Source organism: Aythya marila (assembly GCF_965140915.1).
Source record: "Aythya marila genome assembly, chromosome: 5".
NCBI lineage: Eukaryota > Metazoa > Chordata > Aves > Anseriformes > Anatidae > Aythya > Aythya marila.
This window is the reverse complement of record NC_139046.1, coordinates 64,610,604-64,682,692: the sequence shown is the minus strand read 5'-3', so window position 1 is coordinate 64,682,692 and position 72,089 is coordinate 64,610,604. Positions and strand designations below refer to the sequence as shown.

The following is a 72,089-nucleotide window of genomic DNA, read 5'->3' as shown; positions in this document are numbered from 1 at the left end:
GGCTGTGTTGTGCTTCCAGGATATGTCAGGGAAGTTGAAGTCCCCCACGAGTACAAGAGCTGACGATTTCGCAACTTCTGTCAGCTGCCTGTAGAATTCCTCATCCGTCTCCTCATCCTGGTTCGGCGGTCTATAGCAGACCCCAACCAGGACACTAGCCTTTTACCTCCCCTTTTCGTTGTGAACACTCACGAGCATGGTGGCCAGATTGCCCACACACCCAACCGGCTGTTTTCGATCACAGGTTCCCTTTTCTTGGAACAATCACGAGCTACGTGACCACGCTGTCCGCAACGAAAAAAACCTCCAGGATGAATCTGGAGAGCAAACGCCTGAAGGGCAGATGTGACCCCAACCATCTGCTCACTGAGAGCAGCAGCAAGAGGTTGCATCTCCTGAGCCTTGCCAAACGCATATCCGCGAGCAATCAGCTCGCCCGCGCTTGCAGAAGCTGGAAGCGCTGCAAGAGCGGCCTTGAACTCAGGCAGAGCTCCCGTTCTTAAACATTCCCTCAAAACAACATCTTGCGCTTCCAGTGGTAAATTACTTCTTGCCACAGCTGTCTGCACTCTATCTGCAAAGCGCCCAAAGTGTTCCACAGGTTTTTGCTGAATATGGAGATAACTGGGAGTCGGGCTGACTACAGCATTAATCCGCTCTAATGCTCTACGGCCCAAATCAGCAGTGGCAATCAGCACGGGCTGTGGCAGCAACAGCTGTTCCTGCGGAGTATTCCACCTCCCCTGTCCCAACAACGCTTCCCCAGGCATACCATGTAAAGGATCCTGGGGATTCGCCCATGCACGCGCCATTAACACTTCACCTTCCTCTTCTAGCAAAGACTCAAACATGGGTACCTGTGCTGCCGTCAGGCAGGCTCGGGCAACCTGCCGCCAATCAAACATCAGTGGCCCTTGCAAGGCCACCGCATCCAACAAAACCTGTGTTTGTGGGCTAGAGAATCCCCCCTCCTGTACAGCCTTTTTTAGCAGCATCTTATAATCTACCGGCTGCCACTGATGTCCATGAGACCCCGCGAAAACAGGATAGCACCCTATCCGCACAGGACTTGGCGTTATTTCACAACCTGAGAGGACATTCTCTCGCACTAATAGTCCATTTTTCTCTTGCCTTTTGCACCTCTTCGCGGATGTGCATCGGCTGTAGCGGGGTAGCCTGTCTAGGATCCCGAGACTCCTCATCTGTTGAACTCTCACTATCCACTCGTTCTCTCTCTCGGGACGCAGCACCCGACGGAACAGGAACGCAACGCACGGACGATGGTAGGGGCTTCTCCAAAAAAAGCTCCACCCGCGCTTCCCCCTACTCCCGCTCTCCAGGGTCAAACACCGGAGGGCCATACAGCGGCGGCTGGAGGGAGCCCGAAAACGCCGGCGCCTGCCCGGATGCCACCCCTGCCCCTTCAGGACCCCCGGCAGGGAACAGAATAAGGGAGCCCTTCTTATTTACCCCCCAAAAGGACCCGTCCGATGAAGTATGTACTGTGCTCCCTTCCACCGGAGCTGCACTAGATGTTGCTATTCTTTCACGATCCAACCGAAATCGCAGGGGGGCCACAAAAGGTTTCCCACCCTCTTCTTTCTCCTGCTCCACATTATTTTCATCCCCCGATCGAGCCTCCTCCTTCACCTGCCCTGACCCCTCCTTTAGATTGTTTTTTATCGGCAGCTCCATAGGAGTCTGCTTATTCTCACTGTCCCCATCGGACAAAACCATGCGGTGCACAGTAGCCCAAAGGCATGCCTCATTGGCTACCTTTTCCAAAACCGCTCGCACCGACCGCAGGACAGAACCCGATGTCCTTGGTACGGCCAGCCCACGAGCCGTTGGACGACAGCCTCCAGCGTCACAACACGGCTGCTCGTGCCTGGACAACCATGTCGTGGGATTGCCTTCCCCGAGCCGCCCGGGACCGGACCCCGAACACGGTGCGGCAAGCACACACGTCACCCTGGACCGGAGCCAAGGGGCTCGGAACAGCCTGAACCACGCTGCCCTTGGAGGCACACACGGGTCCTGCGGTTACCGTACAAGAGCCGCTCGAGGTCCGACCCTGACCGCAGCGCGGCTGGCAGACAAGTCGCCCAAGACCGGAGCCTAGGTGTTCGGGACGGATGGCCGCCACTCCGGACAGGACAGAACTCTCGGTCTCTGGGACGGCCAGCCCCCGAGCTGGCGGACGATATCCTCCAGCTTAACGACACGGCTGGCACCCATACCACTTGTGGCTGGACAACCGTGTTGTGTAATCGCTGTCCCCAATCCGCCAGAGACGGGACAATGAAAACGGTGCTGCTAGCACACACATCGCCCACTACCGTAGCCTAGGTTTTCTTGACGGATGGCCACCACTCCGGACAGGACAGAATCCCCGGTCCCCGGAACGGCCAGCCTCTGAGCTGGTGGACGACAGCCTCCAGCTTCACGACACTACTGGCACCCATGCCGCTCGTGGCTGGACAACCGTGTCGTGGGATTGCCTTCCCTGATCCTTCCGAGACGGGACTCGGACGCCGGTGCGGCTAGCACACACGTCACCCAGGACCAGAGCCAAGGGGCTCGGGACAGCCGAACCCACGCTGCCCGTGGACGGACACATGGGTCCTGTGATCGTCATACCAGAGCCACCCGAGGTCCGACCCTGATCCCAGTGTGGCTAGCAAACACTTTGGCTGGGACCATAGCCCACGGGCTTTGTATGGCCGGCCTCCGCCCTGCACGGGAACGAACCTCCGTTCTCTGTGACGGCCAGTTGTCGAGCAGGCGGACGATAGTGTCCCACTTCACGGCAAGGCCGGCAGCTACGCCGCTGGTGGCCGGACTCCCAGGATACGGGGTAGCATGTCTCCGTGACGCCCAAGGCAAGCCCTCATATTGGTGGACCGCTGTTTCCTGAGCCGCCCGACAGAAGCATCCCGGTTCAAGGCATGGGCAGCCCACGCACATCCCAAGGCTGGACACCCGGTCCCCGGAACCGCCGTTCACGAGCCGCCCGAGGTCGGCCCCGAACGCAGGTGCGGATAACACCTGTGGCGCCCAAACCGGAGGCCAGGGGCTCGGGACGGTCGGCTTCCGCGCCGATCGAGACAGCATGCCCCCGTGCCGCCCGAGACCAGACCACAGATTGCGGGACCGCCGGTCCCCAAACCGCCTGACAGCAGCACCGTGGTTCAAGGCACAGATTTCCGCACATTATGTGGCTCAATCCCGTGCTGTTCCATCACCGTACACGAGCCGACCGAGGTCGACAACGGACCCGAGGGCGGATAGCATTTGCTTTGCCCAAAACTGGAGCCCAGGGGCTGGGGACTGTCGGCTCCCGTGACTCCGGATGGAGGTACACGGTGTTCGGGACAGCCGGCTGCCACTCCTCACAGGAACAAACCCTGGTCTCCGGGACGGACAGTCCCCGAGCCGGCGGACGCCAGCCTCCCTCTTCACGGCACGGCCGGCCCCCATGCCGATCGAGGCTGGACCCCCAGGATACGGGGTAGCGTGTCCCCGTGACGCCCGAGGCAAGCCCGCATATTGCTGGACCGCCGGTTCCCGAACCATCCCGACAGCACCATCCCACTTCAGGGCACGGCAAGCCCCGCGCCTTATGTGGCAGAATCCAACTGCTTCTATCACATCAGGGACACAGACATTGGACCTGACAGCACTTACAGTCCAGATTCTTTGCGCCAGTGCAACAGTGTAAAAGAGTGGCAAGTGAACTAGCAAACTGTTGTTTTTTTCCTCACCCATTTTTTTAAAGCATTGACTAACAAAACCTTTCAAACAAACCTCCTCGGGTGTGTCTCCACATACTTTTTATTATAGTCTCCTTTATCTTTTAAAGAACACAGCTCAAACTGGAAGAAAATATTAATTCAGACTCTTAATGCTCTGAGTGAAGTTAACGCCTAGACATAATGTTATTTTTTATCTCCATCTGCATGACTTTGGAAGTGATTGATAATTTTCATGCTGCTCCATTGTACAGAGGACATGTAGCCCTTTGGGCAGAGGAAGCAGAAACACTTCAGAGACCATGACTTTTCCCTATGCAGTCAAATGCCCAATAAACACATTTTAGCTGAGAAAAATGATAAGCAACTTCAAAGAGGTGCATATGGAATTTCAGACGCTTTCAACTAGTTAAATTTCCACTTAAAAACAAAAATACCAGGCTAACTGGCTAGCTGGATAAAAGGACCATCCTTAAAGGTAATATACAAATAAGTAATACTAAATAAGTAAATAAATACATACATCATCCAGGTAGAAGACAAAGTGGAAGAGAAACAATTGTTTACAATAATCTCAATGTGGTTTTGGCAATTACCAATCGGTACCATCTACTTAAAGGCACTGTGAAAAGCTATAATACTTTGACAGGAATAATGGGATAATACTAGTACTGTATCTTGAAAAAGATAAATGAAATGTTGTTATGAGACAGAAGAATTGTCACAAGTGAGAGAGAAATTACTGTGGAGACTTAATACCAGCACTCATATTTTCTTGAATCCAGGAAAGCACCACACTAAGGTCTGTGAATATTCCTGGTGATCCTCTTTCATAATATTTCTTCTTCTCATTACCTATCCAGCCACGAGCACACCCCATCCTTCAGAAGATCATACCAGCGAGAATCCAGGCACCATGCTTACATTAGCACAAAAGAGGGCCCCCTGAGTCTCCCCCTGTAAGAACCCCCAAAACCCACAGCTTACAGAAGTGCACGCATACCAACCACTGAGCAAGCCTTTAAGAGTTTTTTGAGTTGCCTTTTTTTTTTTAATCATACTAATAAACCTGCCACAAAACAAAATAGTCATTTAAAAAAAAAAAAAAGGCAAAAAAAGAAAAAAAGACATAAAAGTAGTCAGGATTAAGAAGAGAGGGAGAGATTAATTCACTGTGAAGCACATAACTGCTGTGTTTCAGCATGAAAAAGGGAGTGAAGAGCTTTTTTTTTTTTTTTTTTTTTTTTTAAATTTACACAACAAGCAACAATCAATTTTATCTCACTTCCTTCCAAGGCAAAATTTTCTAACTTCCTCCATACTATGTTAGCAGCATTCACTAATCAATGCTTATCCAGTTTACTAAAGTTAGAAAGCTCTATGCATTACTGCACTGGGGTACACTGTGAAATTGCTGTCAGACACTTATCATGCAATTCACACAATAATTAAAATAGAACAATGTAATTAATTGCATTCCTCCATACAGAACTTTTCCAAGAATTCACACATCAAAAGAAATACACTCCAAATATCACATTGAGCAGTGTATTTATTCACTTAGGTGCACAGAGCCTTGAGCTTCAGAGAAGTACTTGTAAGTAGACAAGGCCCTCTGTTCAGCTGACCTGACAGGCATCTTTTCCTCCATCTGGTGTGCCTCAATCAGCACACGTTACAGTGTCACCTTGGATGGGCTTCTTTACAGATGACAAAGCTCTTGAACATTCCTTTGTATTCAGAATTGACAGATCGACTTTATGTAAAACTTGAGGGAGTACTCCATCTGAAACAAAAAAAAATGTTCATAAGAAATGCTGAGAGATGAACTTAATGTCACTGCTAATACACTAACAAAAACACATTGGCAGCTTGCTCTGGGCCATTTTATGTTTACAAGCATGTTTTGATAAACATCCAGTTTTGAATACATAAGCAATTTTATTTGAATAAACTTCGAAGTGTCTCCAACATGAAATACGGGTCCATGTACTCTAGTGATCCATTGAGGTAATTCACAGGTAGACATAAAAGCTAGCAAAGATCCCATTTTGAGATTACAGTCCTTATGACCAGTTTATCATTTCTTCTGGGCTGTCTATAGCCTATGCAAAGAAGCTCTTAGCTTCATAAATAAGCTAATGCTGCATGTTGGGACAGACATAATTTTCAAGTAAATATCTAAAAACAAACAGTATGGTAAGAGAATGTTTGCTCATCTGAAAATAACTACCTGCTACACAGATACAAACTTGCTATACAAGTCCTTGCCCATTGGCAAGAGAAGGATGAACAAAGGATGCAAAGACTGGCACAGCCAGAGTCAATTAAACTAGAATGTCTAAGAACAATTCCAGTGACTTTCATTTAAACGTCCCCAGCCACAAGTAGTACAGATATATCCTGCTTCAAACTTCTCACCTGGATGAGGAAGACATGCTAGCAAAACTGATGAACCTGCCACACATGGACATGAAGTTTATTGATAAATATTTGAAAAAGCATTAACAAAAATGTACTTTATCTTTTTTTGTCTATTTCTTTCATTATTTTTGTGGCGTCTAAAATATTTATCAGGCATTTGACAATTTAACCGTGCTTTTTCTTCTTCACATTTCCCATATTTAACTGTGGTCTTAATGAAGTTGAAGGCTCCATCTAGCCTCAGAAGGGCAACGTCATAGTTCATCAGCCTTCTGGGGTCAAAGTTTGGATGCTTAATGACATACTTAACAAGGAGTGTCTGCTCTCCAGTCTCCCTGATCCTCAAATCATGCTCTCCTGCAGTGACATTCAAATACTCGAGTATGTTCCTGCAGAAGAGCGAAATAAAAATTCAACTATAGAATCTTCAAAACAAAAGTAAAAATGTAGTTGTTTTAAAACAGAGAAGTTATTACTACTGATACTTAATATCTTTCATCTTCAGATTTTAAAGCATTTAAGATCTACAGTCAATACGCATGCCCTACAGTAGAAATTGAGAGATAAAAGGACCAAGAGAAATACATTTTGCTACACTCCTGACTGTGTTCACTAAAGAACCAGCTCCTATTCTTGTGTTTAAAAACATTTGATCACACTGAATTTTCAGAGGATGGAAAATTTGAGAATAGGGAAGTACAAAAAAAAAATACCACTTCTTTAGCATTCCCTGTTTATGTCTTAAAACGTAGTGAATCCTGCTTTGGGGTTCCTAGTACCAAATCAAAATATACAGCAAGGAAACAAAAACAAAAAGAACAGTCATGATGAGCTTGCTGTTCTGCTTCAGATTTATTCACCAACTTGATGTATTACTTTTTGTCAGGAGGCTTAATGCTTATTCAGGTGCTGCCAGTCCTTCTGTAGTTAATAAAAACTCTCTAGTTTTTATTGGCTAATTTAACCATGATGTCACAGAATCACAGAATCACAGAATTTCTAGGTTGGAAGAGACCTCAAGATCATCGAGTCCAACCTCTGACCTAACGCTAGCAGTCCCCACTAAACCATATCGCTAAGCTAAACCATATCCCTAAGCTACGTCATCACATACTATTTCTGATACAGATCAAATGTAAAATTTTAAATGATCCATTAGTACAAAGATTCAGTATTAACTGCCAGGGAATCAGAATGTAGAATCTCAGAATCTCTGTGAAGCCACAACAGAATCAGGACTGAAACCTTGTGTTTTGCTTTTGTTTTTTCAGCTAAGGCTGAATGTCATTAATGTCATCAGCATGCAAGAAATCAATACTGTGTCCATTCACCATTTAATTGCACCTATGGTGCTAGACGCTACCTCTGAAAAAAAAAATAATATTGCAATCACCTGATAATTATAATTAGGTTATATCTATATTAGATTTTCACCTACTCTTCCAAAATCAGTCTTCATCTCACTTTGTATGGCTATTTTATTCTTAGTTTTGAAACTTTCAAAGGTTTTGTGTGTGTGTTTTTTTTTTTTTTCTCCCTTCTTGTTAAAACATGGAAAATATTGGTTACACATGAAAGAGCAGTACCTGGAAGTAATCTTCCAGAATCTTTCCAAATGCTACAGCACACACATCAATGTTTTTCTGCACCTGCAACCTGCTCCTGAAATATCACATCCATACCTTTCTCAGATAAAGTGAGCTGCTGTGACCACCCACTGAGCAGAAACAATGGTGCTTCCACAGAAATGCTTCTGCCTTCATTTCAAGGAAACCTGTGTCACATAAAGCAGACTTTGCAGATTCATATAGCTAAGGTACATGCTGCACTTCAAGCAAAGATGCTTTCACAGTATTCCTACTTTCCTTGAGACTGAGATGCTAAACCTTGCTGTTTTCGTTGTCCATGACTTGGTACCTAGATAAAAGGATCATACATATACAAAATGCCAATTCACTGACTTATTCAGCATGCTGTAAAGGCTACTGGCTAGTCACTGGGAGCACCGCAGAGCCCTTGACATCTATTCCATAACCTTTATTCAATTTGTAAGCTTAAATCACCAAGCACCATGAGGTACCCTATCTTCCAAAGTGCAAATCCATGATGCCTGACAATGTTTATGGGTGTAGGGGTATACTATTTCTAAGCAGTTTCGCCCATGCATCTTTACATAGACTAATCTAAAGATGCTGTTTCAGAATTAATGATAAACAATATGCAAAGGTTTCTTAGAGAGCAGACAAATTCATGTCCTCTCAGCCTGCTTCACTGCTTTTCATAAATGCAAGGTGGAGCTCAGCAATATGTCATATGTCAGTAAGCACAAAGTATGCCAGTTTTCTTTTGTCATTTCTATGTATATGAGGAAAGAAAGGACTTTGTTCTGAAGATAAATCCACATATGCTCATGCAAACCTGCCATGGATGTGAGCCTTGTTTCACCTGTCACCCAACAATCTGAGTGAAAAGGTTAAGATAACTCCATGGATTTGTCTCATGAACTTTCTGCCCACACTTAGGATCTGAGGGATAGAATGGGAAAAAGAAGGAATGATTTATTTTGGGTTAATGCTTTTCTACTTTTTAGCAGCATAAAATTGGAAGGCATGGCCTGGCACAGAGGCATTAGTGTACAATGTGTACATTTTGTACACAAATGTACAATTGTGCACTAAATGGACATTTGTGTACAATTACACGAATTAGTAAATCTTAATGAAGGAAATGGAACAATTGCAATCATTAATTGTGCCAAAAAGAAGCATGCTCTGGATTGTAAGATATAAGACAATGTAAGAGAAGACTCACTGTATTTTGTCTGCAGCCCATGGGTAACATGCTAAACCAGGACTTTTGTTAACTTGCTGCTAATTTGAGCGTATTTAGTTTTACTTACTTGGTTATAAATCACATTTATTTAATTTCATTCATTCTGAATCTTCAAGGAATCTGACAAAAGCTGCATAAGAATTACTTTTTAAAAGTCAGCTTTCAGTTACAGACTTGGATCTGGACAAAAACTAACAATAAAAACTAGACAAGTTATTCTAATGCTACCTTGTGCCTAAAACCCCACTGGGTGAAACTAACACAGCTTCTTTATTTCAGCATTAACTTCTTTGCTTTTCACTGGGTATGAACAAAAGCTCTAGTGCTTAGAAAACTCTTTAAGTTAGATGTGAAGTTTTGATCCTACCTTTCTGAAGAACAAATGGTACAGCATGAAACTCTGTAATATGAACTATCCCCATCAGGAGTAATGGCAGCTTACCAGGGGCAATGTTTGTCTTGGGGTGCTAAACGAAGGAGTGAAAACAAGGAGAGTTTTTATAGAGAAAAAGAAGCCCCACTATTACACCGCTGGATAACAACAACTAATTGAAGTAGAAGTTACTCATTAATCCAGACATAGAGCACTTAACTGGACAAATAAGTTTTCCAAATTTACCAGAGCATGATTCTTTTATAATTCAATACTTTACTTCAATACTTCAATGTTTGCTGTAAAATAGTAGCTGAAATCCCCCCAGAACTTGTTTTTTTTTCAAGCAAAATGACAGAACCAGAAGCTACTGTTGCACACTCTTCTATCAACACTTACCCAGGCTAATTTGTTACACAGAGAACACACCTGAATAAAATATCATTTGCTATTTGTGCTGATAATTTCTACAGCTCTTGAACAGGCAATACTTCATATTTCCTGTATATTTTATATTTAGCCAGTTTTAAAGACCTCAGAAACATACCAAGAGATTATCACTTTGTTGACAGTATGTTGTGTTGTATGAGACAAAGATAGCTCCCTGTGTCAAAGCATCATTTTTCCAATGGACTGGTGTTTACATCCCATTTTTAAAAGCAATTAAGGAGGACAGGGCTCAGCTTTTTAAAAATATTTCAGCTTTACTGCAGTCAGCAGCACCAGTCACTTTGATGGCTAAGCTCCATTTTTAAAAGCAAATTAAGCATGAGTCTCTTAGAAGGATATTTGAATCCTAAGTAAAGAACACTTTAGCTGCTAAATTAAGAGATTTCACAAAACAGAAACCATAAGTTAAATTACCCTGTGAATACACCACTTAAAACTTTTGTTTCATCAGTTTTAGCAGGTACTGCCTTAGAAATGACTGAATGAAGTGGTAATTACAATCAAAATATTATCCAAACAATCTTAAATCCATATGAAATAAATAAGCATCAAGAAAGACATTAAAGACATCGAGAGAATCAGCAGAACTAACTCTAGATGACAGAAGCAATAAGTTTCATTTGTACAGGAAAGGGAAAATGATATTTATACCTGGGAACAAATAAATATTTATACAAGACAGGGAAAATGATAGTTTTTTTTTTGTTTGTTTTGTTTTGTTTTGTTTTTTCTTCCCCCCTTGGTTTAACTGGTTGAGATCCTCAGCTTTCCTTAGCTTTGTAAAAAAAAATAATTCAATATTTCCACCTAAACTATCCCACAAGATACATAACTTTTACATGGGAGATGCATTAAACTTCGAAGAGAGAGATATGAGGTGAACAATACATGCATGGTAATATGAGTTTCAATTTTGAACAGTTTCATAGACATAACTTATTAAAATAACTATTTTTTCAAGATGCCAACAGGAAAAAGCAAAACATATCTGCTTTTAAAATAATTCACAACAATAATGAAACAGCTTTTCTTTTTGTGGTTATCATCTGAATGGAGAAGACTTATATTTTTTGACTCTGCTCTGTTTTCTTTGGGAGACTATCTTATACCCAACCCTTCAGCCCCAGTTTACTGAATGTGTTCTATTACTTGATGTGGTGTAATTGCCTGAAGTAACTAGGAAAATAAAACTAACATTCACATTTTTAAGGAAAAGGTACAGCATTGAAGAGGCTTTCAGGATAGGGCATAACTGCATTACCTGAGCGTTTCCTAGGCTCCCAACCTTAGATGCTATCGTGCTGGGGAAACTTGGTGTGCTAGCTCTAAGGAACAGCACAGAGCGTAGAGTGGAGTGGAGACACCACGGCTAGGCTCTGTAATCAGGTGGGACCTCGATTGTTCTTGTGCACAAAGCTGCACTTTTTGTCACCCTAAGCCAAAGAGCTGTCATGATTTGACAAATGCTGTACCCTAGTGTACTTTTTGCTCATTATAATATCATTATAATACCAAAACACACCTCCATCCCAAAAGCTACCCGCCTCCAAGGTGCGACCACCCCTCACTGAGCATGAGCCCTGAATTTCTCGCAGCCTATTACTTTAAACGGAGATGGGAAAACTTTACACTAATCATAACTAAGATATGCTTGACTAGAGCCACTCAAGCTCCACCTAAAAGATAGAAAATAATATAAATTGGCCCGAGAGAGGGGATGTTAGGGAAGATACCACCGTCAGGGGAGATACCATCCTGAGGAAATACAACATCCTTAGGACCTCCTGACTCCTGGGATCAGTCGACGGGCTGAGCCTCTCTTCCCCCCTCCCATTGGGACGCCTTTGGGTGAGATCTGAATACTTGCTTATAAATCTCTATAGAGTCCTTGATCCTTTTAACACGTTTATTTCTAGGCTGCACACCTGTGACACCTGTAACACCTGTAACACCTGTGTATTTTATGCATACTAGCTTGCTTTTGCAGACAGTCCCTATCACCGGCAATCCAAAAGAACCTGATTATCTGTTGCTGTAATAAACCATACATTATTGCATTGTGATAGCTCTCATTAAGTGCAACTAGGGTGAGGGTGGTTATCCGTGATAGTTCAGCGTTCTGAATCCAACCAGACCCCCAGACGGTTAATGCGTTTTTGGTGAATATCTGAACGGACTGCCAGACGGTTAATGTGTTTTTGGTGAATGTCTGAATGGACCCTCAGACCGTTAATGTGTTTTTGGTGAATGTCTGACTGGTTCAGTACCCTGAATCCGACCGGGCCCATAATGGTTAATCAGCTACACCCCTTAACGCGACACTTGACCAAGGATTTCACAATGCCTCCTACCCCCAAACCCTGCACCAATAAACATCCCAACAATCATTTATTTTTTTATTCAGTTCTAGGGTTGCGTTGTTCTTCTCCTCTGCCAGTCAGAGGAAATAGAAACTATCATGGAAGCTGTTGTTTCTTCTGTTATCAATATACAGAACTCCTTAAGATTGCATTTTTTCTACTGGTTACACAGCGATCTCTGATTCTGCAACTTCTGAAACCTGCATCACCGACATCATTCCAAACAGATAGGATGAGCTGTAATCAAAAACTTTGGAGGCTGCTTTCTATCATTAATTCCTTTGTGACAAAACAGAAGTCCCAATCCCCAAAATCAGTTCTGTGTACTGTTGAGCTCTCTGGTTATCCACCACAATGACATCTCTTGGAATGATGCCATCCAACAGATTGATATAAAAAAAAAGAAACAATCTCAGCATTTTTAAGTGACACTGTGCAAACGTTACTTATCACATTACCGATGAGAAATAGAAACATCCAGCCCACTGGCAAACAGAGAAACAATCAGCTCATTTCAAATTTATGACAGCAAGGCAACACTTACTGAGCAGCAGTCAAAAAGGTCAGAAAGAGAAAGCACAGAATGGCATGTTCTGTACAACCTGCCCTTCATCTGGGATGACAAAACAGGAGTGCAGCCTTTCTCATCTATTTTTTGTTTTCCTCTTTCACTACTGATTTATCTTTCTCCTTCTGAAGCCATTATCTTTATACTGTGTGCACAGACAGAGGCACCAAGGACTTTATCTACTTTTCTCACTGGCTAGCTGCTGATGCTCCTAAAACTTGAGGCTTTGGCATGCAGCACTGCCAGCATCATTCTTGAAAGAAAGGCAAAAGGTCCGATCTCAGACTTCATCTCCTTCCATGCATGTGCTCCGAATCCCAGTGCAGAGCTAGCTACATATCGCATTAACATCCTGTATCTTCATAGTAAGACCAGTCAAAGCCACTAAATCACCTGTTTTCCAAAATTACTGTGTGCTTAAAATCTATATTTGATCCCCATTTTAGCAGGTAGATCCAGTCCCTAGCCACAGAATAACAGCATGAATCAATAACATTCTGCCAGTCCTGTCTCTTCTTTTGCTGTGCATTTGATTTACAAACATTTAATTCTCCATAGGATGCTTAATGCTGTAGAAATGTATATAGCTACTTCTTCCTATCAGGTTATTAAACAACAACAACAAAAAAGTACAAATAAGTTTAAGACTGGAAGAAGGCAAAGAATATAGATAATGTTCATCATCGGAACCTTCCGGAATGGTTGCTCAGTTCTTCTGGTCTAGGGGGTGGTTGGGGCTGGTAGGAGGGAATGCAGTCTGCTGTTCAGTTAAGGTCAGTGGACCACTGACACAACCAGACTGAAAAATGTAAATGCATAAATAAATTTCAGACATTATTCTATTCTGGCTAGAAAAGTTGTTTCATGTTGTGCCATCCATCCAAGAAGAAAGGTGGAAAATAACAGTAACGTGAAGTTTAAGAGAAGAAGAGATAAGGAGTGAAGGATGTAGGATGAAGATCGTAACATAAGCAGCAAATGCTGGTTAGTAATTAACATCTTAGAAGGTCACTAGAAAAGAGATATTTAAATAGGAAATTTGTTTTGTTTTGTTTTGAAAACACTGGCTTGTGCTTTTAAGGGTCACCAATTATCTGAACTCTTTGCAAGGTCACTGCTTGAAAACTGGAAAACTTGTTCGATAAAATTAACAATTCTGTATTTTGAAAATATGGTTTAAATATAAAACTTCATAAATGTTATCATTCATGTATTACATTTATGAATCCAGTAGTTCTTAACTGAAAAGAGAACCAGTTGTTTTAATGAAGATTTAATAGGAAATAAATGTATTTCAACTTTCCAAACTCATTTTTTCAGCAATTTTAGCCTACTGTAATTCCAATTGATTCAAATCATGCTTCAGTCTGATGTAACAAAAAAATCAAGTTTAACTTTCATTATTCCATTATTGCCTAACATTTTCCCAAAGTAATTCAGATACATATAAAAGACACCACATATAACCAGCACAAAAACAGTCACTTCATTTTTAATGAGCATAAAAACAAACCACGCACAAACCTGCACACGTGAATGATTAACTTTTTGTTCACTATTTTTTCAGACAAAACCTTCATCTTACTTCAGAGAGCAATGTATTGAAAAGCTGAAGGAGTTCCCTCCTTGAAATCATCCATTCCTAGATTCAAAATGTTTAATAATTCATCTACTCACAAACATTTTCTCCTCTGCCTCCACAAATTATGTCTCATGTCAGAGCAGAACTATATGTATGCTACTCTGCCTTACTATTATACCTTCAGCTGGGATTTACATAGCTGGGATTCGTGTACTTTTAGACCAGCAGAGATAATTCAATAAATTTGTTTGACCTCCTGCATACTACAAACCACATAGTTTCACCTCAATATTCCCACATCAATCCTGCAGCTCCTAGTTCAGCTATTTTATGGTTTATGATTATAGTTATGCTTGGCAAACATTGCTGAAAAGAACTACATACTAAAATTTTGCTAAATAATGCTCTTAATGCTATCAACTCATTTTCCAGAAAGATTCATATCCATGTTTTTTCAGTTAGAACATTTTTAGGAAGCTAGATTTTTACTGAAAATTAAGCAAATAAATATTTATAAAAAATGGCCAGAGATAAGTGTTCAGCAAGGACCATCCTGACCATTCTGAATCTATTAACAAAAACAGTGCTGATGATGGATTGCTACTCTACAAAGGACAAACTGTTAAAAACACACAATGCAAATTCTTCACAAGTGATAAGTATGTTCCCATTGTGCTTGTAGGTTCACAGTTGCTTTAAACCAATCCAAGTTCAGGCTGCTACCAAAAAGACAGCTGTGCCAATCTCCAAAAAAAAAAAAAGCCCCTGTTGCTACTATTCCCCTTGCGCTAGCCCCAGTTCAGGTCAGGCTGTGAGGAGAGCTGAATATTCTTCTTTTTTTTCTTTTTTTTTTTCTTTTTTTTTTTAAATGTAGCTGGATTTGATTTCATAGCTGAATTAGCTTCTTGATTAAAGCTGTTACTCAAAAATTGAATGCTTGTGCCAACACAAAGGAGGAGGAATGAATGCATACATTAAACAGATCAGTTCATTCTTTTTGATTGCAACCTCCATAATTAAGAATACCTAAACCAACCATGAAACTGAAGCCAGACTGGACTTTAGACATGATATTGTCCTAAAACCAGACTTAGTGTTTTCAGTTCTATTCTAAGCTTTGCCACAACCTCCTATCTGGTTCTGGTTAGCAAATACATCTGAGTTGAACATTTTGCGATATTTAACTCTCAACTCCCACACTCTGGGAACTAGAAAGTTCTTTTTCTTAGAGCATGAAGATCCCTGAAAGGACAAAGCATCCTAATACATTTTTAGCAGCATAACAAAAGTTAAAGGGCACGGTCACCCTATATCTCCATAGCTTCAACAGGATAGTTGCTACCACCCCTGCACAGCTTACACCCACTCCTCATCCTCCCAAATATTAGTCAGCCCAATATAACAAATTCCCTTAGATACAGATTACTTTCTAAGACTTTGTGTTCATCATTTCCTCCTCCGTTACCACTGTGCTCCCAATACAGCTTTAAGCACAACTGAAAGGGCCAGTGTTCTTCCCTCACAGAGAGACATTTAGTTATTGTTTCTAATTAACTAAGGCAAGGACTCAGAGGGAGCAGTAAAACAAGAAAGGTTGGCTTTTGACAGTGTTTTTACTTTATCTTGCTGTACATTTCTAAATTCTTAAGTTGACCCGTCAAGGCACAAATCAAAGCTCACAATAGCAAGAATGTTCAGAAGAGTACTTGGTAGAATAAAAACCCACAGAAGAGACCCACAACTTTATTTCCCCAGAACATTTAGTCTGTATTTCAAACTTCTGGATATGCATCAAAATCTATTTGAGTTTCCTGGGCAAAGAAAAAGTGCAACTTCAAAAGAAAATGCATTAAGGTCTTTTTCATTATGCAAAGCAAAGTGGAATAATTGCTATACTAGCCGAAAGTGACTGAAAGCCAAAAGAAACAACACCTGCTAGCATTTTCCCACTTTTCGCAGTAGCTCTGTTATTCCTGCTCTCAGAACTCAGCAGTATATGAGTATCATAGATGTACATGTATGCTCAGTTACTTGTATCTGTAATGGATAATGCCGTGAAATACTTTTTCCCTCTGTAACTAAGCCTTCTAACTGATGATGATTTTATCCTTCAGAGTAAACAAGATCAAAACCAATCAAGATGAATGATGTCAACAGATGCAAAAACACTGCAGACTACAAAAAGCATGACATGTTAAGAAAGAGGCCAAATCTTTCCTTGGATAAAGTCCAGCCTTCGACCTAGAGCATAACTGATTAATTGGTAAAGGACAAATGAAGAAAGAGAAAGGGAGCAAAATTTGGCTTAGCTTAAGTATTTGGTCAGAGTATCTCAAAATGCTTCGTAAGAAAAGATCAATACTACCCTTTTTTAGCTAAGGACAGACTGCCGTATGTGCTAAGGAAATCAGTGCTGGTCAAACGTACCCTAGTTGCTTAGCTCACAGACGTATAGCATCCCCTCAGGAACGTATTTCATTAGTGACAATACATAGTCCAAGAACAGTGGGCCTCAGTAAACATAAAACAAATGTAGGAACGCTAAAGCATTAGTTTCACACAACTGTACTACCATATGCTGAGCTAACATGCTAGCTTTTACTGTTTTTTGTTTTCCTCCTCTGCAGGCATCTAGAACTTATACTTGGCACCCTCTCACATCCAGAAGAGCAAAGCCTGAAATGCAATGAACCCGAGCTCACAAGGCCTTGTACCACAGTTATTACGAGCACAAAGGGTACAGGGCATCTCCCCCCTCAGCAGGTATCTCAACTACAAGAGATAAATGATTGACACTGAAGAAACAGGCCTTCCACTCCCACCAGCTGTCTCAGTCTGCAGTTTTGCACACATAAAACAGAGGGAGTCCTAGAAGGAGAACATCTCTCATTAAATTGCACATCTCTTATTAAATGACATGACACATCATCCAAAATAAAGCCAACAAATAACTTGATTTTCAGAGAACATAGTGAACACACATTCTAATGTCTGATTTTAACAATTGGGAAAAAGAGTTACAGCATTACAGTGCTAAGAAATATGCTCAAAATACATGACTGTCCCATCTCAGTCAAACAGCAATTAGATAAATTCATATAATAATAAATATAAAATGCATATTTTATGCATATAATATAAAATGCATATTTTTTTCAGAAACATACTAAAGATAAATGTGTAGCACATTGGAGTGGATATCCTGCCAGTGTGATGTCTGTACTTCACATCACATCAACATGAGGACATGAAAGGACCACACTCCGTGATCCCATTAAGTCTAACGTACTAAGTCTAAAACTCAGTATCATTGTGCAGCTGATTTCAGTGAGGGTATCACTGCTTTACCAGTGCAGAGGTGAAACCAAGTCCAAATGATAGGGTATTAGAGATGAAAGATTTGTCAAAGTAGCTTAAAATTCCAAGAGCAAGACATCCTAAAGTAATCCATGTTGTTGCTCCTGAGCAGCTGATGAGACAGCTTCCACTATTGCATAAAAGTAGCACATAACCACAGTTTACGTGCTCTTGACCATGCTTGCTCTCTATGGCTTAATAGCTTATTTTTAGGACCCAGTATGCAACGCAGTCAGCATAGGAAGAAGCAGAAAGCAGGGTAACAGCCTGCAGGTACTGGTTTAGACCAAGAGGTCCATCAAGAAAAGAACGGCAAAAGAAGAATGCCTAGAAAATTTTGTGCCAGAACTGCAGAAAGGCAGATTTTAAAATTTTAGGGGTAGTTTTCAGACTGAAATCAGAGCAGGATGGTGGTTTTGTTTGCGGGAGATTGTTTGGGGGAGAGCACAGTAGTTTTTGTTTTGTTTTGTTTTGTTTTTTTTTTTTTTGTTTTTTTTTTTTTTTTTGTTTGTTTGTTTGTTTTTGTTGTTTTTTTTTTGGTTTGGTTTGGTGAAAGATGGCAGACATTATGGTCCCTACATTTAAATAGGGAAATAGAGACAGAAAAGCCAGAGAAGAAATCTTTAACAGAGTCAGTAGACAGTTCTGTTTTTATCTCACACTATCATAGTAACACAGGAATACAGGAAGTACAAGGAAGGTCAGCCCAAGCCCACAGAGCAGGCAATTTAGTACAGAAGTGAAAAGTTAATAAGAACAGTGAGAAGACAATATAAAATTGTTTATTGATAATTAAAACACAGCCCCTTTCAGAAGCGTCTGCACTCACGTTTATTGCTCTAGCTTCCACACATTAATACAAACACAGTAATCTCCATTGAAACTAAAAGTAGGAAGTGGTGTGTCTGGCTTCAGCTCTGCCATAAGGTGGCAGAGCAACACCATTTGTCACAGGTGTCGTTGAGCTACATCTGACAGTGTGATAGTTGCTACAAACACACAGCTATGAAAGTATCTGTAGAAAAATTTTCCCTCCTGTACTGTTATGGGTTGTGCAAGACAAACCTCATTTAAATCCAGTGAAATATCTAAAATCACATCAGACTGATCAAAAGTCTTGTTCATAATCCTCTTAACAGACTTTCAAAGAGTCAGTTCTAAACTGTTTCCATGACAGCAGAGAGAACTTGAAGAAAACCAAGAAACCTGAAATGCTATCTAATCAAAAGAAAAATTACTACAAACAACAGTGACACAATCAACGCAGCTCTTCCTACATGATTTTTGTATGGCTTTGCCAGTTTTGTATCTTACCCATACTGACTGCAAGTGACAGTCATTTCTGAATTTTCTCCCTTTGACAAATCTAAGCAGGATTCATCCTAGCATGTGGATATGCAGTGATACAGCATTGTCCAAGTTTTCTGGAATTGTTTAAATTTCAGCTAGCTTAAGATTTCCTAACTGGATTAACATGCTTACTTTCCCACTTCCACAACTAGCCCTCTGCCAAGAAGCAAAGAAGGGGCAAGCTGCTTCTACCACTACAACCACCTGCAGTATTTTCTACCACAGGACACTCACTGCTTAGGTATTATCAACCAGCAATGGAACTACTTGTTCTCCCTTTTAGTGAAACATGCTCTGTGTACAGAGCTGTGGTATATACCACACAGAAGGATTAAAGAGGGGAAGTACAAAACCCTTCTAATGAAGCCAAGGAGACAGATTCCCCATCTCTGCAGTAGCAGAGTTAGCTATGAGTACAAAAAAAAAAAAATTAGAAGTCCGTCTTACAAGATATTAAGCATTTTCAGAGTTTTGAATATGTCAACACAACTGAGGTCTTTGCAAAAAGAATTGTGGAGAGATGAGGCAAGAAGAACCAGCAGCAAGAACTGGTATCTGGGATGAAGTTCAGGTCCCTGCTTTTAAAACAGGCAGGGCTGAGACTTCAGGTCTGTAACACACTGGGCAAATGTTTTAATGAATGTCTTAATGAATTCAAGACAAATGGTCTTTCTTTGGAAAGAGGAGCTTAGGGAACACTAGAAAAGAACTTGAGTACGCCAAGGCCACTGAACAGCCAGTAAATACAGAGAGCTTCCATCAAATACTCTGGGTACAATATGAAAGAGCTAAATAATGCAGCTACTAAAATGTTTTGTACACCAGGAATGTGATCATGCATGCTATGAAGAGATGACATGGATGTACAGCCATTCCATCTCAACCCCACTTTGGAGGGGGTGAATTTCAGCTGTCTCAGCAAGATTGGGTAGATGCCAGAGTTTGAGGGTTTAAGTTACTGCCATCATATCTGCAATGACAGGCCAGAACAAGCTCCAAGCAAAATATGGCAAAAAATGATTATAGGAGATTCTTCATAGCTTAAGAAAATTAACTTTAAAGGAGTTCCAGTGCTGATATGAGACCTTAGCATGATAAAAATTAAACCACATCAGTTTTTGACTGTAGTGCTTTAACAGAATTGACCAGTGAAGGCCTTTAATGAACATCATAACACCACAAAAAACATATGTTCAAAGTAGCATTTATGTTATAAACGGCTCAGGATTCAAATTAGGATTAAATAAAAAAATAGGATTTATTAAAAGAATATAAAAGAATAGAGGTAAGCAAACAGCGCTGGGTGCACCAGGAGTCTCCGCTCCACCAGGACGCACACCAGTTACATCAAGTAGCTGATTTTTATGCTCCTAGACTAATACATATTCATTACTACTTCTAAAAAAATAGATTATAATAATTAGCTTCCGGGGTCCAGTCCCTCCTACTGGAGAATGCGCATCAGTCTCCTCTGGGGGTCTCTAGGGGTCTTTCATGCTGAGGGCTCATAGTCTTCCTCTCCAAGTCCTTCCCCTTTGTACTCCTTTGGCACCGTACCAAGTTTATAGAACATTTTCTGCAGGTCTTGTCTCCCAGCCGTCCTTCAGCTTCTTTTTTCTTCTTCTTAATCTCTTGGCCACCTGGCCAGATACCAGAGGTTTGGATAGTATCCCATAACAGTCACTAGTTGTTATCAGTTGTTCTGAAACCCCAAGACTTCAACAAAGACTTCATACAAACACAAATAGCTTTCTTATTGACACTTCACGAGTAATTAAAACATTCTTCACCAGCCATTCACAGGGACAGTCACACCTATAGCAGTGTTAAGTTAATCTCAAAGAAGACTGAAAAAAGGCTGTAACTGTTAGAAATAGAAGTCCAGAATAACAAAAGCAAACAGGTTCATAAATTTGAGGAGTATTTTCTGAAGACTTCATAAATTGACTAGAATGAAGGGAAGACTGGGACACACTGCATCTGTGGTTCAAGAATTAAATTGCCAGTGCAGGGCCCAGAGGCAGACAGGATTGTTCTTTATGGACACGAATTGTTAAAACATTCCTAACAATGAACATCGTAACACCACAAAAAACACATTATGTTCAAAGTGGCATTTGCCTTTAATCAGCACGTGTGATATTCCACACAATTAGCAATAGTTCAAGCAGCAAAATTCTTTCTACACAGAACAACTGAAATATAGGCCACCTAAGGTTTAATGTCAACTCTGTCTTCAACTTACAATGTTTCTGGAATAATGCTATGTATGCTATGTGGCAGTAGAAGACCGGTTCATACATTTATTACAAGCTCAAAACAATGTGAATTCAACCAATACAGAAGCAGTTTTCAATTAGAATAAGCAACTTAAGAATAAAAGTTGATCTTAAGGAAGGAGAGGAGATAGAACAAAAACATCCACAAATTCTGTACATGCTCGACTTACACTTCATTGCCATAGGGGTCTGCCACACATTTGTGAGCAGCACCATGCTGATCATGAAAGAGCTCTGGACAATTCTACAAAAAAAAAAAAAAAAAATTGACAGCAAATACTACCTCCCTACAGATAAACAGCTGAAAAACACTGAGTGGCAGTGTTTCTTTTACAACTTTGTACACAATGCAACCCTTTTCATGTAGGAAAGTGCCATGTCAAGTCCCTAGAACACTGCAGCTCACAAATACTGCAGAATACTGTAGTTTTGTGCCACTATGTGCTAGGTTACATTGAATTACTATGTGCTAGGTTACATTGAATTAGAGTACATCACTTGCTGCACTATTCCTTGCCCTAATGCAATATGCATAGGATTAGATCACTAATTCATGATTCATGAACTTTCTGCCTTCTTCAGAACAGAGGTCAGAGTTAAGCTGTAGCTTTTGTTATTTTCTCATTCAACAAAGAATGTATATATATATCACTCCAACTGTGTGTACATGTGGGAATGGATGGATGAATGGAAATGGGATAGGCTAGGTAAACCTGCAATCTAAGTATAGCAAATTTCAGTGACGCACATCTTAAGCTCCAGAGTAAGCAAAAACAAAAAAGTTTGACACTGATGTCATATGGAGTTGAAAACAGGAGAAGTACCAGGGCTGTGGGCTAAACATCAGAAGACAGCCAATGGAGGCACTGCCATTGGCATTCAAGTAGTTATTCCAAATAAGCTACCCCATCAGGTTAGCAGATTTTGCATGCTTTTCTCCACCAAAACAGAGAGCCGTTTTCTTCCCACGCTGTTTCAACTATTTTAGAGTTCTTCCATGCACCTAATGTGTTCTTTGGAGTCCCAAACTGTTGCCATGTGCAAGAAAGCAAACCAAAAATGTTTCTGTAGTTTCAGCCCCTCATCTCACGTTGCCAGGATTCCAGATTTAAGACCATGAAGAGTTAATAATTCAACTAGTGTCCAGCATTTTCATTATTACAGACAGTAAAGAATCATGCAAGAAACTACTGGTTGCTTAACAGGTGTGTTCACTGTGAGTCATTTCTAAACCCAAGATAAATCAGTGTGTTTGACACTGCTGTGCCACAAAGCCCATCCTTTGGACTGGATTTAACACTGAGAACAAGGAACTTCCAGTTACATTCCAGTTTTCTATCCTTTCACAGACCTTCACTTGTGAGCTGTGTTTAGCCTAGATTCTTCTGCTTCCTAGAAAAAAAAAAAATAAGCTTGAAATATACAAAGCAACTGTTTAAACTCCACAACTGTGGAAAAACATTGAGAACAGACCTAGAAACACTTCAGCTTAAAGACTTCTTAAAAATTTAGATTTTTTTTTTAGTTACCCTCATTCATTTCTCATATATTCATGTTGAAATATCCAGTTTCCCATATAAAACCCTATTATTAAAGGATACATTTAAATACAGCCAGAATTTCATCTCTCAAAATTAACTTTGTATGAGTGGCCACTGCAAAGGTTAGAATAGCACAATGGCTAAATTAACTTAGAATCAGAGAGAAGAAAAAAACACCAATTCAGAAACACTGTAACATCACTCTTATGTTGCATGTCATTTTACACACATTGACCATTTGATCACCCAGAAGTGTCAATATCCTGAACTCTCCAAGCTCAGAGGCTAACCATCTTGACTTCTTATCAGAACAATCAAGCCCACGGAAAGCTCTGTTTTGTCACAGCTGGAATACTTTGTGTACACAAACTCCCAGCAAGCACTGCAGTCTTCACTAACATGAAGTTCTCTCTAGTAGCTTATGATTCCTTGAGTCACAGAAGATACTTGTAGACTCACTGTTTGCTAGGCAAAGTCATCTGCTGTGTTGTGGCTTTAATCAGCCATCAGCCTCAAACAGCACTTGAGCTGCATTGTTTGCCTGCTTGGTCATTTTTCCTCCCCTCTCTATTGGGAAAATTACCTTTAATCAGAACAATCCTCTTCCCCAAAAAGATGTTTAGTGCGCACATGTGCACAAAACCTTGGAAAGAGTTGGCTTTGCCATGTAAGGTATCCGTGATCCAGAATCTGTTTTAAACTTCTCAGAAGACCCTACTCTCTCTTTTTATTCATGATCCTGCAGTTGAGATCAGCGGCAGCAAAATCAAGCCTGGCCAAGTTCCACCCTGAAGGCAGGCAGCAGACCTGGAGTTTACTACAGAAACAGTTTTGTAACAACAGGGGCTTGGAGTGACCTCACAAAAACATAAATAACTTGGAGCCAGACATCTGAATTTCTCATCTCTGCAGAGCAGGACATTCACAGTGATGCCACCTGTTAAGAGTGTAATCATTACCATGTAACAAGAGATGAACAGGTATACGAAACAAAAAATTAAATGCCTGTCTCAAGGTATCCAACACCAAGGAATTCTGTTACACTAAGGAAGTCAGACAATAGTCTTAATACAGCATTACTACTGCTGTGGCTTGTCAGAAAACACATTTTCAAAACACAGCACACAGTAATTGCCATTGACATGCATTCAGTCTGTTTATCACTGCTTACCTGACAGTTTGCAGTGCAACAGTCCATTGTATGATCCCTGTTTTAAAACTTCCTCCTTTGGCATGCTGTCTCAATTCAAATGAATTGCCAGTCCATAAACTCACTGAAGCAACAGCATCTGCAATATCATTACTGGTGTATCAGCACTTTCACTCAGCTTCTGCTTGGATGCATATTTAAATTGCTCTAGAAATTAATCCTAGAATACAGCTTCTACAGAGCTGCAGGAAAAAATAAAACTAAAACGACAGACACACACAAAGCATGCATGTGCAGTTACAAGCTCCCAGGTTATTTTCATTAACTAGCAGCAGAAAAGTGCCTTTCATGGACTGCAGCTGAACTTGCTACTCTTCTCTCACCTTTCCATTTATTGCTACCTGCTTAAGCATGTAGTAGGTGTGTTTAAAATTCTGATAGCCTCCATGCAGGTTTACTTACTAGTGATCAAACATTCAAACCCAACGGTAAATAAATTAGAACCTACATATCTTGATGCAGTGAAAAAAAGTTATTACTTGCAGCCTTTAGTATTTCCAGACTCTTAATACTTTTATTCAAAATTAAATTGTTTTGGAGCAGAACTTAACATTACATGCATCACTGTCTCTATATGCAGTAGCTAATAATATATCAAAAATACAATGATATGGGTCTAAACTGCATACTACATTTAATATACATATAATGATAAACCTTTTAGTTCTGTAAAGCAGTGAAAATCCTCTCATACACTTTGAACTGCAAATGTTTGCTATGTTTGTAGAGAATGTTGCTAGAGATAAACACTGAAAAGCCATTCATACATGTATATGCATACACATGCTTAGAGTTTAGACAAAAATAAGGAATTCATGTATTCTAGAGGATTATTTTTATTTGGAAAGACTTAAGTTTGGGCTAGTATTTTAGTAACTAATGACATGGAAGTCATTTAATTTAATTAAAGTTAGAGCTTTCTGGCAAAATCACATTACGGCAGGTATTATCCACAGTGCTAAACTTCAATTTATTTGAAAAAAATACTGACTGTATTAATGACTCATTGCAGTACTTTTAAAAACCCTATAAGGGCAGACATGCATCACTTAGTCTTCTGAAGTAAGACTCTTTCCTAAAGAAATTAACTGCCAGGTAAGAGAGATCTGGGATCTGTTTCTTAAAGTTTCCAACAATTAATCTTCATAGTCATTCTTTTATTCTAAAGGAAAAAAAGGTGACAGAATAGGGATGTCAGAAAATCTACTGTGATAATATTACAGTCTGAGTTTATAAAGACAATTATTATGTTGCTGAACACTGAATATTCAGAACACTGAATATTGCTCTTCTGGTATGCTTATTAATGCATGCAGTCCAAACTGATTCAGCAGTTAAATTTAAGCAGAGTATACCAATTAACACCACATGTATTCAAGTTACTTTAGCTCCAAGCAATCCCAGACAGTGCCCAGAAGTCTGTTGATCAAAACCTACCGTACAAACTAAATTTCAATTACAGTCTTTTAAAGTTTTATCTTCCAACAAATATTTTATTTTGGCAGAACAGAATTTAAAAGCCCAAGAAAAATCATCCAACAGCAATTTTATTAATGAACTATGATCAGTTCCTGCATGAGTAAAATCAGTCTTCGAAATAACTTAGTAAGAATATTTACTTTCAAAACAAATCTCATATTTTCCACCCTAAAAGAACAACAGTTGAAATATTTTAAGAGCTGATTCATCACCCAGCTTCCATTTTAACTTGCATTTTCCACTTCTCCTTTGGAGAAGTGAAGATATTACCACATGCTATACAAGTTGTATTAAACCAGTTGTATAAAATAATACTTTCTAACCACTTCCCATTTTTTTCTTTTAAGCTCCCGTGCTTCTTACTTTCAAGAAGTGGCAAGGCAGAAGGCTTTATAGGAGTCTTGGGAAGTAATTCCTGCAATAAGAGTAAAAGGCTTCTTTCCCCTCCCTCGCTTTACATCAACACACTAGAGATACCAGGTAACAATCTGTGCTTCCATCACTTCAGTTCTGATGCCTGCAGTAAAAGTTAAGTTAAATCTATTAACATTTTAACATCTATTAATTGTGTATGCTTCAGAGGCCTTCTTTAGAAGATTACTGGCAGACACATGCTTAAGAATATTTAATTCTACATCACAGCATCAAGTCAGTAGCCCAGAAATTTCAAGTAATACTATGCCAAGGTCAACTTCATGTTTTCTTCTCAGACCAGAGATTGCTCCTTCATACAACACAGAGAAAGGACACCAGACTAGTGCAGCTTTGATACAAGCCAGGTATCCAATAGTTCACACAAGTTACCATAGGCATTGTATAATTAGCCTTCTAATAAAGCAGCTAGACTTTGAAAACAATGTTTCCACCCTTATTTCCAAAAATAGTCCCTGATAGAACAGCAAAACAGAAACCCTGAATAAAAACAGAGCAGAGAAAGACTGGCCATATACATGTTGTTCTTTATATGCATGTGCATGAATATTGAGATGAGACATGCATGCATTTCAGAAGTTTCTTAAGTTACTATACTACACGTGCAAATTAGTATTAATTTTTGCATTGTAATTAACACAACTGAGTAATACTTCAAAGAAACAAGACAACTCAACTTCTAAATCAAATTCTGCCAAAGACTATTTCCAAGGAGTGTAAATAGAAGAGCAATAATCCAGAAGGCTGGACAACAGAAACTATATGTACTGCATGTAAAGTTAGTCACATAAAACCTAACAATTAAAAAAATAGGACATTACACATCTGGAAAAGTCAAAAAGTAATTTTTCAGTATACAATATTTCACATTAAAAAAAATCTGTTTTACCTTACAGAAGGCTGACTGTGCACAAGAAATCACAACAGTATTTTTCTGGTGAACTGCATCTCCACAGCCAAACTAAAGGACACTGAAGCACTGTGTAGGGTAGTGAAGCACTACCCTACATAAGGGAAGTCATTTGCAGTCTATTTATTAGGACAGTTGAGAAGCTCTACAAAACCCAAAATACATTAAACAAATTTGAATGCCAGCTAAAACAATATAAACTCCAACAGAAAAAAAAATTGCTGTCATATCAAAAGAGCTACGCTTGCCAAAAGGCCTGCATTTGAGGACAAATGCTTTAATTAAACGCAGTGAAGTAAAGGAAGCAAACGGTCATTTTGGAAGCAACTGTTTACAAGCCAGCATGGAGGGGCATGTCCATTACATGGAATAGATGAAGAGGCAGATCAGCAAGGAGTTCACCATGGGTCAGTTCAACCAAGCTGCTATTCAGAAAAACATCTCAGCCTTTTTCTGTTCTCTCCTTGTAGAGAAACAACACTCATTTGTGCTTTTGCCTTACCTGAAAGCCTATGTCCATCTCCAGACCTACTTCCTATGGAACCTTATGAAATAGCTGATGAAAACAGTAAGCAAAAGCATCTAAAAGTGATTGAGAAGATGCAGCAGCAAACAACCTTGGAGATCAAGGAATGAAAGGAATGGGAAGCAAACCGTGTAGAAAGACCAGCAACAGATACTTTCAGTTGAAAGCAGTGGCAGCCCATTCTTTTCACCAGGACTGGGGGCCCAGGTGGGCTTCTCATTCCATATCAGAGCCCCAGGCAGTTAATTATGTGCAATGCCTGTGTCTTCTTACAAAAAGAAATGTTAAGTACCTGTTCTAAACTCTCCCACCTGGGTTTCTAACACAATCTGTCATAACATAGGAGCCATCCAATACTTTCATTGGTGGGAAGCAGAAATAGGAGATAGATGTCCTGAAAGAGATGTCATGCTTTAAATATCAAGATACAAGTCGTCATCCTCACTTAGGTTTTAACAGGTCTTGGAGCAAAACATTCAAATGCAAAAACATTCATGAGTGGTAACACCACCTCAGGAGTTAGAAAGGGTATTACTTTAAATATACAGTGACACTGCATTGACACTGACTTCCCACTTTGCATGGCTATTCTGGGTAATTTTTTTTTCTCTGCTCTCCCCATCACAAGTGACTGAAAGAGATGGCCTTTTCAGGCAAGCTATCTTACCATTACATTGCATATCCAGCTTCATATCCATTTTAATCTAAGAGATGTAAGACAAAAAGGTTAATTACTAAATCTGGATGCCAAGTACCTGTGAAGCTACCATGAGTGAAGGGAGCATCTGTTTCAGATTCCCCATTCAGCTTAATATGCCAGCTAAAGCGACCACTGCTGGCACACAGGGTAATAACTCCTGACATTTCCACAAAAGACAAACAAGAAGCACAAAATCTGAGTCTACAACAGAATGATTAAAATGACGAGATTACACTTAATTCTAGAAGAACAGAAAGTGTCAAGGACTGATTTCCACACCACCACCCCCAATACTTCCTTTCTGGTGTTGGGTTTGTACAGAAAAGAACTAACAAAGTAGCAGTCAAGTTCTGGTTGAAGTTATTTGATAGGTATTGGCACCACGTTTAAAGAGAAAAGCACCAACTGCTTCTATGTTTCACAGCTCTGAATTCTTCCAGTATCTCTCTTCTATGAAGTTGGGTTAATGAGCTAAAAATAGTTTAATTTAGACATAGCTAGTTAGTATTTCCTACTAGTGGTTTAACTCTCTCTCCATTCTAATAGTGGAGACAGATCTAAAAGCGGTATCACTTAGCATTTGTAAAAGTCGAGTGTTCTTCACCTCTCTCTTAACTAAAGGTTTTTATGAAGAAAGCCTTCACAGAATACTGTTGGAAAGACTATAAAATATTTTCAGCAGCTTACTATTCTAATTTTAAGTAATTTCATACTTTTTGAATACGTATATATAGATGCTAAGCACCTATTGGTTCTGAAACATAGAAACTAGATGGCACACAAAACAGCACTGAAGTAACTAATTCATCCAGAAACTGGCTTACTAGCCTAAGAGCAGCACATTCCTATTAAAAATGAATAGGCTTGGTTTTAAATTGAAGTCAAAGAGTGGAAGTTACATTGCATGTTTTTCTTCCAAAATCAAATATTTAACAGGAAAAACACAGGTATGACTGATAAGGAAAGATTAGTTGCAGCTTAAAACCACACACAGATTGAAAAGTAGAGGCATCTGTTCTGCTAAGTGACCATACAAGTGTATAATTTAGACTGATATTTGTTATCACAGAGGAACTAGAAGTCTTTCATTTGTTTCCAAGAGTCAGATTTTAATATTCTTTCTTAAAAAACCTAACTGGCCAATTTCCTGATGTGTTCAGTGCCTGCAGTTAATGCAGCATTTACCATCAAAAGCATACAATTTTTTAATCTCAATAGGCCTAGCACCATGGCTAGGGTCAGTCAACTGAGTGGGTGGCAAGACCATAGGAAACAATGGTAGAAGTTGAGTGGGGGAAGAAACCCAAGAAGCCAAAAAAGCACCCCCTCAGAAATGGGAGAGTAAAAATCCAAACACAGAAGCAACCTACGGGATTATCATTCATAAAATATGATATAGAAACAAGTGATGATTGTGAATCCTAAGCTACCTAACTATTGTTAAATAGTTGATTACAGACAAGTGCGCTGACAACAAACAATGTAGTGGAAAATGATTTTATGAGTCCTCCAACACAGCATTATAAAAGAGGTCTTTCACTTGCAGTTTTGGAAAACATCACATGAACAGTCAGAATAGCATATGTTGTTGATTCACAGTTTACTCTGTGAAGGCTCATCAGATTGAGGAGGATTGCACTGTTCTGGCTTGAATCCTTTTCCTAGTTCCTATGCACAAAACTCTGAAAGTATTCGCTGTGTGCTTTATGCAACAAAAAGCATCTCTGATGAAAATTGGGAGGGCCTGTGTGAAATTGAAAAGGTAGATGGATTTGAAAGATACAGGCAAAGAAAAAGCTAGACTAACAACTAAATAATTATACTTACTAATTTACAATTTAAAAATTAAGTGTGTTGAACAAGACGTCCTTGAAAGAACATGAAGCAAGGAAGTCTACAATACAGCAAACTGATCTGGAAGTATCCATTCTTCCTGCTAAGGACTTGCAGGAGATACCAAGATGTCTTGTTCTAGCCTCCACAATTTGTTCAAGATTAGTTAGCTCCTTGAAGTACATGACATTTTTTAAAGCCCATTTGAAATGATATTGCATAGGAGTTGTTAATGTGTGTTTGAGGAACATACTGCTGCCTTTTATGTCATGTAAACAAACTTGCAAAAAAGTTTCTATGCCATAAATTGCAAAGATCTCAGCTTCCACAGACTCTGCAGACTTCTATGCCCTGTAAGCAATATTGTAAACAGGCATCTCCTTAGCTGCTGTCCCTTATCCTGGAATGACTACTGTCCAAGGAGAGTATACATTTATTAAGTGAGAACACACCTGATGACAGACTTACTCAGAGTTAGCTTCTGCTCTCTGATTGATTTTCTTGGACAAAAAGCTTTATATACAATGCAAATTACGATCCATGTAACAGCAGTGTCAGTAACAGCTACAACACCACATACCTATTAAAATGAGAACAAATACTGACAGTTGAATGATGGGAACAGTCTTAATACTATTTCCTTCCACTTCCAAAGGAAGTGATTCTCTCCACCTTGCAGTATGACTGCTTTTGAGAAGACCCTGTTTAAGCATTTGCCTTATGATTCTGAACCTTAGTAAGAAAATACCTATAATAGAGGAAATCATGCCTCCTAACTTCCGATTCTTGAATTCTGCCTTAGTTACGTTTCTAAAACCATAAGTATTTGTGTCTCTAGACATCCAGTTGTGATATAATTTCATCAGAAATGAAGGAACAGATAACATATGGAACTTCCTAAGGATAAAAATTTTCAGGTACATGACATTGTCTTGAATCTGGATTAAGGCTAACATGCTACTTAAAGTTAATAGTGGCTAAGCATTAAATAATTTGCACTGAAGTGCAACTAGTAAATCAGACTTCTGTCAACAAAAAACAAGAGTACAACTACTTTCTGACCCTTCTTGTAGGAGGCTGAACTGCTGTTTTTACAGATAGAACTGTCCCATATGTCCTTTGTATGCCATACCTTACGAGCCAAGAGCAATTGAAGATTTAATCCTTTTCCTATATCCAGAAAAGGTTAATCAGTGTTTTTTTTAAAAAAAAACTTTTCACTTCCTCAAAGAACCTTATGGAAATTCGATAACGATTCAGGATAAAAGTTCATGCTTTAATCTTCCTTGTGTCCATAAAAAAAAGCAATCAATAGGTCCTGCTTCTACACCAGGATATTATTTTTTTTGGAAGTGATTGTAACAACAGAATTACCATCCTGAAAAAAATAAAAATCAATTATAATGAAATTAAAGGCTACTGGTAATGAATCGCTACAGTTGCAGTTAGTGAATATAGCTGAATTAAGATCATACACATACAGAATAAAAGCCATTCAAAGCTGTCATTGTTCAATATTCTAGAAAAGCCAGTTGTATAATTACTATCACCAATTGTATAATTACTACTAGTGAGTCATAGTGGTTGCAAAGCAAAGAAAGCCAAAATATGCATTAACTATGCACTGAAGCTCCAGGATAGCATAAGGGAACACAACAAATATCTAAAAAGCAGCACAGGGTTAAGTTTAGTTCAAGATCACAGAAGTAGCTCAGTTTAAGTCAGTTTGGTTAAGCAGCCTTTAACTTGCAGTCATCTCCAGACAGAAAGGAAGACAAAGGTGTCTGAGGAAGCTCTGAAGAATGCTCTAGAAAAAGAAAGCAAGAAAACCTAGAGTTTAAAGTAAAGAGTGACACCTGCCAACTTTAGTGTTTAAGTTTAGTTACAGTATATATTAAAAATTGGGGTAGACAATAGTAGCTCCTGCGGAGCTGTTTTAAAATTTCTATGGATTTATTCATAAATACACAATGAAAGACTCCAAACAAGTCTCACATATGAGTCTCACGCACAGAGATGGACAAACAGCAAAACACATTTTAATGCAACCCACATTTTTCCTGAGTAGCCCTTCTCCAGTCACTGTTTCACTTCTCTTTTAGTCTGCTCAGCAGATTGTTGAAATATGAAAAAATGGTAATATGAAGAGTTATGCTTCCCAACACTGTACAGAATACTTCTCAGATTCAAGTTACCACTGTCAGCCTGTACATAATTTTTGAAAATACACTATGTAATACTATACTACACAGAAAGGGCAAAATGTTTAAGAGCACAAAACATGAGGGATATCACTATAAGGTTGTTATCCCGTAAGTTTGAGGATTCTGAGAAATTAACATTTTAAACAGAAGCCAAATAGTGTATTACCTAAATGCTGTGGCTTAGTCTAACAATGGTACTTTCCTCTGCCTCACCACAAAATGTAGATGCTACAACAGCTGTGGTTGCTTGCAGTTGTTGAAATGGTAATCCACAAGCTACTGAGTAAAAAAAAAAAGTGCTCTTTTAACTTATGTGAAAAAGCACCTACCTATTTAAACAAAACTGAAATTGATATTACAAGTGAGATGACAGTAACAGTAAGAAGAAAACTACCTGAAGTTCAAGAAGTTTCCATGACCACGCACCACATGTTTCATTATCACCTCATGAAGATTTAATTTTTTTACCTTTTGATTATTTTTGGGTTGATCTGGGAGGATGCTGGGGGAGAAAGGAGGTGTTGCTTTTTTTTTTTTTTTCCCTCGATTTTTAAATGCAATTTTAGCCATTAACTTGATTTTCCAAGTCTCTCATAAGGGAAAGAACATGTTCATATATATGTATATTAAGACAGAATTTATACATTAGTTTTCCACTAAAACCAGCAAAAATACAATAAACACTAACAACACTTTTAAGGGATTTGTTTATTTTTGGTTTACAAACAAAAGGCACCCAATATTTCTGTTTGTCTTATAAAAGCTCACAGATTTAGCATTTGTTTCCAAACATGTGTTCCTATAGCAGAAAAACATTACAGGAAAAAGCAGTTTTTCCCTGGTCCCAAATTTAAATACCAGTAACTGTTAAGTGACCATGTTGTTTCTTGTTTCAACTGCTTCTCCTATTTAACCAATTAAAATACTTTCTGTAACTTGCTAGTCAGTACAGAGAATCAAACTTTCTCTATCAAAAATAAAGTTCAAGTCTGTTTCTGACCAACATCCATTACATGCAAACACTTATGAAGAAATGCAATAAAACAGTTCTGATATGGAAATAAAATATTATCTTCAGATAGAAATTTCACAGACTGACCACAAAAAACAGATGTAATAAGTGTGACACTGAATCTGCTGTCAATTAAATAGAATGACTGACGGGTTTAAGATACCAACAGTCAACAGATAACCACAGCCCCCAAAGATAAAGGTGGTTTTCTAAACTGCCAAGTGTTTAAAGAGGAGAGGTTAAGTGTCCTTACATTTGAAGCAATCCTTTTCTTCAGTTATGTATTCAACAGAATAGATTCCTAAGTAGCTTGGATCAGAAGTAATCAATTAATTGGCTTCATAGTTCCCAGTATAAACAAATCAACAATAAAAGTATTATGTGTAATGGTGATAAAGAACAAAAAGTCTAAAGTCAACTGCTTCACAGAAATAATTTTCAGAATATGATGTATGTGTCTTTTTGCAAGCTTCAGTCACATGCCAACACGGGAAGAGGGACATCACTGGATTGTAGGCACCTCTGAAAAAAAAGTCTGCAGTGCAGGAATGCTTAAGCATACTTTCAGATCTAGTAAGATGCTTCTGGAGGTAACTAAAAATGTAACATACCTAATGTATCTGTTAAAGTATAACATCTTCAGTCACAGAAGCCATAATTTATTTTCAGCCACAGTAAGGTCTCTCACACAAGGTGTGGTCCTAGACCTTTTAGGCTTTCCATCGCTAGCTTTATATATATATATATATATATATATATACACACACACACAGGTCATTTTAAAAAGGAATTACAGCTTAACTACTACTTACTACAGAATACTTAGCTTCAACAAGGAAGCCATTATCTTTTCAAAATGGCATACACCTGCATGAAAGGTGTTCTCTTTAAAGTAAGTTTCCACAAGAATAGCAAAATAAGTTCTTTACATACTTAATTCAAATAGGACAAAAAACTACCAAGGGCAAGTATAATGTAGCTCTTGTGTAATTAAGTCATTATTTGCCTTTCCAAGCAGATTCAAGAACATTCACATACAGTATAAATTGATTTTAATGAACAAACACTGGGCAAGGGTGCTGGTCAGTGCATCAGTAAGAGGAACAGTGTTCTCAAATAGAATTCTGTGCAACCAGAGTTTCAAGGAATCTTTTTGTATTGCCTTAAAAAGGGACTCAGGCTTTTCTTACAACTTGTTATTTGTCTGAGTTTTACCTACCAAAACAAATTACACAGAAAAAGTTTAAATTGTTAGGTTTAAATCTGAAGAAATCCAAGAAATAGATTAAAATCTGTTAATATATTTCAAATTTTGAAGCAAGATGCCCCTTGCTCTGCTTGCCCAGTGAAACAAAAGGGTTTTATTGGGACAGAGGTGAGTGTGCTTATGCATTGGTCTATCCATGCATCAAATTTCATAGCTCAGAGTTTTTGAAAAGCGTTAAGTTCATGAAGTATTTGCTAACATTACTTAGAATTTAAGAACAGGTATCTCTCAATGAAAGCCTACAGTTTGTCCAACTACAGTTACCAATAATGTAAGTATCAACTAGGCATAATAAATTCTTCTTAAATACATTTACTTTTTGAAGTCAGAAATGTAACAATCAAGTGCTGGCTCTGTATTCCCAACAAAAACCATAAAAAAAAAAAAGAGGATGGTCAACAAATATTTCCCCCCCCCATGGTAATGTTCTGTTTCATCTTTTTCAGATAGGATCACTTCTGCTTTTGGAAAAGCAAATTGCTCATGCTGATAAACACAAATAGAATGGGGCTGATTTTGAGCACAGAACTGAATTACTGAGTGCATTCTGAAAACCAGATAGGACAAAAGGCTTTTCCATAATGAAGGGAGATTTATTTTCCTTTTAAAAGCAAAGTAGTCACCATTATGACCATACTTTGAGAAGGGAAGAAGCGGCAGAAGTAAAGAAATTATAGAAGTACTCCACTAGTTTTTCTAGGAGATCCACCAACATTTATACACTTCTGAAACTCAAAATCCTTTGCAGTTTTAGGATTTCAAAAAGAATAGTTAATAAACTAGCAATTACTATGACAATTTACCTTCCTTAACGTGGTGTAAAAATTAACAGAATAGAATAAGTATGTTAAGGCAGATTTCAATTAAAATGTTCCAAATTGCACAGTTATGTTGGTCAGTGGTCTAAAACATTCTCTCCCTAGGTCAATGATTTAAAGTTATTTAAATGCTTGTCTAACGCCAATTCAGACCGGCACTTGACCATTTTATTTTCTATGTCTTCTGGAAGATATACAATTAACAGTACATATACCATACCATATTTTGCACTCCAATTTAAGATGAAATAATGCTTCTACAAGATGTGAGATGACTACGTTACAGGCTTTGTGTAGTTAGACCACCATATGCATAGATGCCCTAATGCTCAGTTCTCTTCTTCAGTATCTCATAGTACTGGAGGCTCTGAAGTATGAGAGGAACTTGTAACACAGACTAACCACAAAGTACCAGATATTTCTTGCCATTTGTGATCTTGCAATAAAGATACGCCAGATCAGGATCACAAGAATTGTATTGAATCCATAGCGTATATTCCTTAACCTAAGGGGGAAGAAAAAAAAAAACATGTAAAAGCCAAGGTACCAAGAACTACAGGGAAAAGAACATTAAAATAACTTATAATGTAGAATTTAACTTGTTCATCTATTCATCTCAACACCACTTTAATAAAGTATCTTAAGTTAGCGTATTAAGCAAGCTAGTAAGTTGAAGAACAAGCAGAGAAGGCCTTTCTGATTGTTCACTGCTCAAAGAGAAATGTGAAAATTCAGGAATAGAACCAGCCTTGTAGCTAACTACATGTATTACTGCTTCAGAGTTGCTTGGTAAAACCTTTGAATGCCAAGGTCACACACATTGACTCACCTCAAGACAGCCACTCACCCAAAACCAGGCTAATTTCACCCTAGCTCCCTTCCAAGCATTTAAAATAATGTATTTAAAATAATGTATTTGTAGAAACACCTATTACTGCTGACAAAAAAGTTCAAGATTTTTCCAGCTACAAAGTTCATAGTCTCCATGGCAATTTTAAACTTGTTCCTTCTCAGAGAACTTCCTCTTTAATCCTTTAAGGATTAGGAAAAAAGGAAGTACTATTTTAGGGTATCTGTGATTTTTAGCAAATTTCTCACGTAAAAACAGAAGCTCCAAGATGACTTGGAACCAGAATTTGCTCAGATTTCTTAAAAAGAACGTGACATCTTTGGTTCAGTAGACCATAAAAATTTGTATTTGAAAGGCAGCTCTTTTTAAGAAAATACTCACTGGTCTTATGTTGCTGCATAGGTATACTGGGTGTCATTACCACCAGGCCTTCTTTTACATAGGATGACCAGATGCCATTCCAATATAGGACTATTTCTCACATTATTTTGGCATGATCCTTTGTACAAAGAATGTCACTTGTGTTCAGTGCATTTCTGAACTGCATCCAAATCCAAAACTAGAAGGGGACATCTCTTCAGCTATGCCCACCATTATCAAAGATGAAATTTAAAATCTCAAATATACTTTTAAGAGATATTAATCATCTATTTTTCTTCTTTGAAAAGAGCCTCATCATAAGAGGATTCAGGAAAAATGTAGTCAAACTAAACATACAAGGATATTTACTTGGTCCTCTAGATCCCTCACTTTTCAGTCTTTTTCTATCAGCGTTAATTCTGTCAGTCAAGTCCTAGTCAAGATTCAGAATTAATCTCTGGAAATCCAGAAAACCTTCATTCCCATTAAAAACTGCCTGCAAATGTAATTCAGGCTTACAACACATCTAGCTGAAACCCAGAATTTCTCACAAATTCAGATTACTTTGTTGCTATACCATGTGTATATTACAAGCATGTATTACCGCTGTGTCTCTGAATATGCTATTGTAAGGTTAACACTGGCAAGTTTAGCCAAGATTCTCACTGAGATTGTGCCATGCCAATCTCTTTTGAAGATGACCTAAACCACTTTCCCTCAGGTTGTCAGCATAACAGATAAGCAATATTGCAGAACAAGATAAATTGTTCTTTTTTCAATCTTTGATTTTTCTCTTTAAAGAATATCAACTGTCTTTATGAATCACCCAAAAATAAAACAAGTGACACTATACCAGTAACATTCTGAATAATTACAATGCATTTAAATTGGAGGAGTTAAGCCACAGATAAGAGGCTAAGAGACTTCATCTTACAGCATCAACAAAGTTTCCTGCGCTGCAGTGGAATGTTCATGCCTGTTTACTTGCCTGCTTCCAGCAGTCATGTTCCCAAAAGAAACAATTATTGTTGTATTAAACCACCATAGTTGAACAAACCATTCTGACCCTGTACTACTGTGTACCTTTTTGATGTTCCAGAAAGGATACACAAGTAACATCAGAAACCTGGATTCCAGTATACACTAGCAATCAGAGCTATGGCCATAAACCAAGACATACTAGGATTACTAATATAGAGAACAAAGCAAGATCTACAAATGAAGAAAGAAAGATGGCATCTGACTAAAGCATTAGAAAATGCTTTAGACAACATGCCTGGAATAGAAGAACTCTGGTGGAACTAAACAAATGCTATAAAGAACAGTAAATTATAAAATGGGAAAGTGAAATTTGACAAGGAGAGAGAAACAAAAATAAGATGTACACTTACTTATTCAAGTGTTTCCGAGCTGCAGGGAGGCCAGACATTTCTTCATTCAACACATATTTCTTTGTTCCCATGCAGTAATTTTCCATGTATTCTGCCCAATGTAGTTGTCGAACATCAAAATTAAAAGTCTGCATAAAAATAAAAGCTTTCACTATTAACTGCCATAATGTCAATCATTTCTGATAAAGATAGAAAGGTAGTTATTTTATTTACATCAGATTGATTTCATTGCAATGACAAATATTTTGTCTTTAATCATAAGAATAATTCACATTAAGATCTGTGACCCAACCACCAGCTTCTCATACAATCTATCTCCTGCAAATTTAAACTATTCCATGCCTTGTTTTTCCCTCTTCAGTAACATTCTTCTCTCAGCTTCCAAGCGCACTAGTTTCACATTTAATCTGTCCATAAAGAACTCTATTTGTTTCCTTTCCAGACAGGAAATAATTCTCACATACTATAGAATAAGCACACTGCTCTGTACTAAGTTCACTGATAGAGATGCAGTTCTTTTAACTGTACTTGTAGTTGTACCACTATGTTTTAAAGAGTCATAAGAATATCTGCTGCAGAAGTTACTACGGTAACTTCACAACTTCAGTTTCTCACTGATGTCCAGTACCTCCATCTCAAACAATACTACAGTACAGCAGCCAGTTAAGTCCCAATAAAGACAATAAAACCTCTAGCTCAGTTTCTGAACAAAATACTTAAATGTTGCTCTGTAAGAACTTGCCTAATAGGACTGTTCTATGAAACCGCAAGCTAATACAACAGCTTGTTTACTGTTTCTGCAAGTTTCACTCCTCTGTTGTTCACAATTCCTCCTTGGTTACATGATCACACTAAAAGTCTTGCAGTGCTCAGTGATCAGCTTTGACACGTTAAAAGAGCAGAAAAAATAATCTGCTGAGCAGAGATGGGAAATCTGATGCTTAACTACTAAAAATACTGTATTTAATGACATTTGAACAAGCTGATAGTGAAATGTCACCAAACAGGGCAAGTCTGAAATTGACTACAGCTTATGCTATAAAATGTAGTTAGCAACAATAAATATACAATTCCACTGTGTTTCAGAAAATAACATACCTAATCCTAGAAAAGCTATCAAAATCTGGAAGGGGAAGGGATGGAACAGGAAGAATAAGGTATTTCTTATGAGAATTCTTATGAGAAGTTTCATTCACTCAACTCAGGTCCTCTGTTCAACAACAGTTTTTGTTCCTCCTCAACCACCTTCAGGACTTTTGTCATCCTGCTTCTAGGTACACTTCCCCATTGCACAGGGCAGTTTTAGTTCACAATGAGTGAGAGAATTTGAGGACATGTAGCTGTATTGCCAAAGCACAAGAAGTGTACCCAGAGGCTGTCACTAGTTTGAAACACAAAAGGAAACAAAAAAAAAAAAAACCTCAAAAACTACCTCTTGTTCCTCAGAAAAATGAGATAGTGGTCAAGAATTGTTTTACTCACGATGCAAGTTAAACCAGTAACACAGCTTGGCTACTTGACTGACATATAGGGCAACACCTGATCATGTATGATCAAGCCACCCTAACAACTGCCTTTTGTACACAGCTTCCTTCAAGGAGTCCTGTCCTTATCTCTGATCAGACCACTGATCCGGCTTACAACGCAGCCCTGTACAAACACCTTGGTACATTCAAATGGCTGTGGCAGGACTATCCAGAACTGAGTTCCTACCACGCTTCGTTCCACATTGCAGTAAGCAGCATTACTGATTCATGTCATATTAGAACAATAAGTTTGTACTTCACTTTCAGTCTCCATATCATGTAGCTACTTACCTTTTTGTCTTCAGGGGTTAGCTGATTCATTAGCATAGTCATGTTTTCAGTATTCCAGATCCAAGAATTGCTCGTAAAATATTCTAGTAACATCATTGCCTTATGAAGACGTGATATTGTTTTCATCATCCTACAGTCCAAGGAACAGTGGTCAATAAAAAAAAGTTTTATAACCCCGCACCTCTCTTTCAACATAACCCATCCTACTCTGTATCCAAATCATGAAAAAAGTTAATACACAGAAGTATCCTATCAGTCTAAAGCAAGATGTTACTGGAGTTTAGCTGTCCAACCTTGATATGAAAGCAGAACTTGCTGGACAGCTTTTTTTTTTTTTTAATTCTACTTCCCCATGGAACAGTAAGTTTCCTCTCTAAAACGAATGGCCAACAGAAGACAGAATTTTACCATCCTTTCTTTGTAATTTAGGACAGTGATACTTAACACTTCTCATTTCAGCATAACAAAAATCTAGCTGTACTGAACAATTTAACTTGATGAACATGTTTAAAATAGTTACACAGTGCAGAACACAGCAAGGGAGTAAATTTCCCTAACCTTCTGGCACACTGTGCAATGCCACATCTCTAAGAAGAAACTCATTTATTATGGTCAGTAAGAGACCAAGGCTTAGAACCACCAGAAATAGAGCTTTGCCCCCTACTGTTACTGCAGCAAAGAGCAGGATCTATTCAATGGGCAGATAAACCATAGCAGATCCCGCTAATTGGGTGATCAGTTCCAGGCTACTTCAAAATATGCAGAAATACCTTCCATTATCCTTTATTACACATGGGTGACAACTCTATAAAAATATCACTTGGAATGCAGAGAAATTATGTTATAAGGATCAATTTGGGCAAATTTCCCTTTGATCAGAATACCTGAAGTAGACCCAAAAAACATGAGTTATCCACTCTTAGAGAGAGTTTTCTTGTTGTAAAGGTAGGAACTTTGCAAGTGTTACAGAGCTACAGATGATCACTTAGCTTTAGTAAGTACTAGGTTGTATTTACATGAAATGCTATTACATTTCTGCTTATGGAGCTTGAGCTATTTCCATCTCAAAGAATTGCTTCCAATTTGATCCTTACAGGAGGGCACAATGGTCATTTTAAGCAGAGCAGAGGGGCACATAGGAAAAGCAAAGAAAGCAGAACAACCCAGCAGTAATAGGAAATGGCTTTCTGAAGCTAAGTTTTGTTCAATAAAATACATAGCAGCAATATAATTCCCTGATTTTTCTCAGAAAGTTGCCTTGGTACATTCATACTTGTAGAGGAGACAGCACAGTCCCAGAAACTCTTCCAAACATTTACATTGACTAACATTAATGACTGGTATCTCACTATGTAAAGGAATAGTGAAATTGCCTCTAAGTCTCATGAAACAGAGTATTATGAATGGCTGAGACCACTGAAAAAGCAAAATGTATTTGAAGTACAAAAGTATTAACACTTTCTTAAAACCTTCCACAGGAGCATATTAAAAGTCTAAAACTGGAATACAGTTCTAACAGTTAATTTCATTTGAAAGCATCTAGGAATGTCTACTAACACCCATTTATAGTTTCCCCAGCTGGGCAAGTTGGCTGTATGGGAGCTGAGTTGGAGTTCCTCTGATTCAAAAAATAATTAATAATATAGACCGTGTCCAATATATATCCTGTGCTAACAAGTTTGAACTAAACACCCCCCGCAAAAAAAAAAGGAATGATCCTCCAGCAGCTGTCTTAACAGATAAGTCTGAAAAAGTCAGAAAAATATAGACTCAGAAAGCAAAGAGCTCACTGGTCAGAATAGCCAGAAAGAGCACTTTGCAAAATGCCCTGGATAACAATAATGCAAAAACAGGACAAGGCAGCTACATGTGGCAGACTCTTTTGTGGATGCCTGCCCACTGACAGTCTTAAGTTTATTTAATGTTGTTGAACTTATTGTGCCTCTCCAGTTTGTTATGTTAAACCGGAAGAATAGCTGAATTCTACTCAGAGTGCCTAGACTGCTTTAGTACAAGAAAACTTGGGTCCCTGCAAAAAACTAAATGGTATAAACGAAAATCTGAGTAAGTGTAAATTTGGAGCTTGCTACCAGCCCCTGACATTATTTTTAGCTCTTTTTTTAAGAAGAGTCTCTAACCTTCACAGGGAATCCTGCTGACTCTACTTATGGATATGGTTTTAGAACACAGATAAGCTAATTTAAAAAAAAAAAAAAAAAAAAAACACAACCCAAGCGGCTAAAGACAATTCTTTTACCTCAGCTACAGATTCTGTCTCACATTGGATTTAGTGACTGGCAACAGAACCAGCTAATTAAGTTCGTCATCAGAAAATGGTATGTTTTTTTTTTGTTTGTTTGTTTTTTTTTTTGATTTTTGTTTTTTTTGTTTTTTTTTAGGATTAGCTTCTCATTATATCAGCCAAAATAATCAAATGTCTCCACATACTCTTAACTGCTAGATCTGACACGAAAGAAGTGACAGAAACATGTGGCTAAGGGAGGGCAGCTTCCTCAGTGACAAGTTGGTAGCCTGCAATAAATCGGCATGAAACTGTTCCCCTCTCTCACCCACTTTGCAAAAGAAAAGGAATTATAGTGACAACCTCTTATATTCAGAGATATCAGCAATAAGTGTCATTTACTGTACACTTATTCTGGCAGACTAAGTTTTGTTAGAGAGATTTTCAAACTTCAATAGCACCACATTCCTCCTGCAAATAGCAATACAGGTGACAAAGAAGAATGTGAGAAGTATGTAATGAGCCTTTCTCTCTCAGCCTGAAATTGATACATACACTTGATAACAGTTAGCTACAATTCTTCAATATCAAAACTATATATAAAAAGTCAGTGTAATATCAAATACTGTATTACACCTTCATAAGCTTAGGACAGAAAAATCAGACCTGCTGATCATAAGGAGCTAAACACTTGCTGCAGTCAGCCAGTGTGACAATATGCAAGGCTTTCACCTACGCTAGGTATAATTTTGCCTCTACTAGCTAGCCCTTATTGCCATTAGCACAAAATACAATCAAAACACAACCAATCAAGAAGCACATCACAGAAATTGAGTTTTAAGCAACAGTTATACAAATCAAGTATCCATAAATTAGGTAGGCATGTTTCTGTAGCAGACAAAAAGTAACTTGGCTTAAGGTTATCACCACATTTTCAAGTCTTACACCATCTATTTTCTCTAGGCTAAAAGGTTCTTGAAGCCAATACAAGATATCCTTCAGAAGATCTGCATTGTTAATACGCAAGTCTCTGCATAAGCATTAGAGACAGTTGGAAAAAAAATTTAAAGATTCCTCCTAAGGTATATGATACAAGTATTCATATTTGTAAAATGGTAAGTTTTTATTTAGCTGTAAGTTTTGAAGTATAAGAGAAAGAGGAATTCTTTGTTTCTAGCAGTTCTGTTGTTCTTGTAAGTGCAGAACTTTTTTTCAAAGTATTTGCAAGGGGAAAAAACAGTAATCTATTCAATGAAAATATACTGTTCACTCATTTCTGGTTTGTAAGACAGAGACTATGTCAAAGGTGCTTCATGTTAAGTTTTAAGAAGCTTTAACTGAAGTGATCTCTTTAAACCTCTCTGCACCCACCAGCTCTACCTCCTCTGTAGCTTTCTAAGAAGCAGTAGCAGAAAATGAATTGCTGGAGAAACACATAAATTACAGCTTCAATGTTTCGTGCTACTTTCTGCTACAGAATCACAGAATGGTTGAGGTTGGAAGGGACTTCCGAAGATCATCTAGTCCAACCCCCCTGCCAAGCAGGATCACCTAAAGCACACTGTGCCAGATGGCATCCAGGTGGGTTTGAGTATCTCCAGAGAAGGAGACTCTACATCATCTCTGGGCAACCTGCTCCAGTGCTGTCACCCTCACAGTAAAAAAGCGCCCTGTCATATTCAGGTATATTCCCTGTGCTTGTTCTTCCAGAGTAATTGGAAAGACCTGCTGGGTGCATATTTTCAAATGGCTTTAAGATATCAAATATACTGAGCTGCTTTTGAGAAGAGATGGTTCTGCTGTGGTAAGTCCTGTGCAAAGTTACAGGCAAGAACTATGCCTTATATTAGGCAATTAATAAGTTTTGCTATGCAAGTACATATAGCAAGCTACTGACAACACTGCCAAACTTGTACAGTGAGAATTATTACCACTATTTTTATAAAAGCACAATACTACAGAAGTCTACTTAAGTAGTTTGAAATATTAAATCCTCATTATGTCATTTGATCCTTATTGTACTTATTCCATCTACAAAGTTCAGAAGAATTACATACATTATTTCCTCCTTCATTTTCCTTAACTCTTACTCAGAGAATTGTTAATTTCAATAATGTTTCACTAGATGCAAAAGCAATGAAAAATAAGTTTTGTCTCACTAAAAGCTTTATCTACTTCCACAAGTACAGTGTACCAGAACAATTTCATATTGCATAAAGATTTCATAGGTTACATTTCCAAAAAAATCCAAACCCTTCAATAGAAAGGACTTAGTTTTTGTGGGTGATTTTTTTATATAGTTATGAACATATTCCTTTAATTCTAAAGGGCTATAGAACCCAATTAGTTCTATTTGCTAAGAATTTCTCATATGGTGATGGTATATATCCTGACAGTATGACAATAGTGCAGTTCAACCTATGCAGCAATTTCACTGATTAGTTTTTCCTATATTATATGCAATAAAGAGCCTAGAAATATATTCATATTCAACACAAAGGGCAGATCGTAGACCATGTGAAGTCAAGTTAACACAACATTCGCATTTGCTTGTGCTGATTTCATTATTTATTTATTTTTACTACGCCAGTCAAGTTGTTCTTGCTAAGTTGTGGTGCAGAGAGGTCACATTTTAGATTAAGCTAGCCCTTCACTCAGAAAAGCATTGTAACAAGCTTTAAAATCTGTAATTATGCTTCCAAGGCTTTAGAAGTTTCCTAGTGCATGCTACTTGGTAATTAAAACCAGAGGTCAACCAGACAGAATGATAACAGCAACAGTAGTACACCCCTATACTAGTACCATCTCCAGCCTGTCAGTTAAAGTAGGTTTCAAAGTACTTTGAACCGGACAATTAGGAAAAAAAAAAAAAAAGCAGAAGAATAAAGATCTGGCTCAATTTTCTGCTATTATTAAATAATGCATGAAACCCATTAGGATTTAAAATTGCACCTCTATCAGAGTTCCCCTCTATTACTCTTAAAAAAAAAAAAAAAAAAAAGCTTTTTAAAAAGGCTTAAAATTAAAGAAAAGAATCCCTATATAATGAAAGCTATATAGCATGCTTACATGCTGGGCATCAAACTTCAAGTTTCAATTCCAAGCAACTGAATAAAGTGTGCTACAGTTTGCTACCTTAGCAACTGAATAATCAGTTTTTGATTTAGTTGAACCTCCCATCTTTCCTCCAAACTTGAAATTTTCTGCATGATAGGAAACCTATCCAGCCACTACTACATAAAACTAAAATTAGGAATACTCATATAATTTATACTTCACAGGCCAGAAGATACATCTTTAATGTCACCTCTTGTACTAGTACTGATTAATATTTAAATTCTGTGTTTGAACACTAAATAGGAACTCCAGAAAAAGCCAAAAACAAGATTCAATGTTTCATGCCTGTTGAGTGTTCTAAACAATGTGTTTATTTATAGCCTTGTTTTACTCCCATTAGGTTAAATACTTAAAAGACTGGACTTCCAAAGACTGACGTGACTCTGGCAGCATTATTTCCCATTTGAAAGACAGCAGGTTGATACCTGTAGTATAATTATTTTTTAGTAAGTGATGGAATCTTGACATGTATCAGGGAATTTCTATCAGTTTTTATGAAGAACAGTTTATATTGCAAAAGAACCTAAAAAGCTAGGAATTCATGCTTAATACCTTCCTTTGATACATAGAGCTTAAAATCTTTTCAATGCAGAGATAACTGCACAGGCACAGCTGCCTGTCCCTACTGTTGCTGTGAGTGCTATGCTATTGATTAGGCTTGGAACAATGGAACCCAAGGCAGTTTACAAGTGTTTGCCTACAAATGAAATACAAGGAGGGGAAAATTTATTTAATACTTAGCACTGGATCAATAAAAGGTAGCAATGTAAGATAGACCTAGACTACAGGACAATGAATGAATACTCACTTGTATTAATACACTGTCACCAAAGTGAAGATTTTAGAGTCTGACGACAAATACTTTTGAAAACATAATATATGCAATGAGTTAAGATCATATGGCTTGGCAAATCTGAAACGAATTGCTGTGACATTTTATATTTTTTTCTATGTAATCTAGTTTGGCCTATTTAGGCAGAATTATGCAATTTTTACCACTTCAGAAGTTAGCCAGCTAGTAGTGTAATTATTATAAACTGAATGGAATGTTGAGATGATACAAAGTATGCCAGATCAAGCTGTATCATCTACAGGAATAACCCACAGTTATTTACTCTTCCTCCCTTCCATTTTCAGTTTATAATAGCAACAACAATCTTAATGCCAACCACTTCCCTGAGTTTAATGACTGACTGGGATTCTGACCTGAGATACATCTTGGACAACATTGGTGAGTCAGACATTAATCTCTTAGAAATGCAGTCAATGGATTGTTATTGCTTATAGTTAGTAAGTCTAGGTAGTACCCATGCTGTGTCGTCTTCATCTCCACCACCTTATCAAAATATTTTTAGCCCTGTCCTTCTTACCATGGCTTATGACCTGTCAATCTGAGCAAAACATCGTGAAAAAATGCAGGCAATGTATGGGAGACTGTGGTCCGACAGAGATGCAAAAGGGAGTTTGAACAAAGACTCATGCTAGGGTGCCTTACTGCACCGCTTAACGGATTTGTCGTGTAATTCAAATATAGGTGCTTTACTGTAGGAAAAAATAAGGATCAACATTTTAATTATTTATCATTCAAGAATGAACATAGTTTTTCTAGATCTTATATTCTGTTTACCTCGAATACTCAACCCCACCAAACAAAATATCCAACAAAAAACATCCTCATTTTTGCTAGAAAGTTTAAATTCACTTTTAATTCAATGACCTATTCTCAAAGAGAAAAAAAAAGAAATAGAAAAGGTGAGTTTTAGTCACACAACATTCAGGGAAAGAAGAAATCAATATATACCATAGTGTAAGCATAGCTTTGTTTAAGTAAGAGTAACAGAAGAGACAGAGCTAGTCACCATTACCTTGGGCTTCTTCCAGTAATCCTGAGGTAGATATCATACAGGAATGCTGGGGCCTTATGGCTTACAGCAATCCAGTAGTGATATAAAAGGTGATTGGAAGTTAGATTAACATTGGGCCGTCTGAAGGCCTGTTCGAGAGGATTCCTCTTGAAAGTAGAAATTACATGGTATTCTGAGAAAGAAAAGTTGCGTAACAGCTTTGATGGTAACCATGTAAAGTTCAATGGTTTTTAAAGTACATTACAGCGTACAATATTTACTTTAGTATGCTATTTAAGTAACCATCCTAACTCTAATAACCACAAAAACTAAAACAGCTATAAGCCTTAAACCTAAGATACTGTTAAACTGGTTCTTATTATATCAAAGTTTTTTATACCTTTATCTTCAGAATATTTTACTGCAGCTTTACCGTAGCTTCTCTTTCTGGTCCTCTTCCCTACCTTCAGTTGATTTTGAAAGTTCACAGCAATTTCGGTTTATATAGCATGTAAAGCTATTCAAATATCCATCTGTATTTCATAAAGAAGGCTATTCTAACCTTTTAAATGAAGAACTCTTTAAAGAAGTAGGCTGAGGACTTCGCAAGCATCTGAAGTGCATTTCAAATTACATTTAACAAGTTATCCATATTTAAGCTTGTCTAAAATCATTGTTAGGATTGGACTCCATGTCAAACTCTCATTGACAACTGAAAATTCTGTACATGGCAGACATGTACATCTTAAAGTATATCAAAATTCACTTTATCTTCGTAGTCATCTCTTGTAATTTCATTCCATTGCTTACAGGAAGTCTTTAAATACCCCAATTAGAATTGCAATATAAATGAAGCCAGCAACTTTCCAACTTCAGCTGAAGCGATAAGGCTTATAAATATAGATACATAAATCAGCAAAAGCAAAAAAGGGTGAAGAAAGTTGTCAAGAGAAATAACATGGATTTAAGTATTTAAGATAGAGGAAAAATGATGATCTTAACTGAGAAATTATTTCTTTAAAAAAAAAAAAGAGCTAATTAAAAGCTTTACCATACCAGCCAGCTTGCATTGCTATTTATTATAGAAGTCTATTACAGAGCTCTTAAAATGTGGGTTACATTTTAGTCAGGATATCTAAGATGAAAATAGGTGGCCCTACTTTCTTAGAGATTACTTTTCCCTCAGCATGTATAGAGGAAGTCTCATATAACCATCTAAAGATTAAGAGCCACCTCAACCAACAATTAAATGAAGTTAGACATAAAAAAGCTTCAAGTGCAAAACTTATCATACACCCTCAATTATGCATCTGTATAAAGTAATCCCAATTTTGAGCTGTTTACCCATATATTTACAGGAAGGTTGGCATTAAACCCAACATTAGCACTACTCCTCTTGGCAATGCTTTTCTTTGCACACTACCCACACTCTACAGATTAAGTCATTGAAGCATCAAGCAGAAAAATCAGTTCTGACATATTTTAAAGAAATTGAATTTAAAAAAAAAAGAACAAAATGGAAGTGATAACTCTACAAGGAGAAAAAATTAACAGAAGAGAATGAAAAAGCACGATGCACTGCAAAACTGAGTTATGGCTGTTATACTAATTTCAACTATAGCCTGTGCTTTTATTACTGATCTTATTTTTCTATTAAAGCTCATAAAAAAAGAAATATGGCATACCAACTTCACTCCAGTGGAAAGGGTTGGTACCACCTGTAGTACAGTTATATACCATGATATTTCTTGGTCTGGAGGGGAAAGAGGCCAAAGAGCACATCAGAAGACCAAAAAACACACAAAACACATCAAAAGCCATATCTAAAGTTACCTTTGCCCTCACCATTATTTATATAAAGCAAAAGTTGTCAGCCTCACATTAGGTTTTTCGCTTCCTGAATCCTTCCAGTATTTTAAGCCATCTTTAACTACTGTATATACGATAGCTTATAACTATGTATGTGTATATACACACAGTTTATATATATATAAATGACAAATGTATATTTTTTCCCTAGAGAAGGCTTTGTCTACAGTGTTGTAAGTCATACTGATTGCACTGAAGCCCAGGAAAAAAGAAATCAGGTATAGCTTATACAATAGTATCATAGGTGATGTCTTCCTCTTCATCATTAAATGTTGGCCATTATCCTAAGTTACACTCTGGTGGACTAATGCTGTTAAAACCTTAGAACCCCTTTGTCCTAGACGAAAGCAAGACACTGATTAGAAGTTCAATAGAAGACTGATTTACCAAAATGCACAGTACCATCACTTCAAAGTATTCAGTACTTTCTATCGTCACCTGCTGTACCTATTAACTCCAGAATACCAGGCTGCAGCCAGTGTCATATTGACAACAACATCTACTGGAACAAGATCTGCTACCGCACCATTGGTAGCTCTCATTGTTCGAAGAATTCCTTTTCCTGCCTTAAAAGAGAAAACAGACAAGACCCACCAGTAAATCACATGAAATTTTGCTGCTTCTAAAAGGAAGAAAGATTTTTTTCCCATTACTTACAGCAATGAAGAGGCCACTAGGTCCATTGAAGTTATCAATCCATCCCTATCACAGGTAGGAAGGAAAGGTTTTAGTTACTATAGTGAAGTCAACAGTTTAAAGTGAAAACTTGACAACACAGGAGAGCAATACCAATTTCCATGTCTCTAAATGAAGTTCTTCCATAGTAACTTGTTATATCATCAGATTTTGCTACAACTCAGACATGAGATCCATCTGTAGTTTCATTGGCTCCTCCAAATGACCAGCTTGCTTGCTTATTTTTTAGTTAATAAACTGCAAAGTATTTCCTACATAATAAATAGTGTTGAAAATATTTCACTAGCTTATATCAACTCAGTTTAACAGTCCATAGCAAAACTGCTTGTTTGTTCTGTTTTTTTGTTTGTTTGTTTTTAAGTTTCACAGACATTTTCACTCAACTTCAATGCTAACGTTTAAACATTATATGTTTAATTAAAATTCATATACTTACTGTCTGACATATACATACATTGTACCTACTCAAAAAGGCATGTGATGTTGATGTGTTTTTAAGTGCTTAAGAAATATTCAGCGTTGAACTGGAAAAGCTGTTCCAGCACTACCTCCCATACCAGAAGAAGCATATAGCATATATACTATACATCAATATAACAGAGTACATAAAGCTTCTACTATCTCCTGTCTTGGCTAAAAGTGGAGTCCAAACATTTTTACATCCTGCAGACCCCAGATTCCTTAATGATACTATTCAGCTATTGACACACCAAAGCACCTTGAAGAGGGAAAATAGATGAAATAACCTTACTTCAAGATTCTGTATAACTATATTGTGTGCAAAATAGTATCTCCCATTGTAACAGGAATGTATTGTTCTATGCATAGAAGTAATTTATCCACCTAAGCTTCCCATATACAAATGTGGTATTTGGTATCTTCTGCATGAGAGTTGTTATCTAGAAACAGACAAGCCACAGCTTTAAGCTTAAAAGATTTTCCTCTACGAAGGTCACTACATACACAAGCTGTCAGCATGTGCTACAGTTTACAGGTATGAGTCATGTTAAAACTCAACTTACAGGAAAAGGCTCCTTCCAGCTAGCACCAACAATAGATGGCCTTATAATGGCTGTGTTTAATTTTGCACCTTCTTGCTGTACTACATATTCAGCTAAGGCTTTTGTATAAGTATATGTGTTAGGCCTATCGCCGATCAGTTTAGGTGTAATATCATTCACTAGGCCATCATCCATCCACCTACAAAAACAAAATAAGAGGCAAGTGTAAGTTACTGCATACTATTTTACTGGGGAAGTGAAGGAAAAATGATAACCAGATCAATCAAAAATAATTCTGCAATTAAAATACAATCTTTTCTTCAAAAGAACATACAGGAAAACAGAAGTATTATCATTACCTCAGTTCATTTTTAATGCTAGTGCTATTACATCTATAGTAAGTAGTAAGATTTCTTCCTTACCTTGATAATTATGAAACTAAAAGTGATTAACTTACAAGAAGGTAAGATTTTGTATGACATGGAGGAAGGGATAGACTGATTTATAGATAAGATTATTATTAATTACATTACATGTGACTTGTCCATTTCACTCAGGGCTTGACAGCTACTAAATAAGACTACTAGGTAAGATCTCAGGACAGCAAATGTACACAGTCAATACAGAACAAATAACTTTACCCTAATAATATCCAATATAAAGTCTATAGAACATGGGTATTCAGAAAGCACCAACATTAAAGACCTAACAGAACTGCTTGTACATTTGTTTCTGAGCAGTTAAATAATAGTATTTCAGTATATCAGACCGATCTTGCAATGGCCTTAGGTGGAGGTAGTGAAGGTTGCTGCTAAAGGTGAGCTGCTAACTTAGCTCTCTGTCCTTCACAGTACCAGCACCAGTACATTTGGAACAGTGCAGCTTTCTTCTGTTTGTTTTTAATAGCTCCTGATCTAGCTCCTCATACAGAAGGCTTCAGGAATAGCCTGGAGCATCTCCCTCTTTCAGCACCGTTCTACACCTAGCTCAGCTTAAAAAGAAACCATGAAACCTTAACCTATTGCCCTTACAGGAAAGGGTAGCATCAGCCTTACGTTAGACTAACAGAACATCATATGCCAGTTTCTTCATCTGTTTCTTAATCATTGTTTGGTACTTCATTACTAGGAAGCAAGTGATTACAGATTACTGAAGTAACTTGGTAAAGCAACACATACTCAAGAGAATCCATCAGTTTCTTGGGATCAACAGGAGGTGGATAAACAATTTCTTCAATGTGTTTTCGATTGCAATATGCATATGCAGTCGAAACATGTATAAATACTTCTAGATTCGTCATTTGGTGTGCCAATGAGAGGAGCTGTTTTGTGGAAAGCACATTTAACTGAACAGCATCTCTGTTGATTAAACAGAAACTTGATTAGTAGAAAGCAAAACAAAAACAGCAAGCAAAAAGGAATAACTTGTCAACCCCCTAATTCTTTCCTAAATGCTTTGGTGGTGGATGTATATACAGTAATTCTAATTTCTGGACCCCTTCCTCCACCCCCTCCCCTCCCCACCAAAATCACTATGGATAGTAGTATCCTAGCTTTCTACTCAAAACAATATGACACATTCCACCTAGAAATTTCTGTGTTCAGGATAACTTTCCTAACTTTTACCTTGTTCTTATTGGCATCCTCATGCTCTGTTACTAAACAGGCAATGTCAGAATATTGATCTGCTCAAGCTAAATTCTAATCCAGTAAGTGTTTCCTAAAATGTGATGGTACAACTGCAACAGGACACCTAGCTGCCAAAGGATATAGATGCCAGTCAATTTTAACAGCAGCCTTGAGCTTCCTAGGTCAAGGCCTCAGAATGAAGGTTTAAGGGGCTAGTAAGCTGATCTTCATGTAGGATAGCACAAGACTCAATAGTACAACAGGATTACAGGAAGGAAAAAAAGTGAAAGGAGAAGAAAAAAAAAAAAAAAAATCAAGATCCACACTTGCATCCCTCCAACCTTCACAATGCTTCTCATTAAAACAGAGTCCTTAAGTACACTGTAGGAGACAAGGTGTATCTCTACATTTTGCACTGTATCAGAATACAGCTTATGGACCAACTGCTGAGATGATTATTATGTATTTCAGACCTTTTCTCCAGCCTCTAGAAACTGTAAACAAGGCTAGTGCTTGTATAAACATACAAATCAACTAAGTTTTAAGAATACTGCTAAATAAAACCTCATAAAAATCTTTGCATTGGTGTTACAGTTTAAGGCTTCTTTATCACATATTATTACTAAAACATCAGGTGTGCAATGGACAAGGAACCCTCATCCCAAAGCAATTAAGTCTAGAAAGTGTTACTTCTGAAAAAGTTACTTTATCTAAAATAAGGTTTTGTTTTGTTTTTTAAGTCTTCAGTGCTTCTTTCAAAGAGGTCAAAGTTCATAATCATAGCTGCAAGCATCGTTTTAAGATATAGAAATACAGAGCCAATACAAATCAGGAAGGGTTCCAAAATAAGCTGGAGTATTCGCTTTCTTGGCTTTATTCCTATCACTGACCCTGAGCTAAATACTTTGAACTTTACATCAATTAATCCTATTAATAAATATAGGAAGGCTGCTGTAAGTGATATTCAGATTTGTAAGGTTCCTCAAAAAAAAAAAAAAAAAAAGCCATTCTAGCACATCTGCTACATGTTCCAGCCTAAAATCCTTCCTAAGAAACTAATTAACTAACTAATTTTCTGTTTTGCTAAACAGTGTACTAGGCCCTCCAGGAAAGTGTAAAACTGCCAGCTTTCTGAATCAAGACCTTTCCACCAGTTTTTCAAATCACATTAAAGTCCTAGACTTTTGACAGGTTGGCAGTTCCCTAACATTGAAGGTCCATGAAATAGCAATAAATATGGGCTACCTTATGTCATTTCAGTATACAGTACAGCACTCTCAGAGGTAATGCCAACATTTAAAAAAATCAAAATATTTCTCAACTCAGATTTTCTTTACCTAAGAGTTGCTTTACATTCATAAAAATTGGAGTTATTTTTCCAAAGTCATTTCTCCAAATTGTTTATTTATTCTAGTGTTTCAGCACTAAATCAGGTCGTTTTTTCTAAAAAGCAGATATCTTTTCTTGCTTTTGAGAATCCTTTTTTTTTCCTGTTGTTTATTTCTTTAATAAACTTTGTACAAGATAGAAGTTACTCAATTTTTAGTCTTAAGCATTCTCCTTCTGCACCTAATTCTCCCTACACCCTCCAATGCAAACTTGCATTCTTCTTACTGGAGGACTTTCTGAAGGCTGAGCAACATTTAATTCACTGTTTGTTCATCAAGTAAAGAAAGCAAGTACTAGAGTTTCCACCCCCATCCCAGTTTTGGGAAAGTCATCCTCTAAACACATACACTTGCTAACAAGGGGAGCTAAAGGAATAGTTTGTGTTCTCTTACACAAAAAAGCTCTGATATCAGTAGTGAGCACAGTACATACAGCTACAGATTATTTATAGCTTCTTCAGCCATCCCAGAAATCAGAGCAACACATGAGGTTAGGAAGACTTGGAAAAACAACATATTCAAATCTCTCTCAACAGTTTCCCTTCAAAAAGGGCTTTAAAATTCAGGTACAGGAATTTAGTAAAAAACACTAAGGGGACTATAACAGTACAGAAATCATTTATTTTGCTTCTAAGCACCAAGAAGAGATGTCTTTTTGCCTAAAGCTTTTTAAAGATATGATTTTTTTTTTTTTCCATGTCAAATAGCGTAGTATTCTAACTGCTGGCAAAGCAGGTTTAAATAATGTCTTCTGTGTTTCTATGAAAAGCAAATGAACACCCAATAGCAAGTTTTAGGTAGGGAGAAAAGGTTAATACCTGACGGGGAATCATTGAATTGACCAGACACACAAGAACAAAATGAGATTAGTATGAGATTAGACAGCCTGAATATCTGCAAGATTTTGCAGACACCTGAATTACTCCTTCCCTCTGAGTACCATCAGCTTACTGAACTAGAAAGTACAGTATTTTAAACTCACCTTAGTGTTTCATTGAATCTGACTGTAGCAGCACAGTGAAATATAATATTAATGCAGTCTATAAGTTTTTGTTTGATTGGGATACTTAGGTCCAGTTCAGGCTGTGTAAGTTCACTTGTAATTACTATTATTTTTTCTTTGAAGTCAGGCTGCTCCTCTCTCAACCTGTCAAAGAGCTGTCAAAAAAAAAAACAGGATTAAGAATTCAAACTAATACCCAGTGAAGATAAAAGGCATGTTTTATAATTGGAGATAAAAGACATTTTCTGGCCATATATAACTATATTGCCTTATTTCTCAAGATCAGTAGTGGTAAGATAGTGTTTTAGGTGTCCTACAATACGTTACTGACTTACCGTGAACATACTCAGTGATGTCGTTCGTATACATTTTATCCCAAGTGGTGAAAACAGAAGTATTGCATGCGTTGCACAGAAAAGCAGTGAGATTTCGATGTATACTTTTAAAAATTTTTTCTAATGCTCTTGCCTATCCTTAAGATAGGATCTCTCAATGTCAGAAGAAACAATTAGACACACAAAATTAAAGCAATTTTCAGTAGCAGTCTAAATACCATTATCTTTTCTTTCAACAGGGGAAAGACGACAGCTTAGCCAGTTTCCAAGGTAGATAGTGTCTATTCAGATTCTTGCAAACCTGCACAAGTCATTCTGTTTCTCAGATTTAGAAAGCTTTCATCAAACTTGAAAAAAAAAAAAAAACCCACACAACCATTTAAGAAAATCATTGACTTGTGCCAGTTCTGGGGAACTTCCAGATTAAAAATCACAACAAAACATCTGTTTCCCTGGCCAGTTAAGAAAGAAAAAGCCAGGGTTAAAGGCTGCTTGCTGCATTAGAACATCTAAGCAAATCCTACCCATTTAAGGGTAAGATTTCTTCACCCACAACTGTGTTAACTACATTCATCATACACCCTCTTAATTAAGTGGATTCTAATCATGCAGCCTAACACACTGGTAATCAACATGCAAGTTTTCCTGAGCAAAATACTATGGGACTGAAATAAAACACCTTTTTTTTTTTCCCTTTTTAAACCAGAGCAAACCCTTCTTATTCGCACACGTGCCAATATTTTACAGTGGTAATACTACAGTGAGAATATGGATCGTATCCAGTGCTACAAGTCTTGGACTGATCTCCCAAGTATGAAATTTCACCTTAAAGCACAAAGTTGCCAAGGCAGCATTTAAAGCCTGTGATTCTTAGTGCTTACTTAAGTGTTGGAAGCCTTTTGTCATTTTTAAATAAATTTGTTATATTTTTACTTGGAACAATGTTGCCTGACTCTAGCATACCGAAACCACTGCCCTTTAACCATACTAAGATGTGTGACATGAATTATAATAGAAAGCAGTCTCACTGATAAACATTTAAAACACACAGAACCAGTATGGCTTTTTTAATCTGTATGTTCTGCTCCTTTTCACATCCATAGCCATACATCCTTATCACATTACTCATACTAGCACTAATACCAGTACAAAAGGGAAGTAAGAACAAACAGCTAGAGTACATGCAACACATGACAAGTTGTTGTGTTTACATAGGAATTAGATATTTGAAGTCCAATGGAAACAGAAACCTCAATTTTTTGGCCTATTTGCAGATCAGTTCATCTTCACTATTGCATTCACTCATTTAGACTAGACTCTTCAAGAAAGAATGCCCAAGCATCTGTAGAACCAATTAATGGGCCCATCTAAATCTAAAAAAAAATTAACAGCAGGGCCCTTGCAAAAGACAAATCAAGACAACAGGTCCCATTAAAAATGTTCAGTGTCCTTTGGAGGCATCCCAGTTAACCTATACACTTTCAAACCTATTTTGCCTAACCATGAGATAATGGCAGAACAAACATCTGGTTTTAGCTATCCCTGTAGATAGTTGGGGAACAGCATCCACTTACACTCTTCTCTAGGGACTAAAATATAGGACTACCTCAAGCACTTTTTTTTTTTTAAATCAGGACATCAGATCTGAACTTGTTCCAGCAATAAATGCTCACCCAGCTTAAAAAAACACAGATTGTTCTAACTGAGCACAAGTCACTATAGGCTATAAGCAGAAGATTTGGACTGAAATGTAAAAGCCTCTTACAAGACATGAGCTTCCCAAAACCTACATACAGGGGCTTAAACTTCAGCGAAGCTTAAGTCAGCCCAGACCAACACTACTCTCCCTCCCCTCTGCCTGAATACTATCCAGTTTTTACTTGGCTAATAGTGTATACAAAGGATGGACTGAGAAGCTTTCTCCTTTTGGAGTTCAGTTTGAAACTTTGTTTTGGAGAATAAAAAGTGATGACTTCATGTACAGAATTTGAAACTGGATTTTAAGACAGAACCCCTCCGTAGCTCATTCTGCTGCATTTTATAACATGGTACTGAACTGCAAGCAGATGCTTTTGGGTAACGAGCTAGAGTTTTGACAAGGTTATTGAGAAGAGTTTATGACAAAGCTATCTTCTCATCCGCTATAATCTTAACCAGTCAGAGATGTAAGGAAATTCAGAGTCCTGCTTTAAATAACTTACCTTCTCATGCCCTAAGTGCAGTCATACTCTTACCAAGACCCTTTAAGCACCCTCTAAGCACACACTTTGAACAAACCATACTGCATCTGAAATATTAAACTGCCAACCCTGCCATCCCATAAGAGAGGAAAGCACAATAATAAACAAACCCTGTTTTACCAAAGTTTATGCTAGAGATCACTCCATTATAAATGGGATACACCATATTGGAGAGGGGCAATACAGATGCAGTTTAAGCTATTTAAACACCCTGTTGAAAACATATCTCCTTGCATACCAGTAGATCCAACAACACGTTCAAGAGAAGCGAAGCAGAAAAGAAAATAAGGCACATGGAGAAAAAGCGACCTGAAACCCTCCAAAGAAGGGTCTTAATCTAGTCTTAGAAGTCCCAGTCCACAATACCTTTTGCACTTGATTACACGTTCTCTTAACAAGTTTTAACTCAGGTATTTGACTTCTCAATCCTACATCACAGCTGAACACCCTCCTTCTAAATTAAATACAGAATAATTTTCCTTAATGGCACTTGTTCTAGAATAACAGTTTGAAAAACTGTCACAAACACTGTAAGAACCTAGGTTTAGGATTTCTGCTAGAACAAAAAAAGTAACTATTTTGCTTTAGGTAAACCAAAGTTGCTTCCATTTCATTATGAACAAGATACAAAATGACAAAAATGCACTTTGTGAGTACATGATACATACCTTACAGCTGGTTATTTCCTGTATTCGTGCTTCAGGTGTCTGCCCCGATTTGTGTCTTACCAATACATACACTGCTTGTACTTTAGGACAAGATCTGAGCAGCTTTTCCAAAAGCACTTTTCCCATGAAACCTGTAGCTCCTGTCAGGAGGACATTCTTTCCTTCATAGTATTCAGGTATGGAAACCATTATGACCTTAAGAGAAGTTAAAAAAGCAAAAATATATTAATAAACCTCTAGGAGCCCAGATTTGCCGAAGATACATAAACTGCACAGACGCAAACACTGAACTTCATACCTGAAAGAAACTTTTACCTTTTTTTTTTTTTTAAACCTATAACCAGTGCCTAATGTCTTTTATTTCCCCATGACAGGCTGAAGAGTCCTACAGGGTCAGCACAGTCATTCCAGATCTTATTGTAAACTGTCTCAATTAATAGTTTCTTTAAGGAATTGGACATCCACCTCATTTAAGTAGCTCAATTTTTAGTCTATTTTTATCTGTGCGCATGGCCCTTTAAGACTAAGTGGCCATTCCATGTAAACAAAAGGTCATATCATTGAAATATAATCACAAGTAGATACTTCAAATATGTTGACACTGGCCCTGGCATTTTTGCCTGAGTGAGCCAAGTCCCCTGTCAGTATTAGGCTGAACCTTTCTACAAAGGATGCTATGTCACAGAGAAGGTAGCTGATTGTTAGTTGCTTGGCATGAGATCTGTTGTTTTTCCGACTGATTACAAAAAACACATTTCCACAGATGATACAAGGTTCTAATCTTTTCATCAATTGAAAACTTATCCGAAAAAAAGTATTAGAATTCTTACACAGAATGAAGATTTAAATATGCCTTCTAATGAAGCAAAGAAAAAGGAATTGACCTCTGTGCTAAATTTGAGTAACAAGTGTTGTAGGCTTTTCTTTTGCTTCAGTTACTATAAAATTCTTATTTCTCCCCCAGCAACTGCTTGGGGACCATATCTAATTCTAGATACTAGAAACTGGAACAACTCCTAAGGATAAATATAATGCTCTCTCTCACATGACCTTAATGACCTTTAGAATTCAAACTGTGCCTCAGGCCAACTTCAGTCCATTCTGTGCAGTCCAATACACTAATGTCTTCACCAGAACCTTAAAAACAACTTACTGTTACTGTACAAGACCATGTACAAGACATGGCTATAGTTCCATGATGATATATTAACCTTTCTAATTAGACTGTCATAAAAAATAACAAGCTGATATAGTAGAATTACTATAGTAATAGTAATTATAGTGGTGAGGCACTGGAACAGGCTGCCCAGAGAAGTGTTCAAGACCGGGTTGGATGAGGCCCTGGGCAACCTGATCTAGTGGGTGGCAGCCTTGCCCATGGCAGGAGGGTTGAAAGTAGATGCCCTTTTAGGTCCTTTCCAAGCAATTCTACAATTCTGTAAAGAATATCTGTGGTCCCCCATAGCAGATCTATGGAACACTACCAAAATAGACAGACTGCATAAAAAACATGGTTTAAGAACAATGTCCCCCTAAACAAAGTGGGAGACTGCTTCTTAAGCAAAGAAGAATTTCAGTTCTGAATACCTGAAGAGGATGATAGCCTTTTTTCACCTAACACTCAAGAATACAGGAATGCAACTGCTAAAGTGTTTTTTTGTTGTTGCTTTTTTTTTTTTTTGCAGGGTATTGCAAGCAGGAACTTATTATGGAATATACATGAGGTGCTGTATGTTCGGAGTAAAGAACTGCAGGCTTAATTTGCATTTCTGCCCAGAAAAAAAGTATACATATAGTTTTGGAATATTTTCTACATGTCAGGTACCTTTTATATTAGAGCCCTTGTGTTGTGCTTTTCATGTGCTCATACCATTACAACACTTCTGGATGTGCTCTAAGTGGTTACTTGCCAGAAATGAGTTATCACCTGAAAGAGCTTCAGTATCAGGAATTTGGATACAAAGTCTTGTGCTTTGTTGTCCCATGTGCCAACACTCTGTTCAACTTCCTTTGTTAACAAGAACAGCTCCTGCAATTATTGCTGAATTGCAGTAACGTAATAGTGAGATACAGTAGTAGGTTCAGAACTGAACAAGTACTGCTATTTTCTACTGGCCACAGCATATTGCACCATTATTTCACCTGCCCTTCCTTTAAGAGAAGTTTAGTATTACTTCGGAAACAATGCCATATCCCCAGTTTGCTAACCTGTTTGCATGGCCAGAGACAATCTTTAAGTAAGTGCAGGAACCTCACTTCAAGCCCCAGCACACAGGCTACAGTTCAATGTCTGTTTTGTAAAAGAACTGAAAAAAGTAATACTGCTGGTATTGAAATAAGTGCATTGCTATGGTCCAACTTTCAGCTAGCTAGCTGAAAAATCTGACAAAATTTAGGGTAATGTGGCATAAAGAAAACTAAAAGCCAGAATAATCATAAAATTTCCTGCTTCGGTTATTTCTATGTTCCTATGAGCATGGGGCTGGTATCAGATCCAAAATATCAGTACTATTCTCCTCAAACTTTTACAGAGCACCAAACCTATACATTATCCAGCTATGATTACATATGAAGAAATTTATTCACTAGGAAAAAAAACACAAATGTGCATAAATATTCATATACCCACTCTTAAGAGACAGGAACACCTATATTTGCTGTTTTGTTTGTTTGTTTTTAAGTATTCTTAACTGCACTATTTCCTTTGAAGAAGTCTCAATACCATCTCCCTTTATCCTGTTCTCCAACGATTACAGTCTTTGGTAGTCTTTATTAACAGCAATTTTCCACACTGTCTTCTCCTGCTTTATTCCTCCGGAAGTTTCCGACGACAAAAGATATTTACCTTTTCATAAGCATACATTGCTGTCAAAGTTACAGCAATAAGTACTGGGATTCTGAATTAATTGCCTGGAAGCACTACAGTTGAATTAAGGATAAAAGAGCACCCACAGAATCTGGAGGTGAATGAAGAAAAACTAATAAAGCAGCAGCCTATGCTAAGCCCTATCAAAAAGAAAAGGGAGTCATCTCAACTGCAAGAAAGGGAAAGAACAGTCCCATTCTCCACCCACCCTTCCCTGCCTTCTCTGAGAAATCAAAACATGCCAGTTAGCACAGTATTGCTGGCAACTCCTAACTTCAAATTCAGAAGAGGCTTTTCCTTACAGGTATGATGCATTAGTTGTGTTACCTTTTAACACTCTTTTTGCTTAAGCTGTTTAAAGGTGTTGGGAAACACCTGTGAATCATAACATAAGAATTAGGAAGGACTCCTCTAAAAAGGTGATGTGGCCCATAGCCCAGCTGACATGCCTCTACACCAACACATCCAACTCCTCTTGCTTGTTTCCCATGCTGGAAGCCATGGTGCAATTAGGAAACTAGGATTTAATTGCTATCACAGAAATGTAGTGGGACAAATCACACAACTAGAACATTGGAACAGAGGGCTACAAGCTTTACAGGAGAGACAGGCAGGGAAGGAAGGGTGGGGGTGTTGCCCTCTATGTTAAGAAATGGATAGGGTGACGAAGATGGTGAAGGGCCTAGAGGGGAAGACATATGAGGAGCGGCTGAAGGCACTGGGCTTGTTCAGCCTGGAGAAGAGGAGGCTGAGGGGGGACCTCATCACGGTCCAAAATTTCCTCACAAGGGTGAGCGGGGAAGCAGGTGACCTATTCTCTGTAATCACCAGTGATAGGACCCGTGGGAATTGTGTTAAGCTGAGGCAGGGGAGATTTAGACTGGACATCAGGAAGAGGTTCTTCACCGAGAGGGTGGTTACACACTGGAACAGGCTCCCCAACAAATTAGTCACTGCACCAAGCCTGTCTGAATTTAAGCAGCGTTTGAACTGTGCCCTTAGTCCCATGGTCTAAACTTTTGGGCAGACATGTGTGGTGTCATGAGTTGGACTTGATGATCCTTATGGGTCCCTTCCAACTCGGGATATTCTAAGATAGATTGTGAAGAGTTCCCTGTAATGAACAGCCAAGAGCAGGTTAAGAGCCTGTGGGTAAAAATTAAGGACCAGACCAAAAAAGGACCTCTTGTGGTTGGGCTCTACTTACAGGCTGCCTGATCAAGAGGAGCCTGTTGATGAGACTTCTTGCTCCAGCTACAGGAAGGATCACACTCAGGCTCTCATACTCCTGGGGGATTGCAACTATCTGGATGTTTGCTGGAAAAGCCACGTGGCAGGAAGCAAGCCATCTGGGAGACTCCTCAAGTTCACTGAGGACAACTTCCTCACCCAGGTATTAGACAAACCAACCAGAGGAGAAGCATTACTGGACCTGGTGCTCACCAGTGCAGAAGAGCTCAATAAGAGGTTAAGATTGGAAGAAGCCTAAGTTGCAGTGACCACACTCTGGCTGAGTTCATGATCTTGAGGGATACGGGCATGGCTAAGAGCAAAATCTGGACCATGACCTTCAGAACAACCACCTTGCAGCTGCTCAAAGAATTAGTGGATGAGATCCCATGGGACATGGTCATTGGGAACAGAGGATCTGATTGCAGCTGGCAACTCTTTAAGGATATTTTCCCTGGAGTGCAAGAGCTCTCTATTTCCATATGTAATAAGTCAAGCAGGGAAGGTAGGAAACCAGCATGGTTGAATAAGGATCTGCTGGTCAAAATTCAGCAAAAGAAGGAAATGCACAGATAGTGGGAACGTGGCCACACGCCCTGGAATGAGTGCAGAAATGATGTCCAGATTTGCAGGGATGGGATCAGGAAAGTGCCAAGGCACTGACAGAACTAAACTTGGCAAGGGATACAAAGAGTAACAAAAAGCCATTCTATGATTCTATGAAAGCAGATAACTGAAGAACTACATGATACCTATGCTTTAAAAAAAAAAAAATATATATATAGTTAAGAAATTGGTATTTCCCAGAGTAAATATAGTTTGACTTTTAATACAGAACAGGCTGAAGTAGGTCCAGAAAGGATACATACCTTGCAAGACAATAAAGCAGAATCAAATTTAGCATTTAAGTTTCAAGTGTCTGCAATCTTTTAATCTAGTTTTAGAGTACAATTTGTTGCATGCTTGCAACAGCTCAATTGCATCTATTAACCAGCAATACATATTTTCACCAGTTATCCAATGACTTATTAATAGCTCCTTCACATGGCGACAGGTAGTTCTACTAAATACAACACCGTCTAATGCACACTTTGGAAAGCTTGAATTCCTATTATGTGGCTACTTTTTGAGCAAATAACAGTTAGGGGGGAAACAATCTAAAAGATGCAAGGATTAGTAAGACTACTCTTAAGAGCTCTTGGTATAGAACATGGATGATCAATGCTACCAGATGATTTATGGGGATAAACTGCCTTTGGAAGAGGAAGCTTCTGTTAAACTGCTACAGAGAAACTGATACTAGCGTACTTCCAAATCCACAGGCTGAGGGCTAATCCAATGGTGACACTTGGAAGATACCGTTCATTGGATGGGTGCTGTACTTTAAGACATCAAGGGCTTCTAAGCACTTCAGAAAAACAAGCATACAAGCCACCTCCCAGATCCTAGCCATCTTGTAAAAAAAAAAAAAAAAAATATATATATATATATATATATATATATATATATATATATTCTCCTGTCTGAGGCTAGGCAAGAGCTATTATGGAGCAAACAATGGCAGCTCTGTTTGCCTTCAGAGCTACTGCTGCAATATTTAACTTGTTGCTTCAAACAGAGGTCTCTATGGCTCTCAAAACAAGGACAAGTCTGTCTTTAGACGAGAAAGAACAATTCTCAGATTTTCCAAACACAAATTAAGATGCTTAAAAATTTGTCTTTTAATTGCCAAGAAAGCCTGTTGCAGTTCCAGCAAATGTTTAAATGCTAAACTCAGCAACTAGGAGTATGCACCAATGTCCTTGAGAATAAATGGCCTGTTTTCTAAATTATCACTGACGAGCATTAGGTCAGCAACATGCTCCTTCCCAATTCAATCATACTGAGATTATCCAGTCACAGGAAATAGAAAGTGTCCATATCCCAACCTCTCACAGATTAGCAACAAACCAAAGTTCTACAAAACAGAGCCTGATGAACTCACTTCCCCCTTTCCCTAACAGCTTGAACCTAGTCCTAGCAGCAGTGCAACAGAAAAAGGTCTAAAGATAGAAGTTTCTTCCACCTTATCTGTAGACCTTATCTGTATTCAGGGGATGTAGTCCACCTAGAGGTCAAATCTGAATGCAACAAGTACTTTCAAGAATTGTACACACATGCATCCACATCACAGATAAATCATTACAGAAGGTAAAGCCTTCCAATATGACAGTTGAAGCCCTACATGACAGAACACTAGTGCAATCCAGAATAAAATCTAGGATAGATTTTGGATAGATTCAGGCAGCAAAGGAAGTAATATTTCACTCATCTAAACAAAGTTACTGCCAGAAAGACAAGCTTGGGTCATATCATGTCTCATTTCATCTGGTGCCCTGTTTCCACAAACATAGATCAATGAATGCTATCAGCAAAATGTCCACATTTTCAACAACCACAGGGGTCAGTGATCTGCCCTATTTGGGCAATACCTACTCAGAATATCACCAAAGAAGGACAGTTTGTTTGCCTTCAAGGTCCAAGGTTATAGCCATTGAGAAACTTTATCTGTGAAAGATATGTTTTGGAAGACGAGTAGAGACTGAAATGGTGGAACAGTATTTTCTATTGTAAACTGATTTTGGTGTAAGTTAACCTCAAAACCTATCTATTCCAAACTTGACAGTCATGTGGAAGATTTGGGATTCTTCCCACAACTAGATAAAGACATTTATCCATTTTTTAGACTATTATTAACATTCTTATCTCCTCTCTGCAAGGAGATTTTCTTTACTAGCTGTAAGCCACAGTCCACTGCAGAATAAACCTGCCAAGAAAATCTATGTTTCCAGGAGCTGGAAAACATTGCCAGGTCTAGAAGCTAATTAGAACTACATTTTGAAGAGCTATCAAAACAGGTTTGCTAATTTAATACTAACTAGCTGGTCTTTCGTCTAAGCTGGGCATTATGCTAGACAGTAAGCGTCTCATGCTTCCCCGAAGCTATACACAGCAAACATGTGGCTGACACTCACTGGTTATATTAGAGATTTTGTGAATAAAAAATACTTCAAACTAGCTATATTCTTCAATCTTGAATTTGTTCGCAGACCAGCCTGCTACCAATGAAGATATTTGTCTATTTTACATGATTTAAGTATTGAAACAAGACGCCAGTTAGAGCAATTAATATAGTGAGGCCAAAGTTTACATGACTAAGCGTATAGATGTATGTCCACAAATCAAGTGGGCTTGATTTTTAAAAAAAATCCTCTTGCCCATAGGAATACATTGGATACTAGAAGTTCTTCCTGGACTACACACTCCACAAGTTATTCTCCTCATGGGTAAAATACTATCCTTTTCAGTGCATACATTCAAGTTAAAAGCATTATTAAAAAACATTATTAAACCGCTTTAGTTTAGGCTTAAGTAGTGCTGCATATGAACTACTTAACTACACCACTGCATTCTGATACAGAAATCTGAATTTATATCAGAAGCAGAAGTAGTTCTGTGAACTCCTTTAAGACCCTGACAAAAAAAAAACTCAACTACTTTTGTAAGACAGTGAACTCGAACCAACTAACCCTACAATTTATTAGCAGAATTTGAAGTAATCAGTTTCCCTTTCAACCCAACCCACAAATTATTTGATTTGCAGTACAAAAACACTCTTGTGAAAACAAGACTCTTGAAAACCAGAGCTGTGCCTTAAGTCATGGGATCTTTACCTTCCCTGCAGTAATACAGAAAGATTAGAGGAAGTTAGTCTCAGTGCAGGCCACTTGAGTTATCTCAGCAAAACTTCATCATCACACAAATTTGATGCATGTAGTTATACAACTAATTCCTATGTGCATGTTTGCACACCTTTCACCCATAATTCTGATCTTACTACAAGTTTGCGTTCACTTATGCCTCTATCCAGGGATTCCACACCAGTTAACCCGGAAATTACTCTTGTCATCTAGTAAGCATCATGTTTCAAAGAGTACTGGAGAGACCCATGCTCTGCTGTAATTACACTTCCTTTGCAGTAAGGGCACTGAAAAGGAATTAAAATAAAAGTCCTTTTAAGAGCTAGTTTAATTCAATTAAGTAAAAGGCTTTTACTACTCCTTTATAGGAAGTCACATTTGTAACCTGATGTTTTTTTCTAAACTCTTTACTGTTTGAACTTGGTCTTCAAGCACATGTTGAAAGAAAATATCTTTTGACACAATTAACCTATTTCTCCAAGTTGCACAGAACGCAAAGGCATAAATCAGCCCAGAAAAAAAAAAAAAAACACTATTACAATAAAGCACATACCTCATAAGAGAAAAAACATTTCTTGTATTTCATCTCCAGTTCACATGCAACTGTGCTTAAGACTTATACCACAAGAACTTTCAAACCTGTTTTAGGAAGCAAGAGCCAGGCTTCAATCAAGATTCACCGAACAGGACCATAGGCCCAGATTGTTTTATTTAAGTTAATTAGAAATCAACATTAGATGTCTTGGTTGCACTTTTGGTTATGAAAGCATTATAAGAAAGTCTTACTGTGTATCAAGATAGTTGCATAAATCACAGCTCTACTGCTAACCCTAGAAGATTAAAACCTGCCTGAGGAATTGTCTGCAACATTGATGGACAAAGTAACACTGTCTCACAGTTGCCTACCACTGAAAATGCTGAAGCTGCAAGATGGCTCAATGTTTATTCATTGCATCAAGAAAACACGCTGAAGGCATCAATTAAAACTTCATACAAGAGTATTCTGAGAACTGGTCCATGTATCCACTAGGAAAAGCCTGAATGGCAGCAGGATTATTGTTCCAGTTGTTATTGTGATACTGTCATTTTGCAGTGGCATGGAAGATTCTTTGAAATAGTTTAGAAAAGAAAAAGTGAGAAGAGAGAAGGAAGAAACAAAACCAAAGCAACAACAACAGAAACGGGTTCACTGGTACATCTAGTTTCATAGCTAAGAGACAAAGACAAAAGTTTTAATTAAAACCCAGATTCACGTTCCTCACGCTGATCAGCCAGGACAGAGACAACAGCTCAAACTGCATCCTCTGTGACATGCCGTTCAAAATATCAGAAGGCAAAAATAAGCCATTGGAGCTACTCTTTTAGCAGTATTTCCTTGAACTGTGTGATTAATTTTATTAAAACATTCTGACTGCAAATTCTGTGTTATCTAAAAAAGCCTTCTTATCCTTCCTTTAAAGTTACACATTTATCATGGAATGCAAAGGTGTGAGTCACATTTTACCAGACATTATACAATGAATCTGAAGTCCTAGGAATCACCACTTCCAGGCTCCTTCCATTATTCCTACAATTTAAAAGGAAATCCTTACCAATTAGTCTTTGTGATCCTCTGAGTTCTCCCAACTGAAATAGTTTCAGGTATTTTAAGAGAGATTTAAAGGTACAAAAATACCGTAATTCCTCATTTTACAGGTACATCTGGATGTTTAGTACTAATTCCCTACATTTCCACAAGAAAATCCTCAAATGCCCTTGATGTTTCACCAAACCCTGGCTTCTAATGCCTTTGTAGTAAAGGACACACCTAATAAACACACTCATTGCTGATGAGCAAGTTGTAGAACAGCTGTAAAAAAAAAAAAAAAAAGGCAAGTTAAGACTTCCAGAAATTACAGCCATTAAACTTAGAGCAAAGTCCTCCGTAACCATGAATTTAATTCTTTAACATTAAACAAGCCATTTTCAAAGTTTTTCATAGAAGTATATTGCCATCAAGCAATGTAACATTTCAACATGAAGTAATTCAATAGCTTTCCAGTGCAAAGCAATGAAGATTGCTTCTTTTCCCAACACTTTCCTGCAGATGTGCCTAAGAATACTTCTAGAACCTAAAAACCCATTCATTGACAACCATTCTGGTAGGTTGTATCTGAAGCCTAATCATATATTTATTAAAAAAATAGTTTACTTTGCCTTTTCTCAAAACTTGTAGAATAAAACCCTATCAGAAAATTAAAAGACCTTTTTCCGCAGTTTGTGTGTCTTGAAAAAATAGCTCACACACATACATAGTTAAAGCAAATGCTACTGACATACTGCCTACCTGTCCTGTTCATAAGACAAACACAAGTGAACACCAATTAAATGGCATACAGAGCCCCTATTCATGTTCTCAAAAGAATTGAGATTTTATTCCAATTCTGCAGCTGTTATTGACTATGTAGATGATACGGGCTCCATACATTACTTAGATCTATCCATTACACCCATTTTGCACAGGAATTCCTACAAATTTACAAACATCAAGCTAAGTAAAGACACAGAAAGGTTGGCATGATGTAGTTTGTGTATAGGTAACACCAAAGCCTGCTTACCAAGACCTAGTAGACACAGTCTTTCTAACCACACCCTAAGGAAAAACACAATAGGGCACTCAAATAGAGTCACATTCTTTGTAAGGATTTCGGAAAAGCTCAAAGGCGAGGAGGAAGTTTTATAAAAGAAAGCCTCACAAGAAACCCCATGTTGGACCTACTCAGAAAGATAAGAAGGAAAAAAAGAGTATCGATTTGATTCAGGAAGACAGTGCTTGCTAGGACTGCTTGCAACTTCTACACTTTTGAAGTGTTGAGGCTAAATAAAACCTAGCTGGAGGACTACATTACAGCCAGATTGCTGCAAGGCTCAAAATTAGCAACTGGGAGAAACAGTATGGATGTACATGATAGCACTAACCATACTCAGCCATTAAAGTACTACATGAGATAAACCATCCATCCATCCACAGAGTACCAAAGTAGCAAAGTTCAAGTTTTGATGCTACTAGTTGCTTTTCAAAAGGTTTGTTTGCATTTTAAAGTTCCAAAGCTGCTCTGCTTCCTACAGACAAGAGGCATGCTTTACCAAACACAAACCTTCCTCAGACACCGAATATTTTGGGACACACACACAAAAAAACCTAACACATTCTTTCAGGTGAGAAGCTAGCCAAACCTGAGCTCCCTGCAATGATACAGCTGTGCCTTTGACTACATCTAGTGTGTTCTCTAGCACTCGGTAGCTTCAGAGGAAGCATTAGTTCAGCCTGTCAGGAGCCAAGAGGTTCTATGGATAGACACTTCCATCTCCTCCATTTCCAGGAGATATGTTAGTAAACGTATTTCAAGATATGTGTTACTCCAACTTTTAAAAGTATTGTCAGGAAACACACTAGAGAACTGACACTTAATGATGCTCTCTACTCACACCTAGCCAGCAGACATCCTGTAAACTTGCAAGAAAAAAAAAAAAAAAATCTGAGGAACACCAAGTACTGGATGAAGAAAAAAGATTTACTGTTACCAGTCACAGTTATGCCTCATTCCTAACTTAGTTTTCAAGTACCAGCTCCTAGGGAGAATTAAGATAGTTTGTACCATTGCAATTATTGGAAGGAAAGGAGTATTTAGCAAATATACACCTCTAAATTAATCAGTCACACAAAATGGAAAACAACTGAACATGGTGCATTTACTGTTGAAACTATTGTCTCTAGTAAAGCTTCATTAGACCTGCAGTCCTGCATAAGGTAACTAAACCCAGTACCCGCAGTAGAAAGTTACAGACCTGCATTTGCATATTGCTTTTACAGTTTGTTCTAGCTGTTGCAGGACTATACAGCCTATCTTTCATATCCAGAGTTTTTGGGCTGGGAAAGTGCATTTTTTAAGTGATTTATATTTGGGTAGATAGTACAAGAACAGAGCAGAAAAAAAATAAGATATGAAATCTTAGAAATATACTCCTAATACATAACCTGCAAGTTGTTAAAGTATTGGTACCTCAGTTATGAGGTGTAGACAAGATATCAAAAATTGGAGGAGACGAGGGCAGAGGCATTTAGAGCTTGCTTGTACAGAGATAACCCTAGCCAGTAAAACTCCTACGTGCTCCAATTCTGCTTTAATTACTATTAAAACGGTTATTAAAATATTAAAAGCTTCCAGTTGCTAGAGCTGTGAAACAGGTTAAGTGAAATTAAAGGTTTCTACCTCCCTGGGACTCAGGCTGGCTTCAATTCCAAGCCTGCTACCAGTCAGCGTGCCGCTGCAGCTGGCCACCCACCAGCCCCACTTCCCGGCCCCACGCGGGCCCCGAGGCCCTCCCAGGCTCCCCCACCGGTCAGGGGCCGCCGCGACTTCTGATCTCCTCCTCAGAAGCGGCACTGCCGTTCGCGGAACGAGGCCGTTTCCCTTCCCCCGCACGGCCACCCCCGGCGACGTTACCGAGAAGGGGGAACCGCCGGGCCGCGATGCCAGGGCCGGGCCCGCCTGCAGGTGGAGCGGCGGCCGCAGGCCTCGCCCACGCAAGAGCGCGGCGGCAGCAGGCCGGGATCTCGCCCCTTGCACACGCACCGAGCCGAGCTCCCCGGCCCGCAGCGCAGCCCCGCGCTGTCCTTCAGGACCCCCCCCCGCCGCCGCCGCCAGCCCCCGGAAGCGCACGACGGCAGCGGCCGACTCCCCCCCACTGCCTCGCCTCGCAGGAGCGGCCCCGGCCGGGGGGGGGGCGGCGCGGCGCGGCGCGGCCCCCGCCCCTCCGCAACGGCCGCTACCTGCTGCGGGAGGCGCCCCCCGCCGAGCCCCCTGCGCTGCTCCCCGGACGCGTGCCCCCGCGCCGGCCACCACTCCCTGGCGCTCTGAGCGGCCCCACGCAGCGGTCCTAAAAGAGCCGCTCCCGTTGGCCGTTGCGCGCGCGGCTCGCGCCCGCCCATTGGCTCCCGGCCCCGCCGCTCCGAGGGACGAGGACGCCGGGGGTTGGCGGCCGGGCGGGAGCCACACCCAGCGCCCCCGGGCGGCCCCCGCCACGCCGGCTCCGTGAGGCGGGCCCGAGGCCTGCGCCGCTCGCCCCGCGCCCCTCCGCAACGCGCGCGGCTGTGCGTAATGGCTGCGGGCTGGAGCTGGAAGGCGCCAGGCCGGCTTCGGCCGTCACTGGCTGAACTGACGCTTGAGAAACCAGCCAGCCAGACGCCCCTGGACCCTGTGCCCGGCTCTGATTACCGGCCTATTGCCCATACACATCGCGCCTCCGTTACAAAAGCTATTGTGCTACATTGCCCCACGGTTGTTACCAAATATCGCCGGGCCGTACGGGGCAACGTGCCGTTGTGCCATCCACTGCCACTGTACGCCATTCATTTCACAACTACGCATTGCACAGGTGGACATGCATCAGATTAAAAAAAAAATACATCAAGTGTTCAAAAGTTAGGAAATAACCAATATGAGCTTGCCCAACTGGTATGAGCTCACATTACAGTGCATATAAATTATTACATGGGAGCTGCCGTAAACATTGACTTTGCTTGTGCAACTGCATATTACTTTTTCGGAACAGTTTCTGCCTGATCCAGGCCATGAGAATGGGAGGTTTGCTCGTGTAATTACCAGCTATTCAGTTTATGTTTTCCTCGTTAGATGAGTCTCTCGTGATTTATTTATTACATAGCAGTTAAACCATGCTCTGGATATGAAAACCTTAATCTCTTAACAGACTGCTTAGAATCATAGAACGCTGGATATCAGAACATCTAGTGGGCAGTTTTTCAAAGACGTTATTCCTCAGGTAATACCTGCTTATTGAAGCTGAAGCATTATCCGATCATCTGCTACACAGGAGAACCAGGGAACTCAGGCAGTGCAAAGATCTGAGTTCAAATCTCCCATGATCCTGCTAAAAGATTTTACTGCTTCACTATAGTAATTTTTAGCTATTATGGCACGGATGTTTCACCTTCTTGTTTTGGTGAAATCTTGACATATTGTAGCCTTTCTGACTATAGGAATGAATGCCTGTGTGAAATAGGCATTTCAGATTCCCCTGTATGGTGGAGCAGCTCAGAGATACAGTTGCAGAGTTACTTCCAGTGCATACGTACTCTTCAGAAAGATTATTAAAAAAAAAAAAAAAAAAAAAGTCCACATCCTATTGGGCACAAATAAATTATTACAGTGGTTCAATTCGGGTGCATTTTTTCAGAAGTCACTTTTTAAAATGTGTGTATGACAGGAGTTGGAAGTAAATGGGCAGATATTAGTGGTATTCCAACAAGGGAAAAGCAGTATATTTTGTCCAGTCTCATTTTCTCATTTGATAACAGCTAGAAAATGGTGGGGTTTTAAACTTTCTATATAATAAATGCCGTATAATCTAATGATTGTCATAGCTCATTAATGATATGATGTAATGCAATGACAATACCTTAGCTGATGCACTCGATATGAATTGTAGTCTATAATAATAATAATAAAGCAATTTTGGCATCAGAACTTTAAATCAAATTTCTT

The 72,089-nt window shown here is 38.6% G+C and overlaps 1 protein-coding gene across 4 annotated transcripts; it reads right to left on the bottom strand.

Annotated features, from left to right (window-relative positions):
- Nucleotides 1–32,850: 32,850 nt before the first annotated feature.
- Nucleotides 32,851–70,431, bottom strand: FAR1 (fatty acyl-CoA reductase 1). Of its 4 annotated transcripts, none has more exons than XM_082761048.1 (12): nt 70,358–70,431; nt 57,709–57,903; nt 54,445–54,620; nt 51,625–51,804; nt 50,468–50,645; nt 49,407–49,451; nt 49,188–49,315; nt 48,566–48,633; nt 46,902–47,073; nt 39,678–39,807; nt 37,861–37,988; nt 32,851–35,764 (listed from the first exon to the last, which is right to left on the bottom strand). In XM_082761048.1, the coding sequence occupies exons 2-12, from the start codon at nt 57,895–57,897 to the stop codon at nt 35,602–35,604; spliced, it is 1,557 nt and encodes a 518-aa protein (XP_082617174.1). In that variant the 5' UTR covers nt 57,898–57,903; nt 70,358–70,431; the 3' UTR covers nt 32,851–35,601. The 4 variants fall into 4 exon arrangements, with proteins under 4 accessions (XP_082617174.1, XP_082617177.1, XP_082617175.1 ...); XM_082761051.1 differs by having other exon boundaries at nt 49,197–49,315; XM_082761049.1 differs by lacking the exon at nt 70,358–70,431 and adding an exon at nt 70,032–70,139.
- Nucleotides 70,432–72,089: the final 1,658 nt, after the last annotated feature.

What these genes read in the sequence shown, in the direction of transcription:
- FAR1 (XM_082761048.1), bottom strand. Translation starts at nt 57,897, where the DNA reads ATGGTTTCCATACCTGAATACTATGAAGGAAAGAATGTCCTCCTGACA. An exon ending in AGGAAATAACCAGCTGTAAG is followed by an intron (nt 54,621 to 57,708) that starts GTATGTATCATG and finishes TTTTTTTGACAG; the next exon opens with CTCTTTGACAGGTTGAGAGA. An exon ending in AAACTGATGGATTCTCTTGA is followed by an intron (nt 50,646 to 51,624) that starts GTATGTGTTGCT and finishes TTGTTTTTGTAG; the next exon opens with GTGGATGGATGATGGCCTAG.